We start from the raw sequence: 72089 nt of genomic DNA, 5'->3' as shown, positions 1-72089 counted from the left end.
TTTTCTGACAAACACAACTTTATTATTTTGGCAGAATTATATTTCATTTTAATCACTGAAAGTTAATGCATAAATTTAGATATGAGGTTAAGTGTAAACACAAGCCATGTTTCAAAGACAAAAATATGTAGTATGAAAAAAGAAAGATAAAATATCTCACCAACTTTTTTCAATTAATTCCATGTTGGAATGACAAAATTTTGTATATATTCAGCACAACAATATATATTTTTAAAATTAACTTTTAATTTTTTTAATTTAAATTTAATTTGTCAGTATATGGTTTAACACCCAGTGCTCATCTCATCATGTGCCCTCCTTAATGCTTATCACCCAGTTACCCCATGCCTCCACCCATTTCCCCTTCTGCAACCCTTTGTTTCCCAGAGTTAGGAGTCTCTCAGGGTTTGTCTTCCTTTCTAATTTTTCCCCACTCAGTTTCCTTCATTTCCCTTATAATCTGTTTCACTATTTCTGAAGCTGTATTTCTGATCTGTGGGTCAGAGCTTTCTTAGCTTCCTATCATCCTTTTGGCTTTTCTTTTATCATCACTTTCACTCCATTTTCTTAATCCCACTCACATGCTATTAGATTCTTGTACAAAGCTATATCTAAGGGAGGCATATAGTATAATTATATGGTCATAAGTTATATTTATTTCCTACCTTCATATAGTTCCATAATATTTTTATAATTGTAAAATCCCTAAAGCAATTATATAAGATGTCTTTTCCATAATTATTTTTTTTTATCTTTTCTATAATTCTGAACAAAATTTGACCAGGATTTTTAACATTCAGATCAATGGCTTTGATATATCATGTTGTTCCTCTCTAAATATAGAGATAGTTAGCATTTTAAAATATACTTGCAATAGACAGGTTCTAAGATGGCCCAAGAGTACCATTCCTTGGTGTACATGCCCTAAATAATCCCTGTGATATGGGTGAGATTTTTTAGTGTGATCAAATATCACTTCTGCTATGCTATTGGCAAAAAAAAGATGTTTGTGGGTATAATTAAGGTCAAGTTTTTTTTAGAAGGTAATTAAGGTCCTTAATCAATTGACATTGAGTTAAGAAGGTCATCTGTCTGGAACTTAATTAGGTGGGAGCTCTTTAGAAGAGAGAGACTCAAAGTTAGAGATGCTCTCTCTACTGGCTTGGAATGCACAAACTGCTACATTGTGAGAGCAGAACTCTTGAGGCAAAGACCAGAGGGCAATCTCTAGAAGCTGAGAATGGCCCCTGGTGAACAACCAGTATGAAAGCAGGAACTTTCCTTCAAGGAACCAAATTCTTCTAAACAAAATGAATAATGGAAGAGGACCCTGATCTCCATATGAGAACTGTAGTGCAGCTGGCATTTTGATTTTAGCCCATGAGAGTCTGAGCAGAGGGTTTAGCTAACCAGTACCTAGACTCCCTGACCCATGGGACCTATAAGATAATAACAGTTGTTCTCTATTGCTGGATTTGTGACAATTAGTTTTACAACAAAGGAAAACTATTACAGTTTTTTTTTTTTTTTTAGCTAAATAGATTTCATCTTCCATGTATAACCAGCTAAAATCCTTTGTTTATATATTGATTGTTTATCTTTTACAGGAGTTCTTTATGGATTTACAATATATTTTGCCTGTTTTATATGATGTAAATTATTTCTCCATTTGTTTTATTTTGATAATTGTAACTTTATACAAACTTTTAATCATGTTGATATAATTAAGCAATTCATTTTTATATGATTTCTATTCCTTGACTTGGCTTGAGAAATGACCTCCTACAGCCCTCAGGCAAAAACATTGTTTCTGTGAAAGAATTTCACAAGTATAATGTTTGTTCACAAAACAAAACACAAAACTGCATGTGCTTATTGATTCAGTATCCATGAAGTTCAAAAAGGGGAAACATTACTCTGTTAGAAATCAAAATAGTAGTGGCCTTTGGAGGAATAGTGACTAGGGCGGGTTCTCTCTTTTGCCAGTATACCCTAAGGTTTGATCCAGTGCTGGTTTCACAGATGTGTTCCCATTGTAAACATTCAGGACACTGTACTCTGACAATCTGTGCATTTTTCTGCATGCTTGTTTTTAATAACCATAGTTTGTGCCTTCCTGCTGCCATGCAGTATGCAATGGTATGACTAAATCACAAAATATTTATCTAACTTACTGTTGATGAGTAGATGGGTATTTCGGGGTTTTTTGACTACTAAAAATAATGATGTTATAAATATTTTTTGTTTTATGTTTTTGGTCAAACCATGAAAGCATTTCTCCCTTTTATATAACTAGCACTTTAATTACTGTGTTGTAGGGTTTGCATTTGTTTATCTTTGAGTGATATTCACAAAGACTTCTCCAAAGTAGAAATATATACCACAAGTAGCAGTACATAAGAACTTTAGCTATTCCACATTTTACAAATAGTGTCAATTATATTTATTTTAGCTATTGGGACAAAGGGTATATAGTAGTATCCCATTGTGGTCTTAGTTGCATTTCCTTAATGAAATATAAATTTGAGTACTTTTAATTTGGTATTCACATATCACATTTTGTGAAATACCGGTTCATATCGTTTTTTTTATTCTATTGGACATTGTTATCATCATCGTTGATTTATAGACTCATATTGTGAATATGAGTCTTTGTCTGATTGTAAATGGCTTCGGCCACCCTAAACTTGCATTTTTTTATTCTCTTCATGGGGACTTTTGATAAGTAGTAGTTCTCATCTTATTCCAATAAATAAGTATTTATTTCTTTGTTCTTTTGTGCCTCATGTCATATGTTCGTCTCACTTTGAATAGTGCCATAATGTTGCTGTTTCACATGGACTTTGAAAAAAGCATAATAGTATTGTATCCAAGAGGAAGGCTCAGGGATTTGGATCCTACTTTTGATACTTATCAGCTTTATCACTTTGGGGAAGTTATTTAAGCTACCAAAAATGGAGCTGTTGGTTTTTTTTTTTTTAATTGATATTAAAAAAATAATCCATCATATCTCAGAAAACAGTTATAAAAATTAAATAATCTATGTGAAGGCCATAAAACATTGTTTGGCATATAGAAAAACTGCATAATAAATGTAAGCTATTATGCATAATTTAAATTAATTTTGTGCCTACAGAATAATACATAAAAACTTAAGAAAATTGGTATTAGTTGTGAAGGAAAAGCAAATCTGACTTTCCAACTTAATTTTTAACAGTTATATTATGTTAAAACTCTTGTTTATTTGAGAAAGTGCAGATAATGAGTAAGAAAAATATGTTCATCAGGTCAATTAGCTGCAGGTGGTACAACCTGACTTTGGATAATTTAGGCAGACACAATATTCATCAAAAGATTTTGGTAAGTTTGTGTCATTTTTGGTATAGCTGAAAAATCTGGTAAAGAAGAATACTGTCAGAAATGACAGCCAATACTATCCTGCAGAATGTTCTGTTGAAAGATGTGCATTTTGCTCACTATCAGTGCTTTGGAAAATTGAGTCTTGCTCCACTTGCTACTGTTTTTGGAGAAGCATTATTCTTCCACAGGACCTATTTCTTTGGATTACTTACTTCCAATATCTGTCAGCATCCCTCTCTTGTTCTCACTTCAGTGTGATAAAGTCAGCTGGCATATTGCAAGCTACCCTATGGAGAATCCCAAGTGACAAGGAACCAAGGACATCTTCTGCACAACAATCAGTGAGGATCTAAGGTTCTCAGTCTAATAACTTGTGAGGAAGTGCGTCCTGAGTGAGCTTAGAAAAGAATCTTTCTCCAGTCGAGCCTTGAGAGGATGGAAGCCACACCTGACAACAGGATTGCAATTTCATAAGAGATATTGAGCCAGAGGAACCAGGTCTTCCAAAACAAATTTCTTGACCCACAGAAACTTTGAGATAATAAATGTGGGTTTTTTTAAGCTTCTAAAATTCATGTTAAATGTTTATGCAGCAATAGATTACTAATACAGTGTCAGTATTTTGAATATTATTTTCTGACTATGAGTATTAAACTTATTAGAAAATAATAAAACCCAGAATTTTAACCAGAATCAGATTAACCAGGATAGTAGAATAAGTGGATTGATTTTTTTCTCAGAACTTTATGGTATCTTGCAATGAAACTATATTTGGAAAAATAAGCAACATCGGGGTATCATTCTTACATTAGTAGTAAAGTTTCTGTGTTCATATACACAAACAAAGATAAACCATGGATCTTGAGAGTACTTTATACCAACTAAAGAGGAAATTTATGGTAAAAGAGTCACATATTTCTAGCTCAATAAAAGTCAACAAATGCAGACTGAATGAGGAATGCCTAGGTGGCTCAGATGGTTATGCATCTGCCTTCTGTTCAGGTCATGATCCTGAAGTCCTGGGATCAAGCCCCACATCAGGCTCCCTGCTCAGTGGGGTGTTTGCTTCTCTCTCTCTCTCTCTGCCCCTCCCCTCACTCATGTTCTTTCTCTCATCTTTCTGTCTCAAATGAATAAATACAATATTTAAAAAAAGACAAAATAAAACAAAACAAAACCCAAACATATGCTGAATGAACGAATGACTCATTTCTTCCAGAGTAATAGTTTTTTTTTTATTTTTAATTGCAGAAAAGAGATAAATACATTATAAAAATGACAGTTAAATCTATAAATCAAGTAGTTTTTATTTTGTTTTTAGTTTAATGAAATTTTATCTTTCCTTAGCTATTCTAATTAATCCCATCAAAATCCATCTAGTTAATCCATACAAAATAATTTGGTTGCTGCAAGTGATCCATAAAATATTCTGTTATATAACTCTAGGTTTTGTTGTTGTTGTTGTTTTAATTAGCACATTATTTTCATATTAGCATTTAAAAGGAGTAAGCCTAACCAAAGGAAACTAAGAAAGATTACCAAGTGTACCTGGATGACTCAATGGTTGAGCATCTGCCCTTGGCTCAGGTCATGATCCCAGGGTCCTGGGATCAAGTGCTGCATTGGGCTCCCCATGGGGAGCCTGCTTTTCCCTCTACCTATGTCTCTGCCTCTCTCTTTGTATCTTTCATGAAAAATTAAATAAAATCTTTTAAAAAAAGAAAGATTACCAAAATGGCTACCATTTTGATGCTATAAGGTCTTCAACACTCATTGAATTATATCATTTTGTTACATTATTTTAATATAAAAAAATTACTTTAAATGAGACACAAAGAAAATAAAGGCAATGACTATTCAGAGTAACATTGTCTATAGCTAATACAAAAAAATATATCCTTTATGAAATTTTGGAGTTGAATATTCAACTCTCAGAAATAGAAAATTCACTGGGGCCCCTGGATGATGCAGTTAGTTAAGTGTCTACCTCTTGGTTTTGGCTGAGGTCATGATCTCAGTGTCATGAGATCAAGCCCCTTATTGGGCTAAGCATGGAGTCTGCTAAAGTTTCTCTCTCCCTCTTCCTTGTCCCTCCCTGTGCTCATGCTCTGTTCTCTCTCTCTCTCTCTAAAATAAATAAATGAGTAAATCTTTAAAAAAAAAGAAATAGAAAATTCAAAGTAATATCACTCAAAGCGATTCTAATAGTACTTACTGATATGTAGAATAAGCTGACATCAAGTCTCTTAAGACATAGCTTATTAGGAAAAAAATGATTAATATTAAGGTATTTTTAACCTTGCCTACACAAATCAGAAAATATATCTCCAATGCACTTATTCTGTAGAAGAGTTTAACCATTTCAAGTCCTATAAAAACTAACAAAGATCTTAATAAAACGATGATTTTTAGGCTAGTACCTTTTGCACAATAATCATTTAAAATGTGTCCCATTCAATGTGATTCTTAGGTTTATATTGAGATCATCGAATTTGTTATTAACCTAGAATGTAAAAGTTTAGAAGTTATTATACCTATAACTGCAAGTAACTTATTTACTATTAAAAAAATCCTCATTTATAGGCTATTGTTCAACCGATGCTGAGGTAAGAAAGAGGAATAAGCCATGGCTCTTGAGCTTAAAGATCTCATCATAACTCCATATAGTTCAGCATTGTAACCAACCTCCAAGATGGCCTCTAGTAAATCTCAGCTGATGGAAATGCATACTTTGTATAATTTCTTCCCACATGGATTGTATGTTGAGAGGCTACTGTGAAATGTGACCAAGCCTGATCATAAAAGATATTATAACTTTCACCTTGCTCTTTGGGATCACTTGCTGGAGGAGAAACCAGCTGTCATGTGTAAGTCCACTAAAGCAACCCTAAAAGGAGACCAACATGGTGAAGGCCTACAGCCTCTTGGCAGTATCCAGAGAGAAAACAAGGCTTCCTATTAACAACCATAGTTGAACCTTAGATAAGAGTTCCTCCAGCCAAAGTTAAGCCTTCAGATGTCTGGAGTCACAGCTGCCATCTTAGCTTGCATCTCATGAAAGATCCTTCAGCCAGAAATAACCAGATCAGCTGTCCCTAAATTCCTGACATACAGAAAATACATGACATAATGTATAGTATGGTTGGATTAAACCTCCAAAAACTAATATACACAGAACTGCATATATTAAAAAGTGTACACTAGTATTCAGGTACTAACGCACATATGTTTGTGTGTACATATATGCCTGTGGATACATGTGGAAAAGTAGAAACATAGACGCATTCAAAACACCAAGAGAGCACATTTCAGGAAAATGTGTGATGTGAGTACATCCTTCTTTCCAAGGAGAAAGCACATTGTGTGATATGGATTTACAAAGAAATAATGGACACAATAAATTCCTCTCACATACTCCATCATGCCAAAGACTGTTAAACATGGATTCCTGCCCACTGATGCACAGCAGGATAAAAATTAGAGGATGTTTAACCAGGTGTCTCCAGGGCTGTCCACCATTCCTGTCAACCAAAATGTTCCAAACTGCTCCTCTTGCACTGTTTGCATTAATGAATAGATGATGTCTAAAACCATATGGGATTCTGTACTTGCCTTAATTAAAATTAATTGCCCCATGAATGATTAATGCTTAGTCTGAATTTTTTATAGTTCCTATATTACTGAGATACCAAACAATGGAACTCATCTACAATTTTACATTACTCTTTCAATCCCCATTTAAAAAATAATCAATTACTGCTTCTATTTTCTTTTACTAAATATGACTAATTGCTCATTTTTAGACAATAAGTATTTATGGCAGAAATTTACCTGATGAAATTTCTACTATTTTTAATAATTTAAATTTTATTTGAAACCATGAATAATAATTCTTTGATAGTTACATGTAACCCTAGAATAGAATGGTTGGCTTTACCTGTCAATAAGAAGACATATGTACATGCCTCAATCAATTTTTGATAAATAAAACTTAATACAAATTTGTGTCATTATCTTAGCAAAAACAATACTTTTCAAAAATATTTAATGTTTCTTCTATACAACGTTTGAAATTATCATTTCTGTTTTCCTTGTAAAATACTGATTTTCTAAAACTATTTACTGTCATACTCAAAATATTATGCCTTCCAGATTAATAAATTAATCAAAAAGCTCCAACCCTATGAAAGGTACAATAGCAATCATCTTTTCTTATGGAGTTTCATGGTAGAGCCTGGACTAGGTTTTATTTCCCTTGAGAGACACGGCCTCCTTATCATGGAGCTATAGTGGCCATTATTACTCACAAAACACTAATTGGCTCTAGGAGTTAAAGTTTTGGCCAATTAGTGGTAAATGTCTTCAAATATATTTTAAGCAAATTGTATTATTTAAGTAAACTAGCCAAATATACCACTTAGGTTCATTAGTTCAGTGCTCTTAAACTCAGTCAACCAATTTAGATTATAGCACATTTATAAGAAAGCTAATGAGTGCAAGATTTGAGTCTTTATTTGAACGTGTTAATTTTGTACACAGACAAACTCAGCCCCCATCACCCATTTTTACTAATGTGTAACATTGCTCATGAGCAAAATGGGTATAAGAGAAAACACAAACTATATCCCAGAGTTTTTCAAAAGAAACCCACATATGATGCTTAAAAAGATGGTTCAGTAACTTGATAGAATTTTTTTAAAAAAAGATTTTATTTATTTATTCATGAGAGACACAGAAAGAGAGAGGCTGAGACATAGGTAGAGGGAGAAGCAGGCTCCATGCAGGGAGCCCAATGCGGGAATCAATTCCGGGACTTCAGGATCACGCCCTGGACTGAAGACAGATGCTAAATCGCTGAGCCACCCAGGGATCCCAAGATAAAACTGACACAATTTCTAATGTATCTTCTGCTTCTTTAAATTTTTGTTAAAGTATAAATAATATAATTTAGAAAATAAAGTACTTAATTTATTAAAATAAAAAAGAATTATGTGGTTTATAATCATAAAAATAATCCTTTGTCCCCATCATTACTGTCCCACTTTTTAAAGCATGAACTCTTAAATCATTTAGGCAACTTGTCTTAGTATTTACCTCTATGTTTTTAAATTATTTTCTTCTATTCTAAGCTTACTCAAATTAAGATATTTCTATATAAGAAAATACTGCAGATTTCCTACAGTTCCCTCACAAAACCATTAAAAATTTATGCAAAAATACCCCCCTTTAATCCTCTCAAGAATTTTATATGTAAAACTTTAGTCAAATCAATAATCAGTGTTTACATTATTACAATGATTTAACTACTATTCACTGCAGCAAGCAGAATAGATTATAAAGATGTTCCCCCAAGATTCCTGTCCTTTGGTTATTCAATCAAACACTAATCTAGCTACTGCTGTGAAATGATTTTCACAGACAAAATTAAGGTTGCTAATCAGCTGACCTTAAAATATGAAGATTTTGCCAGATTATCTGGAGAGCCACACGTAATTGAATGAGCTCTTAAAAACCAGAAGAGAAAGGCAGAAGACACAGTTAAGGGGATGTGACAGAAAAGAAGGCAGGAGGAGTGAAGAAAAAGTAAAGGACAGAGAGATTTGAAGCATACGAAGGACTCAACCCACCAGGGGTGGCATTGAGCATAGAGGATTAAGAACCAAGGAATGCAGGTGGCCTCTAGAAACAGAATGGACACTGCCAAAGCCACCAAGGAAACATGACCTCAGTCTTAAAAGCAAAATAGAACTAAATTCTACCAACAACCTGAGTGAACTAGGAAAGAGATCCTCCCCCATTCTCCAGGTTGAGTTCAGACAAGCCGACATGATGTTAGGCCAGAGAGATCCTAAACAGATTCTTCGGGCCCTGTCTGAGACGATACAGTTAGCTCTTTTTTTTTTTCTTTTTTTTTTTTTTTAAGATTTTATTTATTTATTCATGAGAGAGAGAGAGAGAGAGAGAGGCAGAGACACAGGCAAAGGAAGAAGCAGGCTCCATGCAGGGAGCCTGATGTGGGACTCGATGCCAGGTCTCCAGGAACAGGCCCTGGGCCGAAGGCAGGCACCAAACCGCTGAGCCATCCAAGGATCCCCCAGTTAGTTCTATCTATAGAACTGTGAGATAACAAATGGGTGTTGTTTTGAGCTGGTAAGTTCATGGTGATTCCCAATATACTCATGATTGAGATACATGATAAATATGGTCACTTTTCATTTACTAAGCCATCAGAACTTCCTTTCACCCTTTCATTTTTGTGGAGAGCATCTTTCAATAGCTTCCTGAGAGAGAAAGTGTGTGTGTGTGTGTGTGTGTGTGTGTGTGTGAGAGAGAGAAACCTTGAAAGGTTCTTATTTTTGAAACTTTGTTTTTACCTGAAAATAATCTTGATCACCCCTTCATAATAAGGTGATTGAGGAGTTGTGTGGAATTCTGGTTTGTGGGGCACGTGAGTGACTCGGTTGAGTGCCTGCCTTCAGCTCAGGTCATGATCTCTGGGCCCTGGAATCAAGCCCCACATGGGGCTCTCTGCTGGGTGGGGCAGGGAGTCTGCTCCTCCCTCTGCCACTGCCTGCCACTCCCCCTGCTTGTACTCTCTCTCACTCTCATTCTCTGTCTCTCTCTCTCTCTCTGTCAAATAAATAAATCAATAATCTAAAAAACAAGAGAGAAATCTGGTTTGTAAATAACTTTTCTGTAAATAATGAAAGGCAGAGTCTAGCCTTATTGAAAAGTTCAATGCCATTTCAATGCTGGCTCCTAGGTATAAAACCTTTTCATCTCTGTCTCTCTTCAGAAGATTTTTGTGCCTCAGGAGGCCATTCTTTCCATTCCTTATGTTTGAAAAATTTCTAAACTGTACCTTAGTGAATTTACTTCTTCCATTTAGTATGATTGCTATTTGGTTAGCCCTTTCTTTATGTAAATTTCTGTTTATCCATTCTAGAAAAAAAATTGAATTATTCCTTTTATACTTTTCTTTCCTCATTCCCTCATTTTCCGCATTTCCAGTTAATGAGGAATTGCATGGTCTAGGTTAATACACTAAAGTATTAAAATATTTTCCATCTTATTGTGTGTGTCTTCTATTCTTTTTTCTTGGAGATTTTTTTCAAACTTATCTTAAAAACACTCCTTTAACAACTATATTTCTGCTATCATGTTTTAAATCCCCAGAAGTTTCTATTGTATGCATAGTTCTAAGATTTCTTGTTTTCAGAATGTTTCCTTTATAGAAAACTTTGTTCTTGCTTCATGTTGGAAATATATTCTCTCATATTTCTAAACGTATGTTATAATTTATTGTACTGAATTTTTCTTTTTTCTCCTTGATTTTCCTTCTTATGCCAATAATTGTAATATATTTTTCTATAAAAATAATGGAAGGGGGCACCTAGGTGGCTCAGTGGTTAAGCATCTGCTTCTGGTTCCGGTCATGATCTCGTAGTCCTGGAATCAAACCCTGGGTCCAGCTCCCTGCCCAGTGGGAAGTTTGATTCTCCCTCTCTCTCTATCTCTCTCCCTCCCCCCACTTTTGCACACACACTCTCTCTCTCAGATAAGTAAATAAAATCTTTTAAAAAATAAAAGAAATGAGAAGTTATTTCAGTCTTTTTTTGCTTCATGGTTGATAGAAAATTTTTGAGTATTCATAATTGGACTATGTCTTAGGCAGTCACTTTTGATATTTATAGAACAAACAAACTTTGATAATTCTGTTTGCATAATTTATATTTTAAAATGGAAAACATGTGATATTATAATTAAGTTTCATTATCAAATATTTTACTGACATTAGAAAAGTTCAATTTCGAATAGATAGCAATAAAAAGGAAACCTTCCCTACATCTAATAACTGGATGGTCTACACTGGTTATCAGTTCTATATATCTGAATCTGTTTCCCCTCCATTGCCCACATGTTCTGGTTTTGACACCATTTTCCAATATTTCAATTATATTACCTCTAGCTCTGTAGTTTGTTACCATGCCTAGTGAGTCAGCTCAGTGGGCAGTATCAGTATTCCTAGAAGTCACTTCCACACTAGGGCAGCTGGCAGTAATTCAACACAAATATTATCATGAACCACATACCTGCAATATCTCTAAACTTACACTAAATGCATTCCCAAATCATTTTCTCTATATTTAGATTTAAGAAATAACCTGTAGGTCCTTAAATACCATCTAACAGGAGGGAAACTGGGATGGAAGTGAAGCCAAAATGAAAAGAGATAATAGTCTTACCTGATTGTAGGCAATATATTTGATGTTGAAAAATCTCTCCAAATATATGTCCATGTGCACACATTACAGAAGCCCTCCCAAGGCCTTGGAAGGAGGCCATGCAAGTGAGGAGCCCTTAAGATTAAGCTTTATATGCTTCATGACAAATTTACCTCTGCAACAAATTTGCTTTGCGTACCCATCCAGGAAACTGATTGGAAGTATAGATTTTGCCCTCGAAAGCCTATGAAATAGATTAGGATTGTACATTAAATAAATCAACTTCAAGTCAATCTTCTACCTAAATCTGAAAATGCACTCTACTATGCAGCCCAGAATAGATCCAGCTGTATTTTCCAACAAAGCCTATCAAAGGCTAAGCAGTGAGATAAAACTTGAGCATTATAGAGATGTATTAGATTTGAAGATTAACGTACTCTCATTGTGGAATATACAGAAAAAATTAAAATTCAAAAATTGCATCCTCTTGCAAATTAAAGTCCAAATAAATAAATTCCTCTGAAATTAAGGCCCAAATCATATTACTGTATGCTTAAGAATTGAATTTCAATAAACTAAATTAGGTGAAGACTTGTGTGTCCCAACTTCTATTTCTACTAAAATCATTTAGAAGGGTTTTAAGCCCTCAGCTAGAAAAGGGCTTTCTTTGGATGTGCAGCTTGAACCCTTTCACTGGAAAGGATGCAGTTAATTCAAGGAAGCCCTAATAGTGCCCTATTAAATCAAGACATTGTCTCTCACACACTTTACTTTTACATAGTAGAAACAGTGAATAGTTCCCATGATATTATTAAGCACTGGCCTTAATACAACCCATTTGGAAAACAAATGATTTTTCTACTCTAGGGGCAGGCATTCAAAGTAAAATTTATTCCCAGAACTCAGTACTTAACAGTCGGCAAAATGTGAAAAGCAATGATTCAGTCATATCTGAGTAGAAAGGCAGATTTAAAAATGTAGATTTCAGCATCAGTAGATATCAATAAATATATACCAATTGCCTATAACCCATGACTTTAAACTTTAACCTAGTTGTGGAACTTTCTCATTAAGAGATTATTAAGGGCTTTGTGTATTTACTATATCATTCTGAGAAAGTTTGGAATGGAATAGGGTAACTACCTAGAAAAACAGTTTCATGTCAGAAGGTGGTATTTGAATCGGTACATTTTTGCAAAATTTAGAATGCTATTGACTGCAAGCCAAGACCCCAGGTGTTCCTACAGGGCCAACCTTCCCCATCCATACAGCCTATTCAAAACTCATTGTCTACCTGAACTTTGAGATCCTTATTTTTGGCACCACAGTGCTATTTTGGTTTTTGCTTTGTTTTTGTTCTTAGAATGATCTAATAAGATAGCATCCATATGGTAGCCTGAGAAAACATTGTCACTAGTGTGCCACAGTGACTATTTCTACTTCCTTTTCCCGTAGAATGGCTTGGGGTGATGAAAATTGCCTACTGGGAATCATAATTAATTTTCAGAAGCTGTTTCTCTTATTTCATGGTAGGTTGCACAGATTACCTGATTGTTTTAGTCATTTTTTAAGTCAATTCATTGCTCCAGAATGTATTCTTTAGTTTCCCATCATAGATACAATTCTGTGTGTCATTGTTCTGGAATGTGAGAAGGCAGAAAGATGGAGTTCCCATTATTTAGAAGACAATTCCATGCTTCAGTTTCCTGCATTCATGTTACTCTTGGTGATGCCAGCTATCCCCATGGCTGAAATATCTAGTTTAATTTAACCAAAGAGCAAATTCTCCCTACCTTGTCAAGAGAGTGGTAAGAACTTCACATCATAAGAAAATAAAAAGATTTTGAAGATTTGATTAAATTTTATACTTGAGGTCAAGCTTACTCTTTTAGCCCTCTTGCTTCCAGCTCTTTGACCTTCAGAGATACTGGTGCCTCCAAATCTGGAGGCTTTTGAGACTTCTGGTTGCCCTCCTGCCTTATAGACAGTTGAATTTGATCATCTTAAGCTCTATTGTATATTACCATGCATCTGTCTACTTTCCAATTTTTGGTTTTGTTGACATTGCTTATCTAGTACACCTCCATAACATTTTCCTGTTCTTCTTGGACTTACAGCTTTGTTTTTATTATATAACCATTATTTTGAGGGAAAAAGATTTGGTTGGAAACAAGTTAAATATTTTCATTTAAGCTACTCTGGGTATTATACACTGAATTATGTCCTCCCCAAATCCACAGTTCAAATCCCCAATGTGACTGTTTGGAGATGGGACCTTTAAATGTAAATTAATATTAAATGGGGGCAGTTGAGTGCTCAGTCACTTATGGATTTGTCTTCAGCTCATGTCATGATCCTGGGGTGCTGGGATTGAGCCCTGTTGGGCTTCCTGCTCAGCAGGGTGTCTGCTTCTCCCTCTCTGTCTGCCTCTCCTCCCCCGATTCATTCTCTCTTTCTCTCTCTCTCAAGCAAATAAATAAAATCTTTTTGAAAAACTAAGATTAAATGAGTTCATAAGTGTAGTGCCTTAACCCAATAGACTGGTGTTCTTATAAAAAGAAGAGACAGGGGATCCCTGGGTGGTGCAGCGGTTTGGCGCCTGCCTTTGGCCCAGGGCGCGATCCTGGAGACCCGGGATCGAATCCCACGTCAGGCTCCCGGTGCATGGAGCCTGCTTCTCCCTCTGCCTATGTCTCTGCCTCTCTCTCTCTCTCTGTATGACTATCATAAATAAAAAAAAAAAAAAAAAAAAAAGAAGAGACAGAGAAAATGACATGTGAGGGCACCCGAAATAAGAGACTGTCTGCAAGTCAAGGAGAGCGATCTTACTAGAAACCAACTGCTGGCACTTTGATCTTAAATTTGCAGCCTATATACCTCATAGAAAATAAATTTCTGTAGTGTAAGCTGCCCAGTCTGTCATATTTTGTTATGGCAACCCTATCAGACTAATAAATACAACGTGTCATTAGACATCATTTTATAGTTCTTAACAAATTGAATATCTCATAATTGTGACAAATAGATCATTCTTAGTCGTATTTGGGGACTTCTTTCATTCCATGCGGGATACCATAACTGATTTGAGATGCTAAAAAATTTATAACGGTCCTTCTGGATTTTTGCCAACATTTATCATTTCTTTGCATGTATTTGTCAAGTCTGCAACCTCCCTTGAAGGCATGCTGTTCTGTAGCTTTAGCACTTACTCATGGATCTCTGACAAAGCAGACTTGACACTTGTGGCTCAAGTTTGCAAAATTCATTGTTCTCAGATGTCCGACTACATTCTAGAGGCTCAGTGAAGTAAGGGGTTAGGGATCACCTTCTGGAATCATCAGGATCCTAACCTTGCTCTCAGTAATGAGATTCTAACCCATCTCTTCTAACATCTCGCCTCCTTTACTTTCTTTCCTCAAAGTTATTCACCATTTCATTATGTCACCTTGTGTCTGTCAGAATACAAGGAAAGTAATTAGGTTGAAGGTTAAAAACTCAAAGTGTATGTTTTGAATTTCTTCTGCAGATTTTATTTGTATTTTATCTTGACCACACAGTGTTTTATTAATTGAATCAAATTTTAAATTTATAGATTTTTGTTCTCTTGAGGGATTTATAGACCTACTCACATAAGGCTTATAAAATATCTCCTGGAGAGAAGTAGTACTGCCAACTTTTACGTGAACTATAAGCATATCCTTTTACACAATGAATGTGTGTATACTTGCAGTCAGTTGGCTTTGATCATGTAGTTTCCTCTGTCATTTTTATACACCTCTAGGTATAGCAAATAAGTTTTTTTTTTTAATTAAAAAATAAATAGGTAGTTGGGCTACCACAGAATGGTGCAAATTGGACATTAAACAACTCTAAATGTTGTGACACACAGAGATTACCAAGTGCCTGGATGACGCTGCCCAGGTTTGTGTACAGACTGTATTGGACAGCTGGAGCAACTGCAGGCAAAAATGCTTAGGCCTAGTTCTCCTTCCACCATCTGCTTTTGAAACACAGATATTCTTGGGGCACCTGGGTGGCTCAGTGGTTGAGCATCTGCCTTTGGCTCAGGTTGTGATCCCGGGGTCCTGGAATCAAGTCCTGCATCAGGGTCCCCACAGGGAGCCTGCTGTTCCCTCTGCCTATGTCTCTGCCTATCTCTCATGAATAAATAAAACCTTTGCATAAAATTATATATATATATATATGGCAAAAGGACACAACTCACAACTCCTTGGAAATTGAGAGGGAAAAAGTCCTAGGACACCACAACATCTCAATAAATGATCCTGCCATAGGGGTATATGAGGAATAATGCAATTAATGTATTTTCCAATAGAATATAATATTTAAACATTGCAAAAGGCAGAAACTATCTGGGAAATTATATGAGGACAGTTATGGAATTATCTAGAGAGAAGTAGTCTAAGTAAAACATCAAAAATTTTTGATAGCCAACGCAGTAAAGAGTACAGAACTAAGAACTGGCAGGTCATAGTTCTTATTCTTAATCTTTCTAGAACTCATCACCCTTATCTGTTAAAAGAAGAACTAAATTAAGTGATTATTAAGAACTCATTTTATGTTTAGATTCTTTGATTATAACAAGTAGTACAAACCCTTTCATTTCCTAACTCCCAAAGAATGTAATATTGACTACTGAATGCTCTTTTATGGTTGCTTTTAAAGACAGCTTTGAGCGAAATGATGTTTGTGCTCTGAGCAAACTTATATTGCCTTATTCTACTTGTATTATTCTCGTTTGTGATGGAAGAGTCTTTGGTTTGATTTTCTTTCTTTCTTCTTCTTCTTTTTTTTTTTTTTTTTCCTTTTCTGGAAGCCACTGCAGATTTCATTTCCCTTTAAGCAGTAGAGTAATAACACAGTCTCCTTCACCCTACAGTTTGAACAGATTGAGAGTTTTAATGGAGAAAACATTCAGTGCAGGTAGGGAAAGCCCAGGAGGCTCTAGGAAAGGAGCCCTAAATTTAGTAAGAGAGATATAACAGCAGTATGAGTTCTACTGTTAAATTTCAAAGGAAAATCCATTCTTCCTACATTCTCAGTTCTCCCTCTCATGTTTTATTTTCCATTGTGTTTTCATTTCCCTGAACGCTTATCCATTCAATACTTGAGGGGTTAAGAACAACCACTTTTGCACCTTCCCTCCATCTAAACCTCTCTTCTTCAGATTGCTACTTTATCTTTTTTTTTCAGATCCTAACTACATTTTTAAAGACCATTACATTTCTAAAACTTTAGAAGTAAACTAAAATCATAATTGTTCAGCCTCTTAAGGTGGCAAGTAAAATGCACATTTTGATACACTGCTTTTGACATTCACCATTAAGTCCTTCAACATTTTGAGTACCCATTACAAAATTTAGAGCAATGAGCAAAAAAGGAAAAAAACAAACAAACTGTACTTCATAACCTAAGGTCAACCAAGATAAAATGTTGGCAGGAAAAGACATTTCATTTCTATTAGATGCCAATAATGTCTCTGTCTCCGGACTAAATGTTCTAGTAGAACTAAGAGGAGAAATAACACAAGCTCTGGCAGAAATTGTATTCAGGAACCATGAGTTCAGGGGAGCATTGAACTGCAGTGGGACAGAATATACCATCCCCAAACATGTCTATTTGGCATAAGGATTATTTTAATGAAATATTAGATATAAGAAAATCTCTGAAAATCCAGTGAAAATTACCATTTTTAAGAAATATTTACATTTAGAAAGAAAATCTTCATTGTAAGGGTGGCTTGTCCTGTATCAGAAAAAAGAGGATAGGGACAATGGGGTGGCTCAGTGGTTGAGCATCTGCCTTCCTCTCTGGGTGTGATCCCAGGGTCCTGGGATGGAGTCTGCAGAGGGCTCCCCACAGGGAGCCTGCTTCACCCTCTGCCTATAACTCTGCCTCTCTCTGTGTGTCTCTCATGAATAAATAAATAAAATCTTAAAAAAAAAAAAAAAAAAAAAACAGAAAGAGGAGGATGTTTAAATCTCTAGAAACTCTTATCAGTAGAGAAGGATCTCCCTAATAACCATACCCTTGCTTACTGTGCTTTGCTTGGTAACCTTTCATAACTTGCTTCTCTGTTTCCTGACATTTTCTTTTAGTTAGAGACTGTATTTAAGGTAGTGGTTTGGACCATTTCCAGAAGTTGCTTTGTTTTCCTGGATTCTCCCACATACAGGAGGTACACACGTTATTAAACTTCTATTTGTTTTTCTTCTGTTAATCTGTCTCTTATTACAGGATGATCACAGCCAAGAACCTAAAAGGGTAGAGGGAAAATTTTGTCCCTCCCCCATAGAACTCACAGTTTATCTTTCTAGAATCCAAATCAAGGTCCAGTTAGCAATGTTTTCTACTACTAATGTTAGATTTCTCATGAATGAAGAGAACATTTTAGGGGATCCCTAGGTGGCTCAATGGTTTAGTGCCTGCCTTTGGGCCTGGCCGTGATCCTGGAGCCCTGGGATTGAGTTCCACATTGGGCTCCCTGCATGGAGCCTGCTTCTTCCTCTGCCTGTGTCTCTAACTCTCTCTCTTTGTATCTCATGAATAAATAAATACAATCTTAAAAAAAAGAGAGAGAGAACATTTTATTTTAAGAATTAATGAAATGACTTGAGTTGATATTTTAATATTTTTTCTTTACCTTTAATCTTTAATTTCAAACGCATTGTTATTAGACAACATTCTTTAGGAATGCTCATTGGTTATCATTTTAATAAAAAATATAAATTAGAAAAATAATATTTGTTACATTTTAGTAACCATATTAAGACCTTATTTTCCATGGAAAATTTAATATGTCTCTCTGCACTCTGTACTTAGGGTGATTAATCAATTTTTGGTTGTTTTATTCCTTTTTTGTGACATAAATCCTACTGTGTTCAAGTAAGTCTTATTACCTCATTTCTCTAATCTAAAATCATTCTTTGCCCCCCCCCCATTCTTTTATTTTCTTGTCCTATGTAATTGCTATTTTCCTGATGCCTGGTTTACGATGCCCACTTTTTCCAGAAAGTTATCCATGAATTCCAGTGCCCACTGTACTAAGTGCATCTTGCTCATTATCATACTATTTATGTCCTGTAGTACTTGGCAAAGGCACACTATTGTATAAAGTCCCAGGAGGGAAGTATTGTTACATGGGTTGAAATTTCAGTCCTTAATCAGTGATTAGGTTAAGGATAGAGATATGATACTGGATTATCTGGGTAGACCCTAAATACAATCACATATGTCCTTTAAAAGAGGAAAGCAGAGGGATATTTGACCACACAGAAGAGAAAGGCAATTTGACCAGGGAGATTGGAGTCATGCAACCTTAAATTAAGAAATGCTGGAAGCCTTACGAATCCGAAAGAGGTAAGGAATGGATTGTGCCACAGAGCCTCTGAAGGGTGCACAGTCCTGCAAAAACTGATTGTAGTCCAATGATATTGACTTCAGACTTTTAGCTTCTGAACTAGAGAAGAATAATTTCTGTTGTTTTATGTCACCAAGGTTGTGGATTTTGTTACTGTTTGAGGTTTTTTTGTGTGTGTTTGTGTGTATGTGTATGTGTGGCATTTTTGTTTTTATTTTTGTTTTTGTTTTTAATAGCAGCAGTAGAAAGTTAATGCAGTAGTCAAAGATCCTTTTGTCTTGTTTTGTTTTAGTTTGGGAACACTTGATGTTCTTTACAATTCTTACAGTCATTTATCTTTTGCAATACACCACACATCTTCTCTGGACAATATCATCTAATTCTTTAGTTTCAAAATATATTCATACTGGATGACTAATAAGTAAATCTTTAACTCTGACCTCTCTCTTGGGCTCTGAATACTTACATTCAACAAGTTAAGGAAAACTACATTTTGAAATCATTTCAGTACCGTAAACTTAACATGCTAAAAAAGAGAATGAGTTATACGCAACAAAGTTCTCCTGAGTCCCATATATTACTGATTAACACCAAAATCCAAACCATGTAATTCAAAGTTTAGCCTTAATTCTTCATTTCTTTCCACTTTGTATGTCTATTTATCTTCTAAAGTTATTGGATGCTTGTATCTAATATTATCTCCAATACATTCACTTCCATAATCCCCTGCCTCTAGCCTTGTTCAAAATACTATTATGTCTGTCTGGCTGGGTTATTAAAACAGCCTCCTAACTTTACCTCCAGTATTATATGCCCTAACCCTGCCCTCCCACAGGCCAAGAAATATCTCTGTAATACAAATTTACTTATGCCATTCTCTTAATTAAAATCATCTGATAATGTCCCATTCTCTTTAGAATAAAGTCCAAATTCTTTTAGGAGCTCTAAAAGCCCCTTGGATATCTGAGTTCAGGTTATACTCCTAAGCATATTTTCACATCTTCTCAAAACCTTACCCTTCAGCCATATTGAATCTCCATTAAAAATAGCAGTGTTCAGGGCACCTGGGTAGCTCAGTTCTTAAGCATCCAATGTTTTATTTTGGCTCAGGTCATGATCTCAGAGTTGTGAGATCAACCCCATTTCAGACTCTGTGCTGGGCATGGAGCCTGCTTAAGATTCTCTCTCTCTCTCTCTCTCTCTCTCTTTCTCTCTCCCCCTCTGCCCTTTTCCCTCTAATAAAAACAAAATGAAAGAAAACAGAAGTGTTCTTTTCTGCCTCCAGAATATTGCTTGTGCTATTCTCTAACTGTTGGAAATGCTCTTTATGTTCTCCATTCACCTGGCAACTCATTCTAAAGCATGTTTCCTCTGACACCCTGCAGATAAGATGAGTGGCTTCCACCATGTGTATCCACAACATACTCCATATTTCCCATGATAAGACTCATCATAATTTATTCTATTCAGATTGTATACTTATCTGTCTCTCCTAATAAACTATAAGGACAAAAAAAGTAGAGTTCCCATTTGTAATCCTATGCTGCACCTCATCCATAGTAATTCATTTGTTTGGTGAATAAATAGCTATGCATAAAGAACAAACAGAAAGGCTGCAGCAGTTGTATACTCCCAACTTCAATATTATATTTATTCAGAGAAATCTGCTTGAGATAATCAAAACAGTTTGTATTAATATTTGACCTATTTTTTTAATTTTGAAAACATATTTTAATAATATAACAGAAAATTTTAAGATATCATAAGTACTCATATGATAGATTTTCTTTCATTACTGTATTTCATGTAAAAGATATTTTTTTAACTCACTAGGATAAATGCAATTTAAACTTATATGCATCAGCTTTACAAAATTTCAACCTAACATGAGGTGGCACTTTCTGTCAGCCAAAGTTTTTAACTTCACAGGATTAACTTTTTGGTTCGTGTCTATTTATGTGATTACTTGAAATTTCAGTATATTTTGCTTTTATGACCTCATAAAAATCCCATTGAAAACTGAATTTGCTAATGCCAGCATCCTAGATCTAAGTATTATTTCTTTTTTTTTTTTAATTTTTATTTTATTTATTTATGATAGGCACACAGTGAGAGACAGAAACATAGGCAGAGGGAGAAGCAGGCCCCATGCACCGGGACCCCGACGTGGGATTCGATCCTGGGTCTCCAGGATCGTGCCCTGGGCCAAAGGCAGGCGCTAAACCGCTGCACCACCCAGGGATCCCAGTATTATTTCTATAATAATAGTCTACCTCACTTGGTTTTATCAGAACCAAAGTTATGTCTTTCAGAACTGAGGCACACAGTCATATGTGAATCTTGTTTGACAAAAGTCAACAGTGATGTTCTCATTCTCCTTGCCAAACAGTAGTTTACACACAGTTTGTGACCCAGAAAAATGCATGAGATATGGTGAAAAATCTGAAGGACTTATGAGAATATAGACATGAGATACAAGCATTCCTTTTTTCCTGACCTGGGACTTTTTTGGTTTTTCCTAAATAGATATATTGGTTGGAGAGGGCTGCAGCCATCTTGTGGCCCTGAGGAAGGTGTCAAGAAAATCACACATGGGTCCATTGAGAGCCATGACTTTGCTGAGCTGCTGAATAAAAAGTCTTACCTGTACCCTATTTCTAGGATTTTTTTAAATTTAATTTTTCCTTATTTTTTATAATTTCTAAATAAAAGTTTCTCTTCCTTTTTGTGTTCATAAATGCATCATGGTTTAGATAAAGATAGAAATAACGAGGCATGGTAAAACTTGTAAAAATGTAAACCCTAAAATCAAGACCCTAACTGAGCTTAGTTTACCAACTCTGTGTTCAGATATGAAGGAAAAGAATCAGATTCAAGATCATATGCAAAATCCTAAGATGACATTAGTGTTTGCATTTAAAATCAAAGATATAATTACAGTTTTTTACTCTTTTGTTACTTTGTTGTGAATAGAAACTATTTTCTAATGAATAAACATGATTTTTTACTGATACACCTTCTGCTTTCACATATATATTTAGAAATGCATAATTACGTAAAAGTAGGAGCTCATAATAAATTCTCTTGAAATATCTAAATAGTTTTTATTTTGTATAGCTAATTATGTAAATATGTACTGCTTAAGTGAGAGTGAATACAATTGGAATCCTTTCACTTTTCATCTTCTATGATTTCTCCTATGTTTATGAAATTCTCTAGAAAATGTGTTCTTCAGATAATCTGACATCAAATTATTAAACAGAATAAAACGGTTTTGCAGTCATTATAAGGTATTAGTTGATTCTAGATAATTTTGCTTTATCTGAGAAAAACAAAGTGATGCATTTTGTTCCATTAGTGTGTTCAAAAGGTGTAGGTTCCTAAAATCAAATGAAAAGGTAAAAAGAAACACTATTTTTTTCCACAAAGTCTATGTATTCAGGACATAAAAAGCACAATCAGCACAAAAGTTCCTAAAGCTATTTATTAAGTCTGTGACTTTCAAATTCCTGTCCATTTATTTTAAGTACTTCTACTTCTAAGTCGTTCTAATGAACTTTATTATTGGCTTTTGGTTTTGCTTTTTTTTTTCCCTCTCAGTATTATAATCATTATTCTTCTTATTTCTTAATCTGTGGGGAGAAAAGTTTCTGTGTTCTTCCGTCTAACTGGGTTCTATGTCTATTGTTTAATAAAACCAAAAGTGAGGAGGCCTCATTCATCTTACTCCCCTCAGGTGCGTCAATTCACAGTGTTGAAAGTCAGCTTGTCTGATTTTCCTTTGGGGATGTTGCTGCACTAATGAGCACTCAGGTGTAATTCATTGGAAGAAGTTTTACTGGTGGAAATTGTTTGTTTCTTATGGTGAGAATGAGCATTCTAAGCCAACGCAAAATGATTTATTACAACTTTTTGCAATACCAGCAAAACGGTTTATACTTGCCAATTTTTGCTTTGTGTGCAAAATGTATATTTTAACAGAAGTCACTGTATTCTTGATATTAATTGTGGTAGTATTTCCAAACAATATAAGTTCTGAAAGAATTTTGGGTGTTCCTTAGGATAGCTTTTTGGAGGAAAATGACAATGATATGAATCTTTTGGTTGAAGGTCCTTTTAACTTTCACCTATAATCATATTTTAACATATCCCAGAATGTCACACAATCCTATTAAACTGGAGAAGATAGATCTACTTCAACAGATGAATATATATTATATATATGGAGAGAGAAAGAGAGAGAGGAGAGAGAGAAAGAGAGAAAGACTTTCTAATTTTTTTTAAGATTTTATTTATTTATTCATGAGAGACACCCAGAGAGGCAGAGACACAGGCAGGGGGAGAAGCAGGTTCCATGCAGGGAGCCTGACGTGGGATTCAATCCTGCGTCTCCAGGATCATGCCCTGGGCTGAAGGCGACGCTAAACCTCTGAGCCACCCAGGCTGCCTGAGAAAGACTTTCTATTAATGCAAATCACATCAAGCTGCCTTTATATCCACAGAGATGTATTGATGTGATATAATGTGATATGGTCTATAAACCATTTGTTTTTTAACACACACATATTTTTAATTGAATATTTCTATATTCCATAGACTTAATTACACTTCCTTAGACTTTGGATTGTTTTTTTTTTACATTTTTGTGTTAAAATTATTTATCTTAAGAGTTGTGGTGACTATATTTATATATATATAAATATATAAATATAAATATATAAATTATAAATATATAATCTATGTGTACATATGTAGCATATGTATACAGTAAAATAATATACCTTGTTTTATTGCTTTTATAATACATGTAATGAATATAATGGTGGTACAAAGAACCCAGTTTGCCATTTTAAAGAGGGCTGGATATCAGTATTTCCTGGACAGTTTAGCTGGACAATGTTATAGATTTTATACTTTCATCAGAAGGAAGCTTCTAAAGAAATATTATTAACATTTTGTTTTCTGCATTACACAAAATTCTATCAACTGAATGATGAACAGTGTCTATTTTTTTCAGTACCCAAAATATAGGAAATTTGTTGTTCAGCCAAAAAATAAAAAAAAATAATAATCTCTTCAAAATAAGATCCTTTGCTGGCATTAGCTCTCCAGTTTTGTCCTCTATTCATGGTAGCTCTGGAGCTTCCTGGGGAAAGGTTAACAAACATGGATCCACAGACTTATTTAATTAGAATCACGGTTGTAAAATCACCCTCTCTAGGGTGATGACAGCGCAGCCTGCCCAGCATCAACCCAGGAACCTATACTTGATCTCTCTAGTCTAACAGAACACATTAAGTCATTGCGGTGGCTGGCTCACCGCCACCAAAGAGTGGTGATGTGGTTGCTCCTCTAGGCGACCTGAGTCTTAACTGAGTATCAGTAAAGCCTGGTACTAGTTGCAGTTTTGACATCTACTAGCTTTGAGACCAGAGCTTTTAGCTCCATTCTCTCAGCTTCAGCTTATGACTTACATAATTAGGAAACTGAACTAGATGATTTTCAGTACCTTGACAAGAAACTTGATGACTCTCCAATATGGTTTACACTATAAGAAGACACCATGTTATTAAAGTTATTGCATCTATTTATAGTTTGTATAGAACCATATATTTTTGTTTATCTTTTTTTTTCTTGTCCTCACTAGGTTTTGAATCACAGGAAAACTAATATCATTGACATAATACATAGAGTAGGTGACTATAATCCTTATGAAAGCAGGTGTATTTATCTGTTTCATTCAGATTTCCAGACTAGAAAATGCATAACATGCAGCTAGGTACTCAATACTTATTTTTAATAAATAAATTAATTAATGATCTACTATACAAGGCTTCCTGCTTATTGATGATAAAGCCAATCCTCACTTTCCTGTCTTTTTTTTTAACTTGTCCATGGATTGGAAAAAGAAAAAATACTGATTTCCTCTTAATCCACCTGTCAGGAATAAGCATATCACCAGTGTGATGTCAGGGAACTTGGGTCACAGGATAGGAAAGTCTTTGCTTCCTATAATCCATAAGATGGTGTGATGATTGTAATATTGGTGAAGACAGCTAATATATGAAGTGTGTTCTAAGCACTTTATATCCTTACAACTAGTCTTATGAAATTAGTCCTCATCCTAGCACAATTTTTAATACAGAGGAAACAGAATCACAGACAGTTAACTTGTTCAAGATCATAAAATCTCCCCTGTCAATTACCTGCCAGTCTTTTACTTATAAGAATCCATCCATTTCATGTGCACACACATACACACTTCCAAATAACATCCCAGGTGACTCTGTTTCAGGAAGCATTACCATATACCCATATGCACTACCGTAAATTTCCAATCTGGGAAAGTGAATCGGAACTCAGAATCTTTGCTCTAACTCGAAGAAAGATTACATTCATTTTGGGGCAGTCTATGTACAGTAACCAAACATAATCAATCAACAAGTTGACAACAAAGGCAAAATATTACAACTTAGTACGGTTCTTGTTTGCGTTTGCAATTAAGATTTCATTACTCAGAACTTGCCATTTTTGAAATACATAAAATGCATGAATCATATAAAATCATGTCTTAGAACAAAAAGTATTAGTCATATCAGAACTCCTTGATTAAGTTAGTTCTTTATATATTAGTTTCCTAGGGCTTCTTTAACAAAGTATCTAAAACCGAGAGACTTAAAACAATGAAGTCATTCTTTCACAGTTCTGAAAGCTATTACTTGTTGAAAATGAATATTTGGCAGTGTTGGTTCCTTCTGAGAGTTCCAAGAGAGGAGGTGTCTCATGTCTTTCCTCCTAGCTTCTGATGATGACTGGAAACATCTGGCATTCCTTGGTTTGTAAATGAATGACTCCAATTCCTACCCCTGTTTTCACATGCTATTCTCCCCACATATTCCTGTGTCAAAATTTCCCTCCTTGTAGAAGGATAAGAGATTGCATCAAAAGCCCCCTAATGACCCTGTCCTATCTTAATTAAATCTGCAAAAACCCTACTTCCAGATAAGGTCACATTCACAAGTACAGGGGTTTAGGAATTTAATGTATCTTTTAAGGAGATTTGCAAATAAAGGTTTTTCTTTTCCACAATAATACTGGAAACTAATTTGATCTCCTTTTCAACTCATTTAAAAATATTCAATAATTTGGTTAATACATTGCCAAGTGTGTTGCTATACAATTTGCCTGTATAAGCTCAGGAAGTTTTCACCACAAGTTTAAACAGTAAAGATTTGAGATGCTTGGGTGGCTCAGGGGTCAAGCATCTGCCTTCCACTCAGGTTGTGATCCTGGAGTCCAGGGATCGAGTCCCACATTGGGCTCCCCATTGGGAGCCTACTTCTCCCTCTGCCTTTGTCTCTGCCTCTCTCTCTCTCTCTCTCTCTCGAGAATAAATAAATAAAATATTTTTAAATAAATAAATAAACAAACAAACAAACAAACAGTAGGGATTTGGACCAAGGAGGTCAGGCTCCCAAACCCTCCTCACAATTTTTTTTTTTACCATATTCCTCCTTCAGTCTCACACATTCCTGCATCTTTCCTCTTCTTTATTCCTTTTCTCTCACCCTACCATCTCAAGATTCTCCTGACCTGTCAGATCATTCTCTCTGCTGCCTTCATACACATTCTAGATGTTTTTCTCATTGCTCAAAACTGATACAAGTTATACCATTTTCTGATTGCCAAGATTTCAAGAAATTCAACTTAAACTAGCCTGCTGAAATATGTATGATGGGTGTATGCGGTACCCTTCTAGGTCTGAGTTACAAAAGTATGAGTCTGATATGGAAAAAGACATCACCTAACTATAAGGGCTAATAATGATTGAGTAGGAATTTGAAAGTTGGATTTAAAAGGATTTGATATGGAATCTGTGCTCTGCTGTAAAGCAGCTAACAGATTAGGTTACATTGAATTTCTGTAATATCAGGATACATAAAAAGTAGGTTAACCTTATAAATCCCTCTTAATAGATCAGGAACCTGAGGTAGATGTAGGTTGGACAACTTTCTCCATTCACAAATCTAGTAAATAGAAGTTGAGCAAGCATTGAACCATCCCATACTACTTTTGTAAGAGTATTTATAAGAATTAAATAAGATAATGCATTTATAAATCATATCCCTGTGAGCTTCTTCTTCACATGTTTTCTTGTTTGTTTGTTTTCTTAAATCATGTCTGCTTGTCATTGAAAGGGCACATTCTAATACTCAGCCATATTATAATTTTCCTAATGACCTCTCAGTCTTCCAAGTCATATATCAGTATTATGTACTCTAATCTTTGACTAATCCTCACAATCCCACATCAGAACTAAACCCACTTTAAGCAAAAAAAAAAATGAATGAATTAAAAAAATCATTATCTGTTTACTATTGTAATAAATATTTTAAGAGATGCTTGTGCTTTCCTTTTAAATAAGAAGCTAAATCAGCATTTTGTGTAAACTGTGACTAATAGTCTGTGTTATATATTTTTAAAAATATTTATGACTGACTTAATCAACTTGGGTTGCATAACAAAATGCCATACACTGGAGTGCTTAAGAAGTACAAGTTGTTTTGTTCTGTTTCTCACAATTCTGGAGACTGAAAAGTCCAAGATCAAGGTGCCAGACAGTTTGATTACTGGTGAGTACCCTCTTCCTGGCTTGTAGACAGTTGTCTTCTCACTACGTCCTCACATGGCCTTTCCCTGGAGCATGCAGGAGGGGAGAGAAAGAGAGACAGAGACAGAAAGAAAGAGATCTCTCTTCTCTCATTATAAGGTCTCCAAGCCTATGGGATTACAACTAATCTTTATGACCTCACATAAACCTTAATAACCAACTGAAAGTCTTATCTATACATACAGTCACTTTGGGGGTTAAAGCTACAAAATATGAATGTGATGTGTGTGGGGGGCACAAACTAGCTCATGGACTGACTTACCCTTTTATATAAAATGATCCATTTTAGATAATATGATCCATTTTCATAAAAATATATGAAATCTTGGATGCAAGAAAAATGTGAAGCAGAATTTAAAATGTATTCTAATGAATGAATTCTAATTTTATGTTATACGTAAGTCTTCACTCTTTTATAATGATTAAAACATGAGACTTTTTTAGCTTGCCTTCGGATATCTGTACTTAGATTTGAGTTTTCTCATAACATTAGGTAGAGATTGTTTTTGCTATAGTCACAAAAACTATAAAAGTTGTTGGCATAATCTTATTGTAATTAAATTCCCATTTATAGAAATTCTAGTGTTTGAACTGAAAGTGTTCTATTTCCATAAAACCTCAATATGCAGAATCTTATTATCCATGTTACTACTCAAATGTTAAAAAGCTCAGACTGTGAAAACATAGTTATATAGTCAATTTCCATTTAAGCAAAGAGCTTTAATAGAAGCATCAAATGTGCTATTTACTGAATTAGTACTTTTGCAAGTCTTCTTGAAAGAAAGCTTTTACCTTCCTGTTTTACAACTATATTAAAGTCAATTATAGAAGAGCTCACTCAATTTTTAGATCAAAACTCATTGCCAGTAAGTCAATTATCCTGGTCAAACTGTGCTTTGAAAGGAAGGCACTCTGCTTTAGGGAATTTTGGGGAAGAACTTTATATCCATTTAGGAAGCCTCAGGGCCTCTTTCACAATGTGAGCTAGTCATGTAGTCCTGGCATCACTGGGCCAACAGACGTATACACTTTCTATTCCATTTTTCCATACCTGTGCTTCATTTCACCAATATTATCAGTAAAATGGGACATATCAATTTTACATGCTCATAATAAAGAAATAAATCATTCTTTGTATATATATGTATATATATATACATATATATATATATTTGTATGGTTAGCAGTCAAAGAACATGATGTCCCTTTTTATATATTAAGATATAATTTATAATTGCCTATTAACAAGGCTTACTTTTTAAGGATTTTATTTTAATCATGTATGTGGGAGTGATGACATTACTTGGATCAGCCTGCATTCCTCTGTGAGTGTGTGTGTGTGTGTGTGTGTGTGTGTGTGTGTATGAGAAGGAGGATGAGGAAAAGAAAGAAAAAGAAATTCCTTTATGTGCCAAGTATCATTTTTAGGTTCTGCAAATATCACGATGGACCAGTTTCTTGTTCTCTAGGAACCCACCATCTGGTAAGGGAAACAGAGACAGGAACCTGAAACTATTAAACTATAGGCTTGCTAGTGTTTGTCTTCTATAAGAGAATGATATAATATGCTTTGGTAGCACAGGGAAGAGCATGATAAAATCTCCTAAGGAAAAAATAAGAAAAGGAAATCAGGAGAACTTTGCAGAAAAGATAGCTCCGTAGTGAAGAATTAACTTTACCAAGACATGAGAGCTTTTCCTTTAACCCAACCAGACTTTACCCTATGTGTTTTCTTTCCTTCACCCAGTTCAAATTTGTATCCTGCAATTATTAGCATAAGATTTTTCTAGGCTTCTTGAGTTGTTCCAGTGAATTACTGAACCTGAGGATAACTGTGGGAACCTTTGAGTTTATAGCCAGATAATCTAAAAGAAATTGGCCTTGGAAAACCCCAAATTTGCAGAAGGTGCCTAAAGTGAGGACAGCCGTTTGGGGGCTACTCCCTGACTGCTGCCTAACTCTTTATTGTGACATTTAAACTTTAGTGGATAAACTTGTAGTTCTGAGCAACTTGATGAGAATTCACATAGAGAAAGAGTAATCTTCCTATGAAATAATTCACTCCAATCTTGACATATCAAACCTCTAAGTTGTTGGAAGGAAAGGATGTACCTTAAACATACTGTTTCATACTCAATTACTTTTTTCCTACTCAGACTCATATGATTCTCATTTGAGTCATGGAAACTAGAGGGAGAAAAATAGAAGCACGGTAAATAAAAATTGTAAGAGATTTTTCAGTGAAAACTATTTAAGGCCCTGGGACAGAAATAACAGTGCCTTGGGGCTTGTTTTAGAGAGATGAGTTGGACTAACTCACTTATTCATTTTGAATTCTTCCTACTATGCCTTTTTTTGTAATGCAAAGTTTACAAAACCAATAGCCAAATTTTGATTCCCTTGCAACTAGAAGAAGTCTGAATGTAATTTTGATGTAATTGTGTAGGTCTTGATCTAGAAATAAATCCAGTGGGTAGGAAACAGGGCATGAGCCATTTATTATCCAGATATTTAGCATAGCAGTGCTGCCAGAAGCTGTAGATGTGGCTTCCCCACTTTGCAGATCGGACCAAAATGGTGTGTGATTCTGGAACCAACCACTGTAGTGTTACTTCCACTTTCCAAAGATAATATCCTGATCTTATCAGTATAATAAGCTTCCTTGGGACATGTTTCTTAATTGAGCTTCTAGAAGTCATTCCTGGGGGCTTTATATAGGATCTGTCTGTTTAGACTAAATGAGTCTGCAAGTCAATTTTAACCCAATGCTTGATCTAGTTATATTCTTTAACTAAACCCTAACTAATAAGCTATATCAACCTATGTGAAGACACACATTCATACACACACAAACAGGAGACATGAAATTCCTAGACAAATATATTTCACTGTGAGCTCGTTAGAAAAGCAGAATCTCAGACCCAAACTGGACCTACTAAATCAGAATCTGCATTTTAACAAGATCCTAACTGATTCTCAATTAACATTTGTTTCCATCAGAGAAAGAGAAATAATAAAAAGGCAAAACAAACAAATTTCATAATTGCTAAGAAGTCAATACAAGATGCTGTATTACAAAGTGATGGAGAAGGGTGGTGCTACTTTAAATATGTTTCTCAGGATAGAGCCTTTAGAGGCTCTAACATTTGAACAGAGATTGAGATGGTCTTAAGAATCCAGGCATGAGAAGATCTGGAGAATATCTTAGATCTGTCAATCATAAAGGCTCTGAAACAGGAATAGTTTGACATATTAAGAAAATAGGCTATTGTGACTTGAATATGCTAAGTAAAGAGAAATAAAATGGTGAGAAAGGAACATCAACCAGGTAGCCTGTCTCTGGCATTAAAAGGGAACAAATAGGGATGCCTGGATGGCTCAGTGGTTTAAGCGCCTGCCTTCGGCCCAGGGCGTGATCCTGGAGTCCCAGGATTGAGTCCCATGTCGGGCTCCCTGCATGGAGCCTGCTTTCCCCTCTGCCTGTGTCTTTGCTCTCTCTCTCCCTCTCTTTTTCTCTCCTCTCTCTCTGTCATAAATAAATAAATAAATAAATAAATAAATAAATAAATAAATATCTTTAAAAAATAAAATAAAACGGAACAAACATTGATTTATACTAGCTTCAACTGGAGTAACTGTGAGTGGATTGTAATCAAACAAGTAATCTGATATGACTTAAGTTTTTAAAAGACAAATTGTGGAAAGTAGATCATAGTCCTGAATAACTGGAAACAAGGAGCCTTTTTTAATACGAAGACAAGAGATAAAAGTAATTTGGGCAGTAATCGTGGCAGTGGAGATGAGGGACAATTGGAAGCATTCAACATTTTGTAGATTATTTCAACAGAACTTAGTAATAGGCTGGATGTGAGAGGTGAGGAAAAGAGAGATAAGTTCAACCTCCTAAACTCTGAGGTTTTGGGTTTAGCCAACTGGTAGGATGATTCTGATAATCCTAAAATGAAGAAAGCACAAAAAATAAACATACAAAATACTTAGTTGTGGGTTTATTAAAAGCTCTGTTTTTGTGTATACAAAGTTTAAGATGTCTGTTAAACCTACAAATGAAGATTATAAATAGGAACCTTAGAATGATGTTCAAGTTCAAAAAGGAGTCAAAGCTATAGCTGAAGTTTAGTGATCAATCTGTACCGGGGTTGTAATCAAAGCCAGAGGCATCAATGAAACTCTCTATTTAAAAACAAAACAAAACAACACAACAACAACAAAAAAAAACAAGTATAGGGATGATAGAAAATATTCACAACCAATTACAATTATTGGGGTTTCTCTTGAATCCACACAATAAATAAGCAAGAAAGAGACAATAGGAGTGGAAACTAAACAAAGAGATGAGTGAAATTAGAGGGAAAAAATATGGTATCTCATTCAAGAGTTAAGGATTTGGTCAATATTGTCAAGGGCTGATAAAATTACAGATAGAAGAACAGTTACTATTACTTTTGGCATAATGGACATCAGTAATGATGTTACCCAGAGCAGTTTATAAATTAATAGGAATGGAAGCCACAGTAAAGTGGGAAGAAAGAAATGCTAGCAACAAGTCCAGGCAAATATGTTAGAGTATTTACTAAGAAGGATACCAGAGGATTGGGGTAGTAATTGAAGTAGGATATAGGCTTGAAATTCAAGGTTTCATTTAGTTTTATTTTGTTTAATAGGAAATAGTAGAGGACATTTGCATGCTGGGGGAATATAAAGAGATAACATACATTAATTGCAAACAAAGTGACTGTCAAGTTACAAGTGGTGACAATTTCTTTTTTCTTATTCTTTCTTCTTTTTTAATAAAGAAAAAACTTAAAAAAATAAATACAAAATAAAAGAGTTTGAAAGTGCCTGGGTGACTCAGTTGGTTAAGTGTCCAACTGTATTTTTTTTAATATTTTATTTATTTATTCATGAAAGACACAGAGAGAGACACACACACACAGGCAAAGGGAGAAGCAGGCTCCATACAGGAAGCCCAATGTGGAACTTGATCCCGGGAACCTGAGGTCATGCCCTGAGCCAAAGGCAGATGCTCAACCGCCTAGCCACCCAGGCGTCCCAATGTCCAACTCCTGATTTCAGTTCAGGTTATGATCTCTGGGTCCTAGGATCCAGCCCTGTGTCAGGTTCCCCACCCATGGAGTCTGGTAGACAAAAATAAATAAATATATCTTAAAAAAAAAGGAAAGACTTCTTATGTTTCTTTCATAATACAAAGGAACATAGAGACTATTAGAATAGACAGAAGTGGATTTTAGACATGGTGGTAAGAAGACGAGGGCTTTCTAATTTTTTCAACTGACTTACAAGGAGAGGCAAATGGCAGGAGTTGTTGAATGATCATGTAGTCTTGCTGTTACTGTGGTTTAACTGAGCCAAACCAAAAATTGAAGGATAATGGAATTGGTTCTGCTAGTCTTTTGAAAGAAGATGTCTCAAGATATATGAGCCTTTCCTCTCCCTGGAGTTTAGACTGATTATTCCCTCCTTTGGACAGACCCCATTCTGGGACATCTCATTAGCATAAATTGTCATGTTTGGTCCCATTTGCCCTTCTACTACCACTTGGGGTTTTTCTGGCTTCCGCCTTGAACATATGTCTGTAGTTCTAACAGCTATCTTGGATCATGAGTTTACCTTGAAGATCAAAGACACATTACAGACAAGAGCTGGCTAACCTATGACTCATGAGCTAAATCCAGCCCACCAGCATTTTTGGTCTATACAGTCTCATTGAAATGCTGTTAAACCTATTCCAGTAGGTATTGTCTAAAGCTACCCTTATGCTTACATGGTAAATTTACTATTTCTGACCAAAACGGAGTTGATTTGATTTGTCATGATGGACAGATATGACTTGCAAAGCCTAAAATACTTCCCTTAAGAAAAAGCTTCCCTCTCTTTGATCCCTTCATCTAGAATGATAGAACAGATCAGAGAAAGAGTCTGTGTTCCTGGCAATTGTGGAGCATCAGTACCAGCCCTGTACCACTTCCTCTCAGGCTGCTTTCAGTGAATATGAAACAGATTTCCAACTTGTTCAAATCACTGTGATTTTTATTATTTTTAATTTTATTCATTTATTTATTGCTCAATGGAACCAAATCTACTCCTTAGTAATACATCTGGTATTTAGGAAAGACTTGATTCCTAATCTTTTAAAAATTCTTCATTTTAAAACTGAATACATTTAAATGTTTACCATGTCAACATTTTGCCATATGTCATTTATTTTCATTTTAGGGAGGTTCTAAGAACTTTTTGGTAATTTATGTCAAAATCTCATTTTGTTAGCACTCATTAGGAAAGTGCTAATTAGAAGAAACAAAGTTAGAGCAAGAATTTTTAAGACAACTATTAATATCTTTCCTCTTGCTCTAACATGATTTTCCTGATTCTCAATGAGCCAATATTTGCTGTGATCCAAAAGTATTCTGAAAATGTAGTCATTACTGTAAATATCCCACAGCAAAATATAAATTCTACTAATTACCGTATGTCAAGTTAGAAAAAAGTTATCAGTTTATTTTGGGGGGCTTAATGCCAGAGATAATATTTTTCATAAAAAATACTATGCCTTCATTTTATAGAATATTCAAAATGTTCACTTAGTTTTCAAGCATTTTATTCAAAATGTTAATAATATCTGGAGATATATTCACTGATTTTGAACAAATGCTGCATTAAGTTTTAGTGTTATTAAATCTTACAGTAGATCAAATAACATCCCAATCTACATCAGGCAAATGCCATGGTTACAATAATTTACAGTAGTATCTCAGCATAGTTCCATAATTACACATTTATTTAACCAATTAAGCATGAAAGTGGCATTATTGTCAGAGATATGATATATGACCTGAACGTAATTTGGTTAATGAGGAACAAGAAATGCCTGCTAAGTAGGGCAGGTACTCTGTTAGCGGAAGATTGCTAATTGCCCCTGACATATGTCAGATAGAATGGTCCTGTGTAAAATAAATAAATAAATAAATAAATAAATAAATAAATAAATAAATAAGCTGAGTGGATAAATTATATTGAAAATAGGCCACTTCTTTTTATTTATAAAATGTTGGTAAACATTTAGTTCTAGAAAGTTGAAAAAAAAAAAAAAGGATTCTATAGACAGCAGTTGCAGACATTGTGCAAATTCTCCTGTGGACTCGGTCAATGATAAATAACTGCTGCCATTTCAGGTTTTTGTCTGTTATGAACTTCTAGAGAAAAATCTTTACTCCCAATTTCTAATTATCTAGACTCCCAAATGTATCCACCCACAGAATCCCCTGGCTTAAGTTGGAGCCAAGTCTTAACTCATAAAATCCCCTTAACTCCCTCAACTCTTTCTCCTTTCCTACAAATAAGCAAGACAACCAACATTTTACCTGAGGAAGACAAAACTGTTGATGGGAACAGATTTTTGAATTTTTGTTGTCAGTTTCAACGAAGTTCCTTATAGCTGATTGACAAAGAATTGATGGAAACCTAAAGAGTCCAGGCATTGCAGGATGTCTTAAAGGTTTTTTTAAAGGGATTCCTGCTAGGAAATACAAACTATCAGGAAAACATAGAAATTATGAAATACAAGGTATTCATCTGTACTGATGAAAAACAGGAAAGATTCTGGGATGCCTGGGTGGTTCAGCGGTTGAGCATCTGCCTTTGACTGGGGACATGGTTCCGGAGTCCCAGGATCAGTCTGCATTGGCTCCACGTAGGAAGCCAATTAGTTACTTAATTTTGTAAGTCATAAAGGAATCAGACTCTTCTCCCTCAGCCTGTGTCTCTGCCTCTCTCCCTCTTTCTGTGTCTCTTGAATGACTGAATGAATAAAAACTTTCAAAAAAAACCAGAAGATTCTAATGATCAGCTTAGAGTCTCTGAAATAATTCAGTAAGATTTCTGAGCCTGGATTTGTGGCTGTATCTAACCTGCATCAAAACATATGGAAATGGTCTATATGAACTATCAATTATGATCTCATCTTTTGCTTTAAATATTCTTTCATGTACACCTTGTTAATACGACTGTTTCAAAATGCTATGTTAAAGAAGTAGTGTAGCACAGAAATTATGATATCATACAGTTCTTATACCTCCTAGATTTATCATGTTGGTCAACTTATTTTTTACTTTTTAAAGATTTAATTTATTTTTAAAGAGCAAGAATATGTGGTGATGATGAGGAGAAGAAAATCTCCAGCAGATTCCTCACTGAGTGTGGAGCCCCATATGGGGCTTGATCCTAGGACCCTGAGATCATGACCTGGGCTGAAATCAAGAGTTAGTCACTTAACCAACTGTGCCACCCAGGCACCCTTCATATTAGTTAATTTAATAGCTCTCTGAAACTCTCTTCATTGTAATGAAATTCTAATATTATTATTGGTCCCACAAATTTATCACACAAAAATGGTACTCAACATTTGCATGTAATAGTTATCTCTTCATCCTTATTTCATCTTCCTCTTCCCACAACCATTCAAAAAAAAAAAAAACAGTGTAAAAAAAAAAAGACAATGTTTTCTTTTAAAAACATTATACATTTAATTTATAGAAAACTTGTAGTGGCTGCATTAAGAATTACCATAATTTGTCAACTTCCCAATTTGTTGAGAATTTAGTTTTAAGCAGTAAATTTATTTTGAAAAAAAAACAATATACTTCTTTAATTTTTCCAAGTTTCTTTCTACACCCGATTTTGGTGAGGTTGTTTGACATATAGAAATAATTTTAAGGGGACACCTGAATGGCTCAATGGTTGATCATCTGCCTTTGGCTCAGGGCAGGGCATGATCCCGGTCCTGGGATTGAGTCCTGCATCAGGGTACTTGCAAGGAGCCTGCTTCTCTCTCTGCCTGTCTGTGTGTCTCTCATGAATTAATGAATTAAAAAAAAAAAAAAAGCACTTAAAAAAATAAATAATTTTAAGTATTTGAAGAATTTTAAACATAATTTAAATTTAAGCACAATTTAAATTTCAAATTTCTCAAATATCTTGTTTTATGTTTGGTTCTTTAATTTTCTCTCTGGTAAAAATCATTAGACATATCCCAATAATTTTCTTTCATATTCCTTTAAAATAAAGCTAAGTAAACATGGTCAAAGAAGTTCAAGAGTATTTTTAGGTTTCTTATTTTCTACAAGTAGGAAATAACAAAGACTTTATATTTTTTTATATAGCACGAAATGCAATTCCACGTTGTGTGCAGGTACTATTGTGTACTAAAACTTCAAACAATTTATAATTAAGTTATATTTTATGAAAAATGTAGTGTACTAAAAAAAAGAAAAATGTAGTATACTTATTTCATAAGTAATAAAGGAATCAGACTCTGATTTCTTAAATAAAAAAAGCCTTTCTGATATTCCTTTTCTCATGATAAATTCAGAAAATTGTGTTTTGTACTCTTTCCATTTGTTATTTTCCAACCATATTTTATTGAAAATCTATGACTCATATCTTGACATTACTTCTAATTGAGATTAGTTAGTTCTAGCTTATCTGAAAACAAGTTTACAAGTCTTAAGTTTTGTCTTTCATAAAAATCAAATGTTATGTGGAGTTTTAACTTCTTTGCAGTCCAGTCCCATCCAAATTTTTCATTTTTATTTCTTACCACTTTCCAACCAATTTCCTTAGCTCTAGGAACTCTGTCCCTCAGCTCAAAAATGGTAGATTCTAGTCATTCCAGCTTCTATCCTCATGCTCAAGTTTTACATTTGTCTAAAATTCTCTCTCCACTTAACTGTTTTAAGTCACCATAACTTTTCGAGATCATTTGTTTCATTTCTGTTGGAATTAATTGTGGCCACTCTACTAGATGCCTCATTCTCCAATACCTTATAGAGATTGAAATCTGCCCCATGAAATTCAGCAATGAACTATTTAAATTCATATCTGTTTCTATATTTGTTTCATAAATGTTAAGTCTATCTCCCAAATAGTTTATGGCCTCTGGGAGGGGAGAAATAGCCTATTTCTCTTTTATGTCCCACAGCTATAGTTAGAGGAAAGTGTTAATGGGGGGTAGTCAGAAGAAAGGCTGGCAGAGGCAAGGGACACACTCATCCTATGAGGAAATTACTCTTAGAAGGAAAAGGACCCCAACCTATTATTCTCACCACTCTGAAAGGAGCACTCCACCCTTACCCACATTAACAACTACCTGATAGGTAGATGAGCAGGTGGACAAAAACCGGATTGGGTGACAACTGCATGGAGGGTTAATCAGATTAAAACTGCCTGCCAACAATCTCATAAAAACCCCTAGGCCTAGGAACTTCAGTGGCAACCCACTTGGTCCTCTCCCTCTTCAGGAGCTTTATACTATAAGTCAATAAACTTTACTATCACTCAATAAATTTGACTTTGCTGCCTACCATTCTTTGTCTAGTCTACCGTTTCATTCTTCAAAGCAGTGTAACCAAGAACCTCAGGCACTAAAGGAAAAGAAATCCTGAAACAGAGTGGCCCACCTTTATAAATATATATAAGTATAAATATAAAATCTTTATAAATTATATTGCTAATTAACTTCCAGATGCTACCTCTATGACTATGCTGAGTTCTCAGCATGGTGCCTGTCTGTCTGGTACACTATGAGGGTTCAGCAATTGCCAGCCATTATTGACATTATTACTTCCTCTTTCTTCTGGGGCTGGGCAAATGTCAGGCTAGGATTGCCTTTTGCCCTTAGCAAAGTGTCAACATTGAGGCAATTGAGTCCCTAGAGGAATGTCACTCTGATAGATTCAAGGACTTGTCAGTTAAGGAAATTTATTATTTTTTCTTCTTGGGACACCGGGTGGCTCAGCAGTGGAGCATCTGCCTTTGGCTCATCATGATTCCAGAGTCCTGGGATGGAGTCCCGCAACAGGCTCCCTCTATGGAGCCTGCTTCTTGCTCTGCCTGTGTCTCTGCTTCTCTCTGTGTCTCTCATGAATAAATAAAATATTCTTTAAAAAAATAATAATTTTTCTTCTGCCTTTGTTTTCACATCACTCTTCACACTTCTCTATATACTTCACTTACTTCATGCTTCACTTACTTTCAAGAGACTTGAAGAGAAAAGGGATTGGTGTGATTATAGAGTAGATAGGATAGAGGATAAATGGAGAATGTTACTTTTATTTTTTTTTTTTTTCAGGGCGGGAGGAATGTAGAGATTTATGAAATAAAAAGGTGTCAATACATGTAGATGTTTGCAAAGTTGAAGGAAGATGTAAAATCGAGGAAGATGATATCAGATGGCCCCAATGTTCTTGATGATGCAAAGGCAGGGTAATCATCAAAGAAAAATATTTTTTTAAAAAAGTTTGTGTAGGAGTCTTGAGAATTTTGAAGATTTTGCACTGTCACCAAGCAGAAATAACTCATATCTGACTTCAGAAAAAAATAAAAATTAACTGTGCTGGAGTCTTTGTTGAAGTTTTGAAATAAAGTGCTTTGCATTAAGACCTATATTTTCATTTGAAAACAGATAAGATTTCTGTTTTGTAATAACTCAAAATCTAGCTTGAAAAAGTGTTAAAGGTAGTAAATTCTGATAAATGTCAAACTATAATGAAGGGGTGCAGGATGAGGTGCCCCCAAATGAGACACTTTGGCATAAATATTGTTTTGAGTTAAAAGTAAAAAAAAAAAAAAAACCAGCAGATTGAGGAAAAGCTCTCTGCCTCTCCCATCACTGTCTAAATTTACATTGGAAAGGAGAACTTGTAAGGGGAAGAGAACTATTAACAGAGACACCCCTCAAGGAAGGAATTTACCTACCTAACCTTATTTTTCCCCAAACATCCCTTTTCACCTTGCTAATGAGTTTTTGCCCCTCTGTATCCTCAGACCCTGCCCCTCTTCTTAGCTAAGATAAGCTTCAAGTTGCCTCACTGTCTTTGAAATCTAAAGTCTATGTGTACTCCCTGTACTAATGTCTATTAAATCTGATTTTCTCCTGTTAATCTGTTGCATGCCGATTTGATTCTGAATCCAGCTAGAAGGACCACAGGGCAGAGAAAGATCTTCCTCCCCAACAATAACAATAGAAAATATACTAAGGACTTCAAAGTGATGAAAGAACAGAAGGCTAGCTGAGGACAAAGCACAGGCTGACACCCTGCAAACCACTCTGCCTCCCACTCCAGGGTGGGATATGAAGCACAGGCTGACACCCTGCAAACCACTCTGCCTCCCACTCCCGGGAGTGCCCAAATATCTTAATGTTAATGCCTTACTAGAGGGAAAAACAACCTTTTTTTTTTTTTTTTAAATTTTTTTTTTATTTATTTATGATAGGCACACAGTGAGAGAGAGAGAGGCAGAGACACAGGCAGAGGGAGAAGCAGGCTCCATACACCGGGAGCCTGACGTGGGATTTGATCCTGGGTCTCCAGGATCGCGCCCTGGGCCAAAGGCAGGCGCTAAACCGCTGCGCCACACAGGGATCCCGGGAAAAACAACCTTATCTTGACAATGGCAAGGCCTCAAGTATCTTGTAGGTCTTCTTTAACATATGAAAATCCTTTTAAAACCTCCCTTTTCCTTACCACTTCCAACCAAGAATATAATCAGTCACCCCTCCCAACCCCAGTTCAGCAGCTTTTCCTGCCCAGGCATCCCTTCCCTGCATTTTAATAAAACCTTTTTTGTTTTAAAAACAAAACAAAACAAAACAAAACAAAAAACATTTTGTACCAAAGAGGTCTCAAGAATTCTTTCTTGGTCGTTGGCTCCAGAACTCACCCCACCAAACCTCACCTATGCTCTAAAACTACATCCAAAGAACTAAAATTTTACATTCTTATAACATGTAGGCAGATTTCTGAGGCAATAGCATAACTACTCTGAGTCAAAGATTGTGTCTATGCCACCAAAAGTCAAGTTAGTTATCTTGATTATTTTTGAATATGGGACAGGCAGGGTTAGGTAAGGAGAGATAGGTAGGGGGCCACAGAATCAGGCTCACAAAAATCCCAAAAATGTGAAAATGAAAGAAAACTAGAGATAAACCAGACCATTTTGTCCCAGTGCCAGAGGTGAGGTCTTGTAATAAGAGCTACTTCTGACCAACAAAGAATATCCAAAGCCTTAAAAGGAAGTAAGCCATTGAAGGTGTTATCACTAGTCCTTACTCACAGTGATATCAGTAGAGAAGCTAAAAGAATTTAAAAAAAAAAAAAAAAAAAAAAAGAATTTAGGTGCCCTGGTTGGCTTTCAATAAAAGACCAACCCTACAAGCCCCTAGTGGCAACCCTGTTGGGACCCCTCTCGTTTCTGAAGGCTTTCTGTGTATATTTACTTAATAAACTTTTATCACTTTACTCACTGGCCTTTGTCCACAGACTAATTCTTTGACTCTGTAAGACAGGAACCAAGCTCTCCCGCATCAGTTTGCCTGTAATAATAACCTGACAAAGCAACTTTTGCCTCATAAATGGTTAGCTGAACTATTTTGTCCTCACTGATGAATTAGAACAAAATAACTGTTAATTTTTGGTTAAGATTCTTCCCTTCCTCTTTGGCTTAAACTTTGGCCCACCTTCAGTTTAGGCCAACATGAAACCCTCCTTAATGGCCTCTCTCTAGATCTCAGAGTAAAACACTCTTTGATCTGCTATCAGATCAGTGCCACCTCCACCTGTTAATCCCCTTCCTTCTACTACCTACATCTAAGTCTTTCTAGCCTTTTTGCTCCTCACTATCAAAAGATCAATATTTAATAGATCTGAGACACTCAACAGATCTTTTTGTAGTTTTATCCCTTTTGCGATAGTTTCCTCTTCTTATTGTCATAATCTATAATAAATCTCTCCTTACGTAATTTTACTTTGTAGTTTTGTTTTTCATAATTCTTTAAAAATTTCCACAAAGCTTAATTTCCCCTGAGCTATGCTCTCAGGAAAACAGCAAAATGGACAATTAATAAACCCCCCACCTTATTTTGTTCCAAAAGAGCACCTTTGCCCTGTCAAAGAAAAATTTAATGAGACAGAGTTAATCAAGCAAAGAATTTATTCAAGACCACTGCAATAGGGGAGAGAAATTAGCTCAACTCCACTGAAACAAAAGGAAGGAGAGATTTTAAGTGGTCAATGAGCTAGTGGAATAGAAGGACCTTAAGGAGAGGTTGGCAATGTGATCAGTTGTATTTGCTAAATAGTGTTTATCTAAATTAGGATCCTACCCAAACTAGGGGATGGGGACCCTTTCTTTCTTGATGGTTACTTTTCAAGAGTCTGGGATTAGATTTTACATCTCTACAGAGAAAAGAAAGAACTTAAAATTACAAGTTTTCTAAGGTAAATGCTCTTAAGAAAAAAGAGGACAGGGGCCTATAGATACAGAGCAAGAGGTCTAAAGTGTAGTCAAGCTGAGAGTAACTTTAAGGCTGTCATGCTACTTTGCATATTCTGAAATGAAATCCATTTCTATCTTTCTCAAAGACTTAGAGAAGATTCCTCTTTCTTCCTCATATTTGCCGTAGTAAGAGTAAAGGATGACTTCCTTATTTATCTGCCTCTCTAAAACCTCAGGGCCCCCTCCCTTTTCTTTATGACTTTCTTCATTAATGAATGTTTTCCCTATCATAGTAGCCTAGATAAAATGATTTCCTTGTTTTCTGTTGCATTTTGTCTTTCACAAGGCAAAGTCTTACATCATTTCATATTTTAAAAAGATTAAATGAGATGATATAAACAAAGCACTTAGCATGATCCCTTAATATAGTTTACTTTTAAGTAATCAAATCTGTAAGTAAAATTATTGTACCTAAGAAAATCTGTCCTTTAAACAAGTGTCTAATTAATTCCATTAGGAGATAGTGTTGTATCACTTCCCACAAGTAGATATAGATGGGATTACGTCTCTCCTTAACCAGGTGATGGATTTAAGTGAAAGCAAGTTTCAAATTGGTACCAATGCATGTATAAGCATTCTTAGCAAAGAAGCACAAATCCATCATATAACTGGCTTTTCCTAAACTGCCCCAGTTCTCTTTCTTCAGATATTGTGACAAGTGCCTTGTGAAAAAGTTCTCTCTGAGTGGAGAAGAATCATATTCTGATGGCAGGTCAGGCGAATATCTGGTGGGATCAGACCATAGAATCCTCCCTTAGTAACTGGAAGATGATAGACATGAGACCAACCAGAAATTTTGACCTTCAGATTAGTTTCATGGGTTCCAAGCTGCAGGGCCTGCTGGAGTCTTATATTCTTTTATACAATAACAAGATCCCTATAGCTTTTCTAGGTAAATTTTGTCTTGAATTTATTTCACTAACAAAAAATTATGTATAACATTACTCATGCTAATTACTGAACCCTCTGTGCAGAGTTAGATAAACTATTTAGGTCATTTACTATAACCTTTAGAGTATTGATTCTTGATTGGAGCCTTTAGAGTACTTACAAAAAAATCCCTTGGATGTGAATTCCTGATCAAAGCACCTCAAATGTTAACTAACAGCCCTTAGATTGGTATTTAGCTCTAAATTGTATAGTTGCAATACATTCCATTAATCCTAACAAACCATTGGTAGAGTAAATAATATATTAAACATCATTAATATTTTATATTTTGTTTTGTTTTTACAAACTGAATAATGAATTTGGATCTACAAAAAGTCTTGAGTTTGTTCTTACACATACAGCCTTTTATAGTACATGGAAAATTTTCTCCTGCAGGCCTTTTCCAACAGTTTGAAGAGATGACCTCTAAGCAGATGGGCTTGGAACATAGGATTTATGCTGGTTAGTCTGTAATTTTCATTGTTGATATCTACTTATTTTACCCATTGCCTGAACATATTTTAAGTATATAAGAAATATTTGAAGGCTTGAAGAGATTGCAGTTGATGTGAGTAAACAAGGTATATTCTGTATTAAAAGAAATATGGAAAGAAGGAAAGAGGGAAAGAAACTAAAATATGGCAGAGATATTAAACTAAATAAATTTGTTTAGCCAATTTTTATTTTAAATTGCATATAAAATGCCAGAAATATAGAAATGAGAAGTACACATCAAAATAGTCGGTTTTCTTCTGAAAGGTCTAAATGTATTCTTTTTCATAGAGTGCCTGAAAGAACTAAAAAACAACAAAGTAAATATTTTTAAGGTGCTGCATCAGCTCTTAAAACCGACAGTGCTGACATTTTGAGGTGAGCAAGAGAAAGGAAAAAAAAAAAGATTCTTTACTGTTTCCTGTTGTGGTTTTTTTATTTGCAACATCATCCATACATCTATTGGTTCTCTTAAGGAAAGAAGACAATGGTAAACAACATTTGAATGTGAATGGTTGAAGTATTGTGAAGGCAATTTTTGAAAGGAAATATTTGGAAAAATAATTTACAAAGGTATCAGCAAAGCAAAATTATCAGGGAGGAATTAGCATATTTTCTTTGTTAAAGAGTTGCTTTCTGATTGCTTTATATTTACTTTACCCTGCCCTCCAAATTTTCGTGTTTCATTCTCCTTACAAAGTATTTTGCTAGGCTACTGGTTTAGACAGGTGGTCTAGAACTTTAATCATGGTGCACTGTGCATAGTAATGATTTTAGGCATGAGTAGGAATAGATGAGGATGGATAGGCACAGGATTTCATTTACCTTTACTTATTTTCTCCAGTGTATGAATTTATTAATAAAATTTATTAATCCGTAATTATTCATTTTAATAATATTTTCAAGTTAAGTAATTGTCTCTCGAAAGACCTATTATAACATTGACACATGAACAAATGTGTGGATTGCTAAAGAAAGACTAGTTTGTAATCAGTACGGTTACATTCTGTAAAAACTAAGACATATTTCTGATGCATAGTATTTACTCCAGAGACTGGGAGAGTACATTTAGTAATAGCCGTTTTGCTTTTGTTTTCCCCAAATATCCTTTCTTTATCTTCTAGCCATAGCAACCAAATTGGAGGAGAAAACTTTGGCAACTTCAGGTCCATGTGTTTTAGGATGGACTAACCCTACACCTGTAGTTCTTAAAAACAAGACAAGATCCAGGACAGCCCAATTTGTGTTCCATCCCTGTGTCCACAATTATTAATTCAGGGTTGCATAAGTGATGATGGTTGGTTCAGAGATAATCCCTGGAACGCCCTGAATTCTGGATTTGGTAAACTGATTTAAGATGGGACTGGCACAGTAGCGGTTATTTTGGCATCAAACAATAAGAGAATGTTTGAGAATCAAACTAATGTAAAGAAACTAGAGAGAGAACACAGAAAGATAGAGTAACAGATAAACAGTGGGTCTTAAATAGTTTGAGCATCAAGACCCAAGATATCAATTCCTAGAACTTTTATTTCATCCACATAAAATGATTTTCCTTATTTAATAACATGAATTTGAAGAAGAATCCTGCCACTCAAAAACAAAGGATCTGGTTGGTGCACGTAAAGGGAGCTACTCAGATAGATGGCTGAGCCATAATCTCCTTTAGGAACTTGCTCTTATCCTCAGCTTTTAGTAACCCAATTCATGTGTTCTTTAACATTCTTAACTTTTGTTTTTGAGACAGGCTATGACAACTGTCTTTCTTCTTTTGCAGAGTTGTGGAGACTATTTCTTGGGATTCCACAATACATTTTACTTAGATTGCAATGGGCTATGTTTGAGTCTGCTTTTCTGTCAAACTCTTAAAGTATAGAATGTTTTATTCCTCTCATCTTTGTAATATATATTTTTTCAGTTTGAAAATCCACCTTCCTTTGCTGCATAAAACCCCTCATAAGTCAGTTTCCATTTTCAAATTAAATCTGTGCTTTAAATTATAAATACTTTGGTTGTAGAGAAAATGCAGTTAAAAGAATGCAATACTAGACCTAAAGTGTCTTGAGATTGTGAGGAATTCATTACTTTGGAAAACCTTAAATAAAAAATGTTCTGTCATTAATTTTTTTTTAATGTTGATACTATTCTCTTTATTTTTCAGATCTCTCCATACAGGCATCCAAAATCAAACTGTGTTTGCTCCCATGCTTGAAGAAACTCAACATCCTAAAAATTAGTAGAACATACTTCCAATTCTAAGATAAGGACTATCTGGTCATTTTTTTCAATTGCTTTATAACCTTGTCTTTCTCAAAGGTAATTAGTTAAAAAGCTGGATAATCTTTGAACAACTATTTTTAAGAGGGGGAAAGGATATATGTGTTTGCCCCTTTAGAGGAGGCCAATGATGTGTGCCTGTTGTGTTGTTTTTGTTATTTATTTTGCTTCTGCTTTTTACGATTCCCAAATTATCAGCTACTAAAGAAAGATGATGTTAAATAGACCCTTCACTTGAATTTTTGTTTTTGCAATCACCATGGTTGAGGAACATAAGTAAAAACACAGTTTCACTTCAAGGGTCTGTATGCCTTGGTTCTAGCCACTGAGCTGCTGGAGAGCTAGGTCATAGTCATAACCTCTTATTGTGGCTGTAGTGAGGCTAGTGCTTGGTGTGAGGAGTGGCTAATGTGGACCTGCAGCATGCTGTCATCAAGGACACATGACTGAAGGAACTATAACAACTGAGAGTCTATGATACCTTGAAGAAAGACCGCTAGAGATGTGTGTGGATTTGTTAGAGGGCAGGTGAAGATTAGGCATTTCGTTGACCACCGCCCCCCCCCCCCCCATGAGTACTGATATGATAGTGGATAAAGTAGTGGAGGAAAGATTGGTGGAATCAGAGCAGCATGAGAAGCTACTCTCAGCAGAAGAGGCTGTGACAGGTTACATGGTCCCCTACTCTGTGCAAAGCTTTTCTCTTCCAGGCTCTGAAGAAGGGTCTCATTCCCAGAAACCAAGACCTGTTAGAAATCTAGCAGTACACTAGTGCCATGATGGATACCCTATGCTCTTGAACATCACCTGTGCCAGGGAATATAGGGAGGAGGAGAGAACCAATGTGCTCTCAGTGTCCAAAGACAGTGCCAAAGAACATTTTGACACCCTTCCCGCCCCAGCACTACCACCATCACAGAGAAGCAGGTCATGCACAGCCATCTCCAGCAATGGTACTGGCCTGACAAGCTGACAGGCTCACAGAGCTGAGCTTGCTGTCACTCTCAGAAGGCCATCTGGATCCAAAAGGAGGAGATCTAGGCCAACATCTAAGTATGTGAATCCTTTAAGAAGGGCCTGGTTGAGGTACTGGCTGGCAGCCTCACTCACATGCCCATACACCTGCAACTTAACATTAGATTAGTAGTTTTATCTTCACACTAGTTTGCAGTTAATTATGTTTTAACAGGATATCTGGAGGCCAGCAAATGGGGAGTCAGAGTCAACCATCAGGAAAGTCAAGAGACTTGATCTGAAAGTACTTCCAAACAAAGCTACCAGAAGCCAGATCAATTCAGGCAGGTCCAAGACAAAGAAGATAAGAAACCCTGACCACGGAAGAAACCAAGTAAGGGAGAAAAGGTGCAGAACCCTGCTCCCAAAGAAATATCCCCCAATAAATTAAAACTTGCCTTCCCTAATTAACTCTATAAAAAAAAAAAATAGAGATCCAAAATCCAGGATATGTAGGTCTCCCTTGAGCTCACTCACTCTCACATTTCAAGATTGTGCTCTCTTCTTTTTTTTTTTTTTTCAATTGTGCTCTCTTCTAATAAACTTTTTACTTGCTGTGCCTAACCTTTATCTGATCTATCCTTGAATTCTTTTTTGTGACAAGACTAAGAGTTCCCAGTAATATCTGGAAGATGGACTGCGTGGAAGCTTCAGGGCCCAGGGATCTCCCCAGTCCACCTGGCAAAAACAGTAGGATAAGATTAATCTTTTATTGCACAATAGTCAGAAATAATTGCAGAAAGAAATCCAGTATTGTCCAGTTCAAAAGAGCTAGCTTACCTTTCCTAGGAAGTTCATTATATAAATGTGATTATTAGGGCTAATCAAGTAAAGTGGTCAGAGAACAGTTTTCTGATGCCGCTTTTGGGGAGGAAGAATTTTACTCTGACCTTGAAGGTCCTTCTAGCTGGCCTAAGATTCCAATTAACATGAGACAAAAAACAAACAAACAAACAAAAAAATTGACATGAGATAGGGATGCCTGAGTGGCTCAGGGGTTGAGCGTCTGTCTTCCACTCAGGGCATGATCCCAGGATCCGGGATCGAGTTCCAATCGGGCTCCCTGCAAGGAGCCTGCTTTTCCCTCTGCCTGTGTCTCTGCCTCTCTCTCCCCATGTGTCTCTCATGAATAAATAAACAAATCTTAAAAAAAAAAAAAAATGACATGACATTTCTGGAGAGAAATCTCCAGATTAATACCAGAAAATCAAATTTCGTAGTATACATTTGGGGAATCCACACAGATATGGAACTCCCAAAGACAGTGAGGTAACATGATGCTTATATAGTCTAAGGAGAGGGGTGGGTCTCAGGATACAAAAGGGAGGAGGACCATGAGCAGGAAGGTGAACGGAGATGTTTGGAAAACAAAGGTTGCCCTAGTATGTTGATCAGTTCCTTAGGTAAATAGGAATCTCTGTTAATATCTCTCTTCCTGGTACTGGCAGGCAATTGTGTAGGGGGGGTGAAGAGGGGGCGTGGGATGAGGGAGCTAAAGAGCTTTCTCAAATCTGCTGGGTTTGGATTGCTTTTAACTCAAAATAATGTTCCTGCCAAAATGGTCTATCTATTTTGGTGAGGTCTACCTTTAGCCCCTACACTACTGAAATCTCTTTCTCTCCTGTCTGCTTCCCACTGCCAAGCATTCAAATTGAGAGCCTTAGGGTAGGTGGGGAAAAACTCACTTGAAACCTCAATACTTAGGACTCAGTGTGTTACTTCTGCTAAGAGAATTTGCACTGAAAAAGAATTATACTAAATATCTATATTTATATAGATATAAATAAATATGGTATTAGCATATATATAATATACATGTATATATACAAAATGGCATGAGCATAATTATTTGTAATGATTAATAAACATAACTGAAGAAATGGAGGAGGATGTTTTGAAATTAATGAGTACTTTATAAGCTCTATAAATCATCAACAGAGTTGGCTAATTACTCACTCTACATAAAAGTTGTTTTCCAAAAGAAAAACAAGTATTTTTCTGTTTCTTACACCCTGTCTATGGTTAGATCCCTTCCCCTATACCTACCTCCCCAATTCCCACTTGTTACTGTTACCCCTTTTTCTCTGTGATCAAGACTCACGGGCCTCTTGTGCATTTAGAACCCACCAAGTTCACATTCATTTGAAGCCTTTGCTTGTTCTTTTTTTTTTTTTTTTTAATTTTTTATTGGTGTTCAATTTACTAACATACAGAATAACCCCCAGTGCCCGTCACCCATTCACTCCTACCCCACGCCCTCCTCCCCTTCTACCACCCCTAGTTCGTTTCCCAGAGTCAGGAGTCTTTACGTTCTGTCTCCCTTTCTGATATTTCCCACACATTTCTTCTCCCTTCCCTTATATTCCCTTTCACTATTATTTATATTCCCCAAATGAATGAGAACATATAATGTTTGTCCTTCTCCGACTGACTTACTTCACTCAGCATAATACCCTCCAGTTCCATCCACGTTGAAGCAAATGGTGGGTATTTGTCATTTCTAATAGCTGAGTAATGTTCTTGAATGTTCTCTCCCTCTCTATCCATGAGCCTCCCCACTTAAGAGTGCCCAAATGTCAACTGAACATTGAATTTCTCCTAGAATACTTTATGTAAAATGGCAAACAGTACACAAATCACCTCTCACTCCTGAAACAACATTGCATTATTTTATTATCTTTAAATTTTCCTAGTATTTTCTTTTATAAATGCTTCTAGGAAATAGTTGTTTTTCTCTGTCTTATTTATTGCTGTCTTTTGCCTATTAAACTTTCATTTTATTGATAACTATGACTTACTTTCACCAGCTTACTTTATAATTCCTATTATTCCTATGTTTCTATGATTTTGTTCTTCAATATTCATCTTTCCTTTTGGATTGATGGAATTATTCTTCAATTTTCTCACTCCATCTTAGCATCTTCTCTCTGTTTCTACCTGTCTCTCCCTGTCTGTCTACCCCAGTTTGTTTTATGTTTTGTTTTGTTTTTTAGACTCTGCAGTAGGAATCTGTAATGTGTTGTAAGGAATAGTTATGTTGTTTAAGGTGGATTGGATTGGCTTTTTTAAAGATAATTTGGTTCAGACATGAAATAAGAACTTGGAGACGTATATGAAAATGACAGATGTACTAATCTCAGAGGTCCTAGAAGAGCGAGATACTGCACACCACATAGGAGCCCATATGGAAGGGGCTGCAAGGGTATGGACTCTACTGAGCAAGTAGGGAGCTGAGAGAGAATGAAGACCCATGGTCAAGTACCTTTACTGGGAGTCAGGGTGGAGCACACAAGCAGAAGGCACAAGAGGATTTCATTGGTGCATCTGAATGTCACTGTCACAGTCAAAGTCAGGGCCTGCCAGGACACTTGTGGCAACCAGCAGCCTTGCGACAGTGATGCACACTGTCAGCTAAATAGCATACTTAGACCCTGTTTCTTGGGATATTGACGTGTCAAGAGGATATGAAATTTTAAAAATTCAGAAGACATGCAGTCTATATCCTAGATGGAAAACTCAGCTTCATATCTGTTTTGTAAATAAAGTTTTATTGAAACCTAGACATATCTGTTTGCTACATACTGTAAGTTTTCAAGCAAGAATGGAAGAGTTGAATAGTTGAAACAGAGACAACTTCAAATCCTAAAATATTTATAGAAAGTGTTTGCCAACCCCACTCTAAAGTGAGTTATTTTTAAAATCTTACCTTGTGTATTTAATTTATATTAACAATTCAAATATTTTAACATCCTTATGAACAGTATAAGGATCACGCAGATTCTGTTTTTTTTTCTTGTCAGCATGCACACTATTTTTCCAATATTATAAGTGCTTTACTTTTAAATCCATAATTTAACATATTGCTATTATAGTTATTATTGTTGAGAATGATCCTTTGCATTTAATTTATACTTTTATTTTCTTATTATTCTGTTTGTACTTTGTTTATTATTTTTAAAGATTTTATTTATTTACTCATGAAAGACACACAGAGACATAGGCAGAGGGAAAAGCAGGCTCCAGGCAGGGAGCCCAATGTGGGACTCGATCCTGAGACCACGGGATCACGCCCTGAACCGAGGCAGGTGCTCAACCATTGAGCCACCCAGGGGTCTCCTGTTTGTATTTTATATTATTTATTTGTGCTCAGTGTCCTTCCTTAGCAAACATTTTACGTTTCTTTAGTTCAGGTGTCTTGATGGTAAACAATATAACTTTTTGTTTATCCACAAATATTTATTTCACTTATTTTGTAATTGATAGTTTGGCTGAATAAGCAATTCTGAGTTGTCAGTTTTTCTCAAACCTTTAAGATATTATTCCACTACACTGTGACTCTATCATTATGGAAAGAAGTCTGCTCTCAAGTTAAAGACCATTTATCTGTAAATGACTTCTTTTTTTTTTTTAATTTCTTAGCTTCTTTTAATCTTTTATCTTTAATGTTCTACAGATTTATTATAATTTTAGTAGCCATAGGTTTATTTATTTTAATTCTTTTGATACAGTCTGCTTCTTGATGTTATATTTTTTTGTTATAAATCTGAAAAAAATATTTAGCTATTAATATTTTTAATGAAGACAAATCTGTATTGTTTTTCAGAGGTGGAGGAGAAGAGGGAGAAAGCATCTGAAGTAAATTCCCTGCTGAGTGCAGAGCCGGTCCAGAGCTCCACCCCACAACCCTAAGATCAGGACCTGGGTAGAAATCAAGATTCAGACACTTAACTGACTCAGCCTCCCAGGCATCCCTAACTATTAACTTTTAAAATATTGTCTCTTCTTCTGAAACTTCAATTATATGTCCTCAATATCTTTTAGGAGCATCTTCATAATTTCATTTTAAGGTTTATCTGTGCTGCATTGTAGACAAACTCCTTGGGAGTATTTTCCAGTTATTCCTTGATTCCATCTAATTCTATTGATTGATTTTTTTCAAAAATTACATTTTTTACTTAGAATTTTTTTTTTCTTAAATTGACTTACTCATTTATCATAGTCTTTTGATATTCATTCATGATTTCCTCAACTTCTATATAAAGAAGTTCTATATAAAGTTAAGGAAAGACGTGCCTGGTGGCTCAATCAGTTAAGTATTCAATTCTTGGTTTCATCTCAAGTCATGATCTCAAGGGTCCTGGGATTGAGCCCTGCATTGGAGTCCACAATCAGCAGGGAGTCTATTGGAGATTCTCTCTCCCTTTCTGTCTCTGTCTGCCCCTTTCCTCAGTCTCTCTTTCTCTCAAATAAATTAAAAAAAAAAAAAAAGAAATTGAGAAAAGATTAATGAATTTCAGACAATGATATATATATGTATATATCATATACATATGAATTTTAAAAGATTATGATATATATTTATACATATATATGTATTTCTCTATCTCTCTATAAAACAAGTCATATATATTTTTTATATATTTTACTTACAGTTATTTGATATTCTGCATGTGATGATACAAATATCTCCAGGTTTAAATTTGCTGGTGCATTTCCTTGCTGCAATTGCCACTTTTATAGGTTTGCTTTCTCTTGAGGGTCTATATATTTATATTTATATTTATATCTATATTTATATTTATATTTATTTAAGAGAGATTGACAGCATGAGCAGAGAAAAGGGACAAAAGGAAAGGGACAAGCAGACTCCCACCTGAGCAGGGAGCCTGAGGTGGGGCTCAATTCCAGGACCCCAAAATCATGACCAGAGTCGAAGTCAGATGCTTAACCAACTGAGCCTCTCAGGTGCTTCTTTTCTTGAGTTTTGTATGTTCTTTGAATGTACTTTGAATGTGAAAGGACTATATATATATATATATATATATATATATTTTTTTTTTTTTTTGAATGTGAACTGATTACTTTATCCTTACTTATGGGAGACCCAAAGACCTGAATTGGATACACTTTGCTTCCAATTCTGCCAATAGCTAAGGTTCCCACTCACCTGGGATCATACTAGTCCTCCTTGAGGATCCTGGCTCAATTGATAACCTCAGCTTTAGAAACCACATCACATACCTTAGGCCCACATTTTAGAATCTGGATGGTACTACTATTATTGGCAACTGCTTTCAGGTCACCCCCATTTTATATGTGCATTTCTTAAGACCCAGGGCATTCACTGCTCCAACCCCAGAACATAGGACTTTTTTTTCTTTGTGTGAGACTCTATGTAGACTTTACATCTTGTGAGACTAGGTTCTTAACTTGTCAGTGTTGTTCAGGGTCTAGTTGTTTCTGGTAAAGCAGGGTCCTGCCAAAAAATTTTGTCCACTATTAATGACAAAATTGATATTCCCACTTCACTTTTTATCTCCTTTGAGCTTAACTTTTCTTCATAGAACTTTTATCCTATTTTTATTGCATGCCTATTTGTTCTTTTTCTAACTCTCTCTTAAGTATCAGTTCCTTTATGGTTTATGTTTACTACTTTATTCTTTTCATCTAGAACAGTATCTGGAGCATTTTTGGGAACCAATAAATATTTGCTAAATGAATAAAAATAAAAATGAAAACAGATGAATTCATCAATAAACACATGGTGAAATTGGTTTCTATTTGTGATTGTTCCTTCTCAATAATGTCTCAATAATATTTATTTTTCAAAAACCAATTTAAATATTTTTCTCCATGAAAATCTGTTTTTTGCCTGTAAACCATATATAGTAGGCACTTTTATTATGTCATACCTCACAGTATCATTTACACACTGATTTCATCTGAAGAAATTCCTGTATCATGGATTCCATCTCTTCAAAGTGAAAGACAAAATTCAATTATGTAGCCTCCTTTGTACCTAAGATACAAAGCATGTGATTGATCTAGGCTCCACCAATCAGAAACATCTTCATGAAACTTCAGTTAAGAAAAGAGCACTGTTGTAAAGTAGGTATTTCTTGGAATCTGTTCCTAGTGTTTGAGGTGAAGTCTATTTGAGAGTTACAAGCTCATGAAAACATCAATGGGAAATGTGTTACTGTTAGTTTGCAGCCCTCAGCATTCTGTGGCACGAGCTTTGGTGCTTGGCCCAGATGTGGTGGGATGAATTTGTAGGTTCTCTCTCTTCTGTGGTGACTTGACTCCTGCTCCAGCTTGCATTTTTTGTTTTTTAAGATTGTATGTATTTATTCATGAGAGACAGAGAGAGAGAGAGGGAGGCAGAGACATAGGCAGAGAGAGAAGCAGGCTCCATGCAGGGAGCCCAATGTGGGACTTGATCCTGGGACTCCAGGATCACCCCCCGAGCCTAAGGCAGGCACTAAACCACTGAGCCGCCCAGGGATCCCTCCAGCTTGCATTCTTTATAGCTAATGACTTCAGCCTTCCTGGAGATTATGTGCAGTAATAATTCTTCTTATGTTTAAATAAGCCAAAATAGATTATTTTCCAACTAAAAATTATATGTGATATATTATTTTTATAATTTTATACCACTTTATACTTCTCTAACAATTGCTTTAATTATATTTAGGTACCTTTTTCCTAATTAGACAAATATTAGCTCTTTGTAGGCATTGTGTGACATAATTCTGCTTTATTGTTTTTAAATAAATATTTAATTATTCTTAATAAAATCAATTATTTATAATGTCATTAATATCTTTCAAACATTAAGCAATTTGAAAAGAAATACCTAACATTTAGCTTTAATGTCTCACTGCCTGCTGTCTACTGCTGACAACACTATAATAACCACCCACCTTCATTACTCATTTGTCTAGTTAACCCTTAGTTAACTGTCTTAGGAAACAGTTCCTTGATTCTTCTGTTTTCCAGTATAGTCCTTTATCCTTTCTGAAATTATATATTTATTCATATAGTTATTTATTTAAAAGATAACTTACAGTACCGTATATGTTTGTACACTTATATATAAATATTTATAAGTTGAAGAAAATGAACAGGGACATTTCCCTCATTTTTTAAACTGTATTTACAATGTCCCTCTATGTAAAAGGCAATCAATACATACTGGTTTCATTAAAATCACAACATTTGACAAATGCACATAACAAGTTCTTAAATATTCACAAACTATATAACCAATAAGGAGTATAAAATGTATAAAAAAAACTTATACAATTCATTCTTGGTGGGAATATAAATTGGTGTAGCCATATGAAAACCAGTATGGAAGTTCCCCCCAAAATTTAAAAGAGAAATACCATATAATCCAATAATTCCAGTTTTAGGTACTTACTGAAGAAAACAAGGACACTAATTCAAAAGATATATGCAACTCTATGTTTATGGCAGCATTATTTACAACATCCGAGATATGGAAGCAATAGATGAATGGATAAAGATATGATCAATAGATGAATGGATAAAGATGTGAATACACACACACACATCATGGAATATTACTCAATCATAAAAAAAGAATGAGAGCTTGCCATTTGTGACAACACAAATTGCCCCAAAGGGTATTCTGCTAAAGTAAATCAAAGAATGACAAATACCATATGATTCCACTTATTTATGGTATCTAAAAAAAACAAAGAAATGAAAAAAAAACTCACAGAAAAGAAGAAAAAAAGCAGAAGCGGACTCATAAATACAGAGAACAGACTGATGAGTGTCAGAGGGGGGAAGGGTGGGAGGATGGAAAATGGGTGAAGGGGAGTGGGAGGTACAGACTTCCAGGAACAAATGAGTAAGTCACAGGGATTAAAGGTACAACAAGTCACAGGGATGAAAGTTACAACACAGAGAATATAGTCAATGATACTAGCATTGTATGGTGTCAGATGGTAGGTTCATTTGTGATAAGCATAGTGTAATGTATAGACTTGCTGAATCACTGTTATAGACCGGAAATTAACATATCACTGTGTGTCAGCTATACTTTGGCAATAAAAAAGAAATCTTAAAATGTTAATGAACAAAGAAATCATTAACAGTATGTGCAGAATGAATACTAAATGGAAATATGTCATAAATAGGGATGATTAGTAATTTATACCTAATTATGTTTTTTAAACTTGATCATTAGATAAAAATATCAGGCAGTTTATTTGACTGAAGCATTATTCTAATTACACCCCCAAGCCATATATTTTTTGGGTGAACTTGGGGCATGGGAGAAGCAGATAGCTATGATTTAGTTTTATACTAGTGGTAATAATCAGGTGCAAATGGAGGTTTTCCATGATTACAGAAGAGTTTTCATTCTGGTTGAAATAGAATGCATAGGAGAGATTAAAAGAAATATCTAAAAAAACAAAAACAAAAACAAAAACAAAAACAAAAAAAAAATAAAAGAAATATCTGCACTACTTAATGTGTGAAATGTGTTAGTGCATATGTGGTAATGTGTTTGTATATGCTTTTAACTCATTTATCTTTTTAAGAATTGTAAGCCATAGAGATGAACTATTTTAAAATTAATTTAAAACTATCTTAAGGGATTTTACTTTCAAAACATGGAATTGTAAACTACTGAATGTATGAGCTTTCTGTTGCTACATTATACATTAACTCAAGACTCAGTGACTTGAAGGACAATTATTATTTATCATCATTTTCAGTGTCTGTGGGTAACAAATTTATTAGCAACTCTGCTGGGTCTTCCGATTCAGGAACTTTAATGAGGTTGCATTTGGACGTGAGCTAGAACTGCAATCATGAAGTGTTGCCTAAGGTTGGAAGATCTTTCAAGATAGCTCTCTCTTACTACTGATAAATTACTGTCATCCATGCTGGCTTCTAGTGGGAAGCCTCAGTTCCTCTCCGGATGTGTTTATCTCTGATGCTGCTTGAGGGTCGCCATGGCATGGCAACTGACTTATTCCGAAAAGAGCAATCAAGAGAGCAAGGTGAAAGTTATAATATCTTCACGACTTCCTCAGAACACACACACCCTCACTTTCTAAACATTGACCTCATAAGTTCACTTTGATTCAATGTGGATAATTACAGAGAAGCAAAGATCCTCAGCGACAATCTTGGAGGCTGGTTACCATAATGATGAATTAATTAAATGATTAATTATTTTGTTACACAAAAGGAAGTTATTTTGAATCTTTATGTTTCTATGGTTTGTTTTCATCACTGGATAATCATAATTATATAAACTTACCTGTGGTGGTATTTTACTGTATTTATTTATTGTTTGCATATTTAGGGAGAGGTTAATATTTATAACAAATCTGTATGAAAGTTCATTCACACTAAAAATAAAATGTACATGAAGACTCTTCTTTTTGGGGGTACACTACATGAAGACTTTTATCATCTATATTACTTACTGAGAAGGACACTTGGGATGTGCCCTAACACATTAAAGCTAGGTTTCAGTGATGCTTGAAATAGCAATCAAGATTTTCTAAATTGTGGACACTTAATCTCTTCCCTGTAGTACTTTTTAATGCATAGAAGAATCAATGTGTTTATTAAAATAATCCAAGATAAATTAATTAATTTAAAAATCTATTTTAAAAATAACTATCAAAGAGTTCCTATTTTCTCTTACATATGTTTATTTTCCTTTCCTTTCTCAGTTATCTTTATTCCTTTATTCATTACTTGATTATAAATTCACAAAAAACTCACTTTTGTATTATATACAAGTGCTAAGTGCCCTGAGATGTTAAATGCATACAATACAAATTTTAAGGAATATCTATTATAATAAAGTTTTTTTTTTTTCCTTTGGGAAATCTAACAAATGCCTAAATAGCTTTGCCTAAGGAAGCTTTCAGGTTGGTTACAGAATAAAGACATATTCTCAGAAAAGAAAAATAGCAAAACAATCTAATACAATTTATCAGATTGGATATATGGATAATGTATGAGTAAGTCCTATACTTATTTTTCTAGTAATTATAATTGTTTATTGACCTTTCAAGGACTGCTACTAAGAATATAGCAAAATCATCTGATTTAAAATGTAGTTCTAGTCCCTAACATCTGGGAGGGAAGCCAAGCTATTGTTATCATAAGTTAAAAAGAAGAGGAAGGTAATGGGAAGCTAAATAATTATTCAGTTATCTAATCAGTCTTCAGTATAAGAGAGTCAGCATGAACTCTTCTTTCAGTAGTTTAGGAAGAAGAATTTGGAGGGGAAAGTACATAAAAAATAATATTTTTAATTGTGGTATGATAATAATTATATAATATATATGATTTTTGTCCTAGATTTGGTTCATGTTATAGAGTTCCTAAAACTCTCTTGAGTTGTAGGAGTGTTTTTTTGTTATTCATAACAAACCCTTTTCAACCACACCTGAGTTTATGCTGATGAAGCGATTGTTGATGGGGACCCAAGATATCTTCTGAATAGGAGCTGGTAGCCAGAGGAGACAATAATGGAATTAGAGGGCCGTAAATGTCATCCCACCTTCAACCCCTAGAGAGTGTGAGGGGCTGGGGATTGAAATCAATTACCAATAGCCAATGATTTTAATCAGTCATGATTGTAATAAAGCCTCATATAAAAACCCAAAACAATGGGATGTGGGAAGTTTCTGAGATAATGAACACATCAAAGTACTGGTAGTGTGTGTGGTGTGCTCCCATCCTTCATACTTTGCCCCATGAATCTCTTCCATTTGGCTGTTCCTGAATTGTGTCCTTTATAATAAATTGAAAGAGTAAGTAGAACACTTTCCTGAATTCTATGACTCACACAGTCAGAGTGTGGGTAGCTTGGTCGCTCATTTTTGACAGGCTCCCTAAATAAGGGCAGTATCTTATGTAGGACTGAGTTCTTAACCTGTGAGGTTGGCACTAACTTCAAGTATTAGTGTTAGAAATGAATTGAATTATTGGGCCCCCCCATTGATGTCAGAACATTGGAAAATTGGTGTGGGAAAATGATATAAATTTGATGCCAGAAAAAGCCACACATTTGGTGTCAGATAATCGATATTATGATATTTATTCAACTACTTCTTCATCTAAATCTAGTAAGCCTGGGGAATTCTTTATAAATATTTGGATTAGGATTGCTTATCTTCTGAGGATTTTTGATAAAGCAAAAGTTGAAAACCTATCAGGGATTTGGAAGGGAGACTTGAAAAAAACCTAGATTACAAATGCTGAAGGAAGATCCTAGAGAGGGCTGAGGTAAGAAACAGTGTTTAAGGGAAAATGGAAACATAAAAATATGGGTGAGAGAACATCTCTTTTGGGCGTGCCATGTGATTTTCTTACAACTTAACAAAGAAATGTAAAGTTGCTCCTTTCCTATATTGGAAAATAATGAAGAACTAAAAGCAGCTAGAGGAAGAGTATAAAACAACAACAAGGGATCCCTGGGTGGCGCAGCGGTTTGGCGCCTGCCTTTGGCCCAGGGCGCGATCCTGGAGACCCGGGATCGAATCCCACATCGGGCTCCCGGTGCTTGGAGCCTGCTTCTCCCTCTGCCTGTGTCTCTGCCTCTCTCTCTCTCTCTCTCCGTGTGACTATCATGAATAAATAAATTTAAAAAAAAAATAAAAATAAAATAAAATAAAATAAAATAAAATAAAATAAAATAAAATAAAACAACAACAAAATATTTACTGGTTAGAATGGATCAATCACTCCTGGAGATAAGTGGGTATTTGAAGATGTGTCAAACCAGGCTGAAAACCAGGAGAAGAAAGAACACAATTATGAATTAAATTTACAATCCCCAAAAGGTGTCAAAATTCTAGGAAGAAACTTTGGTATATAAACTCAATATTGGATTTTATCAAGTTTTGTAAGTACATACATTGATATACTTCACTATATAGCCACCTGCTTTCCTGGTAGTTTTTAAATTCAAGAAATGATTTTCAAATTTTCATTTTGTTCTATTTTTAATTTACTAGCTTCATTTGTCTGAGTGTGAACGTTTCAAATACTTTCATTTACTAAGAAGGAAAAATAAATCTTTATGTAATTCACTGCTTTCTTGGTAGCAGAATGCATGATTATGTAGTAAGGTAAGAAATATTTGGAAAAAAACAAGCTAAAATCATAAATTAACTTTGGGAGAGCATTTTATAGCTTCTCACATATTCTTTTCTTTAATTCCTAGGGTCAGTTTGTCTCATAGTGGTAAACAGCTAAAAGATAGTGAATCCAAGTAAATCAGTTTTCAAGCTACCAATGAAAAAAGCAAAGTACAGCCAGCAAACTGGCTATCTAAAACTTCAAAGGGAAGTTATACATTTTACATGCATATAGGAGAATTAAGCTGCCTCTTATGTTTCCATTTTTTCTCTCATTGGATATGCGTTGGGATACCATGAACTTATCTTTTAAACCAATTCACATTTGACAAGGAAAAAATATCAGAGATTAATGATCTAGAGTTTATCTTTCTAAATGCTAGATCATTTTGTCTCTTGCAAGAAAAACCATTACAATTAGTAGTTATTTATTTTTCATCACAGCTTTAATTCTCAACAATAAATATATAATTAGTGCCAAGAGTTTTGAATATTTTATTTCTCTCCTCATGAAGAGGGTTGTATTTTTTTCCTATTTTTCATGAAAAAAAAAAAAAACAAACAGAGCTTTATTTCAACATTTTCATTGATTTGAAAGTATCTGTGAGTTGATTCTTATTTTATCCTTTAGAGAGACAGAACCAATAGGATATGTAAAAAGAGATTTATTGTAAGGAATTGGCCCATGTGATTGTGAAGGTTGAGATGTCCCATGTTCTAATACCTGAAAAACAGAGGCCCAGAAAAGCTCCTGCTGTAGTTCTAGCCTGAGTCTGAAGGCCTAAGAGCCAGAAAACATGTGTAATTTCTAGTTCTTAGTCCTGAGGCCTGAAAACCAGGGATGCTGATGGCTTCAGTCTCAATCCAAGGGCAGGAGAAGAGCAGATCAGTCAGGTAGAGAGTATAAATTTTCTCTTCTCCCATCTTGTATCATTCAGGCTCTCATGGATTAGATGACCCCTGTCTATATTGGGGAGGGTAATCTTTTAACTCAATTTACCAATTCAAATGGCAATCTCATCTAGAAATATCCTCACAGACATACTCAGAAATAGTATCTAGTTAAATAAGGGCATCCTGTGGCACAGAAAATTAATTAACACATAAAATTAACCATCACAACTTTTATCTTTAAAACCATGGTATGGGATCCCTGGGTGGTGCAGCGGTTTGGCGCCTGCCTTGGCCCGGGGCACGATCCTGGAGACCCAGGATCGAATCCCACATCGGGCTCCCTGCATGGAGCCTGCTTCTCCCTCTGCCTGTATCTCTGCCTCTCTGTCTCTCTCTGTGTGACTATCATAAATAAATAAATAAAATCTTTAAAAAAAAAAAAAGATTTAAAACCATGGTATATTGAAATTATAAAGTAGTATAACAACTGATTCCGGTTCATCAGAATTTAAAATCTTGGTGGTAGGGTGAAAGAGAGAGAGGTAAAAAATGAGAAAATAGGGATATAGGGAGAGATAGAGAGGGAGGCAAATATGAATTATTAGATATCATGTAATTACTGTATAAGTGCTTTTAGCTAAGTAAGTCCAGGAAGAATCAAGAAAGAGTTCAACAAAGAAATGGGACTTGACTTGATTATTGAAGAAAAGGCTTAATTGAAGAGATGGCCAATTCTTAATGCAAGAAAGACATACAAGGAGGAATGAACAGAACACATGCTAAATATATTCAGGGCATGGTTATTTGAAAATTATATTTTTGGAGCAGATGGTTCATGCAGAAAAGAGTGAATTATGGGTACATATGGTCCATAAAATAAAAGGTCTTAGATGCCAAGACCAAAGTGGTTGTTTTTATGCAGTGGCTAATTAGCAAATATGATGGATTTAAAATAGTTTGGTAATGACATTTGTTTTGGAAATCTGTCTTTGCACTGATGTGCTGAAGGAAATAGTTCAACACATCATAGAATGTAATATATTTGAGGTCACCTTTGTGGCTTACAGTTTAATATAGATATGTTGAGAGATTTAGAAATTCCTTGGCACCTTGTCAAAACATCAAAAAGGTTTTGAAATGTTCAATGAGATGAAAGAGACACAGTGCCCAGAGAATCATCTTGCCATTCGTATCTTAGATGGACACATCAACTTGATATTGAATCAAAACCAGGATGTATCAGTTGATTATTTGGTCCAAAGTATTATTTTACAGAGAAAGAATATGAGGCCCTGAGAGGCTAGCCCAGTAGCCAGGGCTTCTAACTATTAAGCCATAACTTTTCCTGTAGTGTCATGCGTTCTAAAGCAAATCAATGCAATCTGTCTACTTCCTCTAATTTCTAAACCTCTTCTTCAAACCTTCTTTAAGAATCAGAAGTAACAGATTTCATTTATAGTGAGAAAAACTCAAATTCTTTTCCCTACACTGTCTACTTTCTTGAAAGTGAAGCCTATAGTTTCATGAGAAATAAATGCCGATTGGTGATTTGAAGGCGACTTTGATACAAGACTTGTATCAAGAAAATTTAATAGATAATATCTATTTATTAGATTTTCTTGTATCAAGAAAATTTAATAGATAATATCTATTTATTCTTTGAGGATCGAGTTAAGTGTATAACTTTCTAATCTACTTAAAATAAATTGGAATTTGTAATGATTCTATAGAGTAAAAGGAATTTATTAATTTATATGTTTCTTAATGTAATAGTGACAGGTTTTCTTAAGATATTAATAAGAATTACTTAATGATCATGATGACAGTTGAAAAATACCAATTACGATAATCTGAACTTACATCTTTAATCGTATCATAACTTTTAATTAAATTTGAATTTTTAAAGTATCAATATGAAACTAAAATAATATTAATAATGAACATTCATTTAAAGCCTTCTTTGTCTTGTGAAATTTATCTCCATTATCTTTAATCTTCATCTAAGCCTTGCAAGTTAAGCAGAAGTGTTTCCATTTTGTACTAGGAAAACGTGGGTTTGGAGAAAATCAGTAACTTGCCACACACATACACACACCAGGAGGTGGAAGAGCTGAGATTTGAATTCAGATTTCTCTGACTCAAAGGCTATAACCTCTCCTGCAACCTCATTTTCTTCCTTCCTAATGTTATTCTATATTCCTAGGGTTTTTAAATGTCAATAATAATGCCTCTTCTTTACATCTTGATTTGAGAACCATGTGAGCACTAAGACACAGGAGGCAGGATAATGGAGATTGCAATATTGGCTTTGGAAAATATTATTGTGTTTATATGGCAAAATAGGTTTCCTCAATTGTCACCTCTGAAGTATATTCTCAAAGCCAATCAGAGACAGAAGTGGCAACCGTAGGCTCCTTAACAGGGAGAGTGCCTCTCCATTAAACTGGTGGCAGGGTGTAGGACTATCACAACCGCCTTTTGAAGATTCTTTATTTATTTGAGAGAGAGAGGGAGAGTGCATGCACCTCACTGCAGGGAGTTGCAGAGCCAGATGGAGAAAGAATCCAGAAGCAGACTCCCTGCTGAGTATGGAGCCTAACACAGGGGTCACAGGGCTTGATCTCAGGGGACCCAATATCTACCTTTGGGGGAAGGAGGTTGACCTCACCAGTGGGTAAGAAAGAATTACATTTGTCTCCCAAATTCACCAATAAGACAGCCTATCTTCCTTCTCCTGGACCAGAGTTATTGGCAAAAGAGAGGTCAGAGTGGGCCACCCCATAGTAGAAACATGAGTATACCTGTTTAAGTCTCCCTACAATGTATTACCAGCATAGGGTGTTTGACTATATTTGAAGAATCACCAAATAGGAAGTTTGGTTTACTTTATAGCTTAGCCTATTTTAAGACACGATTCTAAAAACTAATATAATGAATGTAATAATATATAATATAGTTTAACAAAATCATGTCATTAATATAATTTCTTGATGAATGAAAAGATTACAATTTGGAATATATTGAGAAATTGTTTTTTTTTTTAATTTAGAATATAGTCTTCTAATTCTTATCTAAAATAGATGTCAAATATTTAATCATTTGAAACTCTTCCCAAGATTCATAGAAACATATTCAATAACTTGAAAGTCAATGCTAATTTTTGAAACACATATGTCACCAGGGAAGAATGACCTAATTTAGATGAATTGTGAATCAAGCATTCATCTAAAATTCAAGGTTGACCTACATCAAATGTGAGATCCTGAAAGTTTGGTTAACTTTATTCATTACTTTTCCCCTTTGTATGCCTTCTTATTTCCTGGTTCTGACTTGGATTGGAAGCAGAACTGCTAGCAGAATTAGAAAAGCTGTTTCTATGATAATTCTATCCAATTGCAAACCTCAAATGTGCAAATATCTAAAAGAATTTGAGTCTAGATTTTCAACCTCTAGATGTTTTGAATATGGGGACGGTTTTATAAATGTCTTTCCTTTTCTATAGTATGTGATTTTTTAAATCATTCTTATTGATAAAATTTAGTTGATATGATAAATATATTTTTTATTTTCATTTGCTAAAATATTTTGAAACCGATTCTTATTTCAATATATATTGACTGTTATCTTTAAATATCATTGCAGAATTAGCAGTATACTTTTACACAAAATTAATTGAAAATCACATGTAGGAAAAAAGCATTTTTTTATGATAAATTTTTCATATAGCTGTCTTCTACTTCTCTTTTATATCTCAACTGGAATGCAATCTTTTCAAGAGGCCTTTGATGGTTATCTATAATAAAGTAGCTCCAGAAATTATCACAGTTTTATTCTCTCACTGAATGATATAACTACCAGTTAGTATCTTGTCTTTTATTTGTTTTTTAGGTGATTGTATTTCTCCTTTTTCATTAGAAGAGAAATTGCATGAGGTCAGGAATCTTTTCTTTTTTGATCACTTCTGTAAATATATAAAATTTACATATATACATACATATAGAAGCATGCATACATATATGTGTATATAATAGATTCATATTCTTTGCAGTAATTATATTCTGTAAAGTAACCATGAATGCTGAATTAGCAAATCCTGAGCCACTGGTCTGAGGGGAAATACAGGGATAGGTTCCTGCAAGCCTCTGATGACACATTTTTGTCAACTAAATTATCATTTGCATATGTAGGTTTGTTTGCCAACATCCTTGTCAAACAAGCCAGTCTCATCAAGCTGAAAACTTGCTCTTACACATAACCTTTCCCCCACAGAACACTTAGGAGATATGTAAAAAAAATTCTCCTGATTTGCAAAACCTGTCTCACCTGCAAGCTTAACATTTTTCACACTGCATTGCCTTTTGAGATGAGCAAGCCAGTCAGCACTCGCAAAGAAGAGTTTAACATTTTCCTGACTCTGGGAAACAAAACCATAAATTACTTAGGCTTTCTGCCTCACAACAATATTGTCCACTACAATTTTTTTAAAACCCCAGTTGTCATTTCATGAACCCACAAACTTAACCACTTTTCCATCTTTCCATAGAATCATCATGCACTATAGACATTACTTTAGCACTTTCCGTGTGGCCTCATGTAGGGATTGGCAAATTTCCTCTTGCTTTTTCTGGATGTACTATATCATTGATTCATCAATAATGAACTCATGGCAACAGCACTATAACTCATGTTTGAGCAAAGTTCACCTAGTGCATGTACTTTCTCCATTAGGCACATTGCAGTCTTCTCCCGCTTGAGAATACTAGACAACAGTTCAGCAGTATGTATGGGGACCATTTTCAAACAGTAAAATCATCAACAGAAATCATGGGAAATGAAACATATATGGCATTAAATAGATTGTGGAAAGCACACATCTTTAGAATAGGAGAGGTAAAATTAGAAAACAACGAGATTATTGCTTTGTTAAACCTCTACTCTGAACGTGTCCAAAGGTGAAAGTGAAAACATCTTCAGTCAAAGCATTGATTTGAGTGTGTGAACTACATACACATACACACACACACACACACACACACACACACACACACCAATTATTTCATAGGATTTTTAAAGGCAGGAGGATATATGCTTTATTGAATTTTGTAGCCCACTATCATGCACAGTGCTATTATTACACAGTTGGAACTCAATTTCCTGTAATTGAACTGGCATGGCCTAGAAGCTAATGTGTTCTAAGAAGATCTGACTGTGTATATTTTGACTTCAGGATGATATATCTGCTTTGATGCATCACTAAAATATGAATAAATGCTCAAGACCATAGGCTAAAGAAGAATGGCAGTAATTACACAGGTAAAAAAGATCTCAAGAGAGTGATAAAGCTTAAATCCAAAATGGGTTTAGAACTCTATTTTTACTCTGAAGAATAAGACAAGATTTGGGAGATAAGTTCAGTATTCCAAGAATGCCTAGATGTTTTTATCAATTGTCTCCCATTCATTTTGCCTCATAACAGAAGGACTCTATGTCCATTCTTTCATCACCTCCGGACATTCATATCTCTTATTCTGCAGTGGTGCTATATAATTGTTTGTATATTTCCATATTTTAAGAGAAGAGATTCCAGGACTGACTGGGACTGAGTCTGGTTGATATGGAGCAGAGCCAGAGAATGCTAGGACTTATATGTTTAATTGAATAGCCACTTGTACTATTTAGCATATACCTACAAAAAACATCATGATGAATATGAGAAAAGATATTCCGAACAACTTTTCCAGTTAACAGAAAAATAAAACAGTAATTGTAATATGTATATGAGTATGTGTAAATACAAGGTGGATCTATTTCATTAAATAATATGAACTGGACTGACATAATATTTACCTATGCCTTTATACCAAAAAGCACAAATAAAAACCTGTAGATATAAATGAGCTAGTTGTGGAAATATGATTATAGTTGGAATTACTAAAATGCAAATTTGGAAGAGTATTAGATACGACTGCATAGACTGGTTAGTAACATTTCATGGAGCAACTTTTATGTCATGATGAAGAGCTTCGAAAGTATTTGTATATAATAAAAAAATTCCTCATGAATGGCTCTCATTTTAAATTTATTTTTTATTTATTTTTTAAATTTTTATTTATTTATGATAGTCACAGAGAGAGAGAGAGAGAGAGGCAGAGACATAGGCCGAGGGAGAAGCAGGCTCCATGCACCGGGAGCCTGATGTGGGATTCGATCCCGGGTCTCCAGGATCGCGCCCTGGGCCAAAGGCAGGCACCAAACCGCTGCGCCACCCAGGGATCCCAAGAGTCAGATGCTTAACTGACTGAGCTACCCAGGCACCCCTCTTAACATGTCTCTCATGTTATCCCTCTTATACCCAAGGGAATAACTCAGTCCCAGACCAGCCATTCCAGGTTGATTCACTTTATCTACCATCATATGTTTTACTGTGTATATTCCCTTACAGTTTCTGGCCAAAGCTATGTAGATTATGATTCAAAATGTACCTCATGGAGTGTTAAGGGTTCAAACTCCACCGCACATCACCACATTGCATAACATCACCTACGAAAAGCTATTTATTAATCCAACTAATATCAACTGAGCATTTACTGTAGATGATGCACTATTGTTGGCACATGTCATACATGAATGAACAAAATAAACAGAAATGTTTGCCCTTTTGGAGCTTATATCCTAGCAGACATGCTAATATATAATGAAACAAAAAATAATGTCATCATCTGTCCCAGCACCAGATGTGGAAAGCCCCTAAACTGATTCTGACTTTTGTGACAGTAGGTTCAGTAGCTTTGAGATGGTGAGGTCTTAGAGAAATACTTTTGAAGCAGATGCCAAGATGAGAGCAAGAAGAGATGTTCCACTGGCATCTGGTTTATCTCTAAGGGGGTCACCTTTCAGCTTGCTATTTTTTTGTTATGTGTTTACAAGCTCAATTGCCTAGAGGCAGCCTTGAGTCACTTTATGGGGTCCAACATGCATAAAATATATTAGCATTTACTCTTTCAGGAATCAGGAAATCACATTTAGACCCTTCTATGACTGAGCCTCAGGAACCCCACTGTGTTATTTGTGTTCTGGAAGCAGACATCAAGACTAAGCAAGAGGTGCAAGACAATATTGTGCATAAGATCTATGACAGATATAGGGAAGAGGGAAAGATGGAAGCAGGAAAATTCTGCAGACCACAATGTCTGTCCAATGTCTATGAAAGGATCACAGAGAAAAAAGAGGATAGAATAGAGAAAGCCTCAGACTGCAGTGCAGCTCTAGGAAAGTTTTGGCTGGGCAATGAAAGAGCTCTGATGACTGCCAGAGAGGAGGTGACAGTAGGGAGAAATGCCTAGACAAGCACTAACATCTTAGGCTGTTGTTGCCTTCTAGCTTCTTGGGAAAAACACAACCTCTGTTAAAACACTGCAGTGGATTTCAAGTATTATGTGGCTAATGGCTGTCAACTCAATACACTCCTGACAGATTGTTGGAAAGGTCTTTTTTTTTTAATTTATTTATTCATGAGAGACACAGAGAGAGACAGAGACAGAGACAGAGACAGAGACAGAGACATAGGCAGAAAGAGAAGCAAGCTCCATGCAGGGAGCCTGATGTGGGACTTGATCCGGGGACTCCAAGATCATGCCCTCAGCTGAAGGCAGGTGCTTAACCACTGAGCCACCCAGGCATCCGGGAAAGGTCTTTCTTGAAATGAGATCCCAATAGCACACTTCAGTGATGCCACACCTATCACATTTATGCTGTGTCCTTCAGTTTTCATACTGAAGCAAATCTCTGGACCTCAGTCTGATTACCTTCCCTCTGAGTAGCTTGATACCACCAATCCTCGAATGTATTCCTTCTTTCAAAGCGCCTGAGACTGAATGTATACTGACACACACTTCCCTCAAATTTTGCTGTTTAATTGCATTGGAAACAAGTATAGATCTTCCTTGACTTACAATGATGCTAAGTCCTGATATGTCATGAGTCGAAAAAAGCATTTAATACACCCAACCTACCAAACATTGTAGCTTAGCCTACTTCCTTAAAACATGCTCAGAACACTTATATTAGCCTACTGTTGGCTAAAATCACCTAACACAAAGACTACTTTATAATAAAGTGTTGTATAGCTCATGTAATTAATTACTACTGTACTGAAAGTAAAAAAAAAAAAAAAAAGCAATAGAATGGTGGTGAGGGTTGTAATTTGTAAGTGTATTGGTTTTAAGTGTATTTGTTGTCTATCCTCATGATCTCATGACTGGCTGGGAGCTGTGGTTCATTGTCACTACCTAGTATCATGAGGGAATATTATACCACATCATCGCTAGCCTGGGAAAATATAAGAATTCAAAATTTGAGGTAAGGTTTCTACTAAATTCATATCACTCACATACTACCATAAAGCCAAAAGATCACTAGTGAAACCATCATAAGTCAGGGATCATCTGTACACATAACTTTCTTTATATGCATTTTTTCTTTCATTTTAATTATATGAGAAATATTTATTATATTTCTGTTTTTCAGTACCGACATGCACTAACAAATATAACAAACACAAGTTTAGGGATCTTTTACTAATCTGAGAAAAGCAATCTGTGGTCTATAATTCTTAATTATCTTTTAAACTAGAATTGTTTTCACTGTTTCATGCCCAGCCAACTTTGCCCCATGATAGAAGGTTGACAAGGTCTTCATCCTTTGGGGTCCCCTTTTTATTGAAAACCTGGGGGTAATTTTCTCTATAAAGGTATTGTTTTTTAGAGGTAGCCCTATAATTTCTTCATTGGAGAGCAATGAATATAATTTTCTTTCAGGTGTGTGATGTCAAGTATCTCTTGATAAGATGGTAACGCTATTCTGCAGAGCAATTAACTTTTTGGATTGTTGCCTAAATAAGTTAGTCTTCCCTTAATCTTTACAATTTTGAGTTTTCACTGAAACTGATTTTTCTTCAGTATTACAGTGAATTTTTCAAATTCTTTATGAACTCTTCCCTCTATCAGAGGCACTTTCATAGTGACTTTGATTATGGATATCTAGGGTTCCTTTGATGGTCATGAATAAAAATACCACATCTTAACTCTTTGGCAAGTTTCAATACAAACTTTCCATGTCTGTGTTCTTAACTTCAGATCTAAGTATTTGCGAAGGACCCAGAAATGGCTGTTTATTTGGGTATAACGTTTGCTTAAAATTGTCTTAGATATGACTGAATATAAACTTACCAGGTCTTTAATAAAATATATTGTTTTTACTGCAATTTCTTGCTATACATTCTTTCATTCTTTTAATATATGGGTAATGTTCTGAAGTTTGCTGCAGTTTCCAAAACAGTTTATTTCTTAGTTAAACAAACAACAAATTAAAAATTTAAATGGGATTGAAATGGGTAGCTTGCAGGCAAAACACCAGACTAGCTGAAATATTTACAAAATATGGATGAGTGGGAATGTTAATGGCTGTTTCTCAATGTTGAAACTCAGAGATGTTAAATATCAGTAAACTAATCAATGTGTTAGATTTTCAATAGAGAAATCACAAAATATCCATTGAGTCTAGTGAGTGTGATTAATAATGACATGTTGACAGATGTAGCTATGCCAATGTATGTCTCATATACAACCAAGGAAGAATCAGGGACATTTTTAGTGCACTATTATTGTAGAAATGTGTACAATTCAATATGAGACTCTCCTAAACAAAAACTGATTAGGTAAGTTAAATGGGTCAAACTGATATGGGAATAAAGGCTATTACTGCAACAAACGTAGCATTCTGGAAATAAATTGCAGACAGAGTGGTCATTTTATTAGGACTAAACAATGCACTTATTTTCTTAGTATTACTGTAGTATTTTATTAGACAAATTAGTGGAAAGTAAATAAAGTGGATCTTAAGAAAAAGAAAAGTAAATTAAATCTGAATATCAACATATTTTTGTTAAATTGGTAGCTTATTAGAAAGGGCATAACCTTTGTTATCAGGAAGGCTTCAGCTTAATTACAGAATGAAAACTTACTTCACCTCATGAAATTAAATTTTTCACTTATAAAATCTAATAACCGCATCAATTTTACAGAATAGTTGTGAAAATTAAATAGTTACTATAGTAACTGGAAAATCTTAAGTTCCCAATGATTGTCATCATAAAAAAAATGAAAATAATAAAATTTAAACATAAACTACATACTTTGTCTTATACCATAAGTACAAGAAATATATTTATTATGTTCATTATTAAAATACTATTTTTATTTTCATGCAGTTTTTTGGGGGGCCTTTTCCTGGATATGAAATAAACTTGCTTAAAAGAGCTGTACATATCATATTCCAGTCCAAGAAACATTTAGTATAATATTAGCATAATATAAGTCAGTTGGGAAGTCAGCCTAAACTAGATTTCTTGGTGACTTTAATTTGGTTGGTCTCTGAAACATCCTCTGTCTCTTGCCTCTCTCTGACTGGATCATTGGTAGATATGCAGAAGCTCTGAATGGTGAGAGCACTTAAAAAGAAAAAAAAATGTAGTGAGTGATATATATATATACATATATATATATCACATATATATTAGCTTATATATACATATATGTATATATTATAATATATATTATATTATTTATATTATATATATTACATATATTATATATATTATATATACATTAGCTTATTTATATATGTGTGTGTATATATATATATTAGCTAAGAGTTGACTCTATAGAGGAATGGGGAAGTGCATTATGCCTGCTTTGCCTTGGCAGGCTGTTTTTCTAGCATATTTCTTTAGAGCTCTCTGCTGTGATTCACTTATCTGTTATGTGACGCTCATGATAAGCAATGAATTGCCTATGAGTCAGCAATACAGTGCTATTTAAAATGTTATAAAACATTTAGCTGTCTTAGCAGACATAATGATGTACCAAAGGCAGAGTACTAACAAAAAGTCAAGAAGGCTCCTTGGCCTTATAGCTTCATTATCTTGTTACCTGAGTGTGCTTGACTGAAAGGTCAAAATACTGATAGAGAAAAGCAGAATTTAAGAGTAGAGTGAGGGAACCAGACTGCCTTCTCGCTCTCGGCATTAAGGGAAGTCAGACTATGTGCTTAGAAGCCTAGCAAGATAAAAAGCTACATCAAAAGTCTATAAACACTTAATGGTGACAAATCATTTTGTTATGCTGTTTATTATTACATAAAGTTGGGCATGTCAGTGATTTCACTGTTACAATTATATTTCATTTTACATCTTTTATTTGACAATTTTTATGAGAAAAAGTCTACAAAAGTCACAAAAAATGATAAAAAAAATCAAGCATCATATTATTACTAATAGTGATTATTGGTGATAGTAGTGATTATTATCAATTTATAAGTGGACTTTTTAATTAAAAAAAAATAGGGATGCCTGCGTGGCTCAGTGGCTGAGTTTCTGCCTTCAGCTCAGGGGTGGGGTGGGGTGGTCCTGGGGTCCCAGATTGGGATCCAGTCTCGCATTGGGCTCCCCGCGGGAAGCCTGCTGCTCCTTCTGCCTACGTCTCTTCCTCTCT

General features: G+C 35.1%; 1 long non-coding RNA gene across 1 annotated transcript; it reads left to right on the top strand.

The window, feature by feature from the left end:
- Positions 1 to 27488: 27488 nt before the first annotated feature.
- LOC119870898 lies at positions 27489 to 45899 on the top strand. The gene is made up of 3 exons (XR_005356441.1): positions 27489 to 27599; positions 43334 to 43399; positions 45591 to 45899. It is a non-coding gene; the product is annotated as an uncharacterized LOC119870898 (long non-coding RNA).
- Positions 45900 to 72089: the final 26190 nt, after the last annotated feature.

The sequence above is a fragment of the Canis lupus genome, chromosome 3 (assembly GCF_011100685.1).
Source record: "Canis lupus familiaris isolate Mischka breed German Shepherd chromosome 3, alternate assembly UU_Cfam_GSD_1.0, whole genome shotgun sequence".
Classification (NCBI taxonomy): Eukaryota; Metazoa; Chordata; class Mammalia; order Carnivora; family Canidae; genus Canis; species Canis lupus.
Note: the sequence above shows the minus strand (reverse complement) of the source record. Positions and strands in the feature narration are given on the sequence as shown.